This window comes from Lytechinus pictus, chromosome 7 (assembly GCF_037042905.1).
Source record: "Lytechinus pictus isolate F3 Inbred chromosome 7, Lp3.0, whole genome shotgun sequence".
Lineage (NCBI taxonomy): Eukaryota > Metazoa > Echinodermata > Echinoidea > Temnopleuroida > Toxopneustidae > Lytechinus > Lytechinus pictus.
Genome location: NC_087251.1, coordinates 571,995 through 644,083, shown reverse-complemented (window position 1 = coordinate 644,083; position 72,089 = coordinate 571,995). Strand labels below are relative to the sequence as shown.

At 36.0% G+C, this 72,089-nt stretch overlaps 2 protein-coding genes across 5 annotated transcripts; both read left to right on the top strand.

The window, feature by feature from the left end:
• Positions 1–3,088: 3,088 nt before the first annotated feature.
• On the top strand, positions 3,089–20,732 carry LOC129265190 (neudesin-like). Of its 4 annotated transcripts, none has more exons than XR_010294022.1 (5): positions 3,098–3,262; positions 12,114–12,174; positions 14,208–14,311; positions 15,728–15,850; positions 16,483–16,572. XR_010294022.1 is itself a non-coding variant. In XM_064101542.1 (5 exons), the coding sequence occupies exons 1-4, from the start codon at positions 3,110–3,112 to the stop codon at positions 15,490–15,492; spliced, it is 324 nt and encodes a 107-aa protein (XP_063957612.1). In that variant the 5' UTR covers positions 3,098–3,109; the 3' UTR covers positions 15,493–15,525; positions 16,483–16,565. The 4 variants fall into 4 exon arrangements, 3 of the variants coding, with proteins under 3 accessions (XP_063957611.1, XP_054759179.2, XP_063957612.1); XM_064101542.1 differs by lacking the exon at positions 15,728–15,850 and adding an exon at positions 15,487–15,525 and having other exon boundaries at positions 16,483–16,565; XM_064101541.1 differs by lacking the exon at positions 15,728–15,850 and having other exon boundaries at positions 3,089–3,262; positions 12,114–12,168; positions 16,483–20,732.
• A 23,061-nt stretch (positions 20,733–43,793) lies between these two features.
• Positions 43,794–58,274, top strand: LOC135154675 (signal recognition particle 9 kDa protein-like). The gene is made up of 3 exons (XM_064101540.1): positions 43,794–43,958; positions 51,359–51,427; positions 54,250–58,274. Exons 1-3 carry the CDS (start codon positions 43,887–43,889, stop codon positions 54,337–54,339), a joined length of 231 nt encoding a protein of 76 aa, XP_063957610.1. The 5' UTR covers positions 43,794–43,886; the 3' UTR covers positions 54,340–58,274.
• The last annotated feature ends 13,815 nt before the right edge of the window (positions 58,275–72,089 follow it).

Below are 72,089 nucleotides of genomic sequence, written 5' to 3'. Positions count from 1 at the left end.
AGAAAGCTAACGGAAGCGACCACACCACTGTCCTCTACAAAGCTGTATAAAAATGCTTCTCACCACAGGTACCTGTTTCCGGTGATGCTTCTATTTCGGAAATCCAAGATCCAGCGATAGTAGTCTCTTTCTCCCCTGACACACAATATTTTATTTTTATTATTTTATACATCAGAATAATTTTAGCGCCATCAGCTTAGTTTATTCTATAATGAACTGTATCTTGTCGTATGCTGAAAGGAAATATGATGCCTTTTTTTTTTGGGGGGGGGGGGGTTATTGCTTCTTTTCTCGATCCCCGATGCCTCTCTTTTATTGAGTACTATCATTGTAAGGGTTAATTATTAATATTATTTTGGTTTTCTATTATTTTTCATATTATTATGGAATATTCATCATCATATCACTTTTGTAAGCCAACATTTTGTACCATCCTGAAATTAATATGGGTAAAGGCTGAAATGTGAAAAGAATGGAAGGGGCAAGAAACTCAAGACAAAGTGATAAAACAGAACATAATTACGTTCCAATTCTTTTTAATGAGTTTCTTTTATTTATCCAGGATGGGGAGCACATCAGGCTCGTGCCCACCCCCTCGAAAGCCATAGAACACATTTATTTTGCATCCATTTTGTTTGATAATTTGTACTGTTAATTTCATTTGATTATAATCCTTTATGTTTGGATTTGAAATCAATTAAATTAACTTGAAACTTTCCCGCCCTCCCCTTGAAAATTGTGATCTACCCCTAAATAGGCCTTTGTGGTAAGTGATTTTTTATTTTATTTATTTCTTAATGAAAATCCTTTAGGTTAGGATTTTAAATCAATGAAAACAAACTTGAAACTTCATACTGTATAGCGAGGAGCTGTTATCATAATAAATAAATAACTAAATCAAATAAATCAAAATCAAATCATAATTGTGAAATTATTCGTTACATAAATCTCCTTCACGGGGGGGGGGGGAGCTTGTTATTTTTTTCTGTAAAAGAAACCACCCCTCCCCCTTTGGAAAATCCTGGATTCTCCCCTGATTAGACCCACAGTAAAGTTTGTTATTCTGAATTTCTGTTACATAATAATTTGGAAATTAATGCCTAACTTTGTGAAAAGTATTTCTATCGTCAGGTTCATTAATTAGAAAAGAATAAGGGGCTTTTTCATCAAGAGTCCCATAACAGAAAATTAACAAAATCGAAACAACTGAATTTCTCCTTAATTTTTTTTTATTTCATACAAAAATGTCTTATTTCATTCCACTTTCACAACTACTAGTATCACTTTTGACTTTGTATAAACATGAAACAAAATTGCAAATTTGTCTTGATTGAGGCTATCAAGACTTCCTTACCAGAATTCGTTACAAGCAAAGTTTCGTCGAAACATCAATGGTCAGTGGTCCAAACGGGTTGATGAGCCTCTATGGTTTCGTGAGTTCTTTTTTCTTTTTCGATTTGTCACTGTCGAACACAATAGACGTAATGGAGGCAGTTGGATGAGGTTCACGTAGAGAAATCGGTGAGTTTTTATTCAATTTGTTACATTATAGTGCTTTATTTGATGGCCTTCCCGTCAAAATAACAATTTTAATCATATACTTATTATTAAAGAATGCATTGATTCGCGATGCTTTGGGCAAGGGATGGGGGGGAAATGAGAAATGTATATTTTAACAACATAGAGGTATACAGCCGAGAACGAGGTTATATTATAACCTCGTTCGTAGGATGAGTGCATAAAACAGGCTAATTTAGGGGAAAATATGGCACATTTTTTCAAGGAAGTTCAGGCTACTATAAAAATGTGATCTGAATTAATTATTAACTTGTGTTTGGCATGTATGGAAATAGAAAATTCAGGGGCTTCTTTTGACAGTAAGGACAAGTTTATAGGATTATTTGAAATGAAGATTTAGAGATAATTTGCAAACCCTTATTTGTGTGTATGTTGAGATTGCCATTTCCCCATGCGTTTTCTATGGGAAAATGAAATTTCTGTTTTGCACAAATTTTTTCACTTTGTCGCAATTTTTCACTGTGATCTGGTTTCCAAATCTTTATAAAAATCATACCATTAGAAAGAGCATAAAAATTCCTATTTGACACTTAATGGACAAGTTTTTGGCATTAATAATAAAATTATAACAGCTCTCGGAAGCTAAAAATTTGGATTTGTGTGTGTCCATTTCTTAACTACACAGTCTATGCCTATGGCAGGAAAATGCTGAAAAATGACCTAATTTCATTCTTCTTTTTTGCAGCCAATAATTGGATTAAAAAAATAAATGTCATATTTCTGTCATTTTGAAGGTTTTTTCTCTTCAAATTCACAAAGAAAATGTGATATTTTCTTGAAATAAGAAAAATAATTTTTTTCTCCAGACACCCTACTCTGAATAAAATAGAGCACTTTCGGACGGGCTGCGGACTGACTGTTTTACAATCTTGATTTATGTATTTACTATTGCTATGTGAAATTGAATTGCGGAAGTCTTACGGTACGAAATTGTTTTCGAACGCAGTAATATGCGCGTCCGGAATCATAATAGTGTCCGGTAATACAATACGTGACTATATCGCTCATCTCGTCATGCAACAGGCCCCAGCCAGGCTACGCACGCCGGCGCGGCCGGTGCTGGCGAAAGACGATCTGTACGTCCCGTGCTATTGTAAACAACGAAGCCTAGCTACTTCCTGTTAATACACTTCAAAAATGGTTTTATAAATCTTATAATAAATAAAATAATTACTTCAAAAACATAAATATTACATAACAACTTACACCTGTGCCATTATCACATACTACTACTTTCCTCCCTTGACTATCCATGTTCGATTTTGATGGATTCTATAGGCCTATAGTATTTTGAGAGTGGCCGGTCGAATCAGGAAGAAAAACCACCGCCTATCATCATTTCCTGGTTACTCTATTAAGTAAAGTTTTTTTTTCCCCCAAATTGCATCCTTTTTTTATTTTGAAAACCCTTGAAAATTCGAAAAAATAAAAATATAAAATAATATAAATTTATTTTTTCGACAATGTGGTTGACATACAAAAATACGTTTTCTTATTAGAAGATAGAATAAATATCAGTTTATATTTTAAGATGGCTGCGCCCTGGGCAGTGATATTTTTATTTTTTTCCCTTACTGTTATCAAGCCTTCCTGTATAAAGAGCGACGAAGTTAAGATTTCAATGAAGAATGGGCCTATGAAAGTTTTCTCTGACGTGGAAATAGCAAAATATGATGGGTCAAATGTAAGTTTTGCTTTTGCATTTGTGCTCGTAACAGTCTACCTCAGGCTCAGGCGTAACCCAGGGAGCTCCCGCCCGCGCAGCGGGCGGGACCCCAGGGGCTTACTGTGTACCATACTCACGGGACTAGGGTGATTTATGGTCTAAATATTTCTCCAAATGAATTGTGAAAACAGAAATTATGCACTTACCACGATTATATGGATGAAGGTCTAACGAGTGGCAGTTTCCTGACATCTAGGATCTGGGCACAAACTGGAACCTCAAAAAGTAAAAAAAACGAAAAATTATCTCCTTCGGAGTCCTTCTTTCTACACCAGTCTCGATCGGCCGTTTTGTTACAATTCATAACAAAAATGGCCGATCGAGACGGGGGTAGAAGGAGAGAACTTTTCAATTTTTGAGGTTCCAGTCTGTGCCCAGATGTCAGGAAAGTAAGTTGGACCTTCATCCATACAGTAGGCCTAGAGGCGCACGGCCAATATGGGAGACTCTCTCCAATAGGGGAGACAATCTCCCACATTGGAGACTTGCTTTGCAAAAGGACAAAAGAAACAACACCAACAGGCAACAAAAGCATGATTTTTTCCACCCAAAATTATGTCTCACTGAGGTCAGAAGCCCATTTGTTTTGTGTGTGATTGACAACAAAAATCCTTATCAAAACAAAAGTAGACGGTGAATTTTTAAAGTAGATGGTGAAAAGGGGCAATTTTTCATGAGGAATCTGCTTATCACATTTTTATTTGCCGCCAAGGTAATCCTTTTGCAGCAAATGTAAACAGAGGAAATTGGTCTCCAAAACTGGAGACTGTCTCTGAAATTGGATACCCAAATTCTTTACAAAAGTCTCTGATATTGGAGATAAATCTCCCACATTGGAGACAGTCTCCAATATTGGCCGTGCGCCTCTACTGCCATATAATCGTGGTAAGTGCATAATTTCTGTTTTCACAAAACAATGCATTTGGAGAAATATTTAGACCATAACTCGGGCATAAGCATAAATCACCCTAGACAGGAATAACCGTCGTTTCTGGGGATTTATTCAACAATTTCTGACATTTTACTGTAATCCCCATTTACCGATGGTAGGGTGTACGTGTGGGCTCGCATGTGTTCTCATTCCCTCCCTTTTGTCAATTCACAGTCCAAAGTTTGATGTAATTTTACACATCGAATTTACAATCTAAGGATGTATAAACAACAAACTTTTAAAATTTAATATTTTAATATTTAAATACTTTAAACGATATAGATGAAAAAGGCATGAAAAATATACTTTACCGATGTTTAATTGGGTTGAACACGATAAAAATGGTCAAAATGGCAGCCAAACTATAAAATATTTACAAACGAACGTCAACAATCACGAATGTGATATCGATATTGCTTTCGATATTATACGATCTGCTCCATATGCGATCGAAACCGAAGATAAACGATACTAGTTATACTAGTACTAGTACTAGTTATAATCGCGATATATCGATTCGAGACATTAAGTTAATAACGATAATGACGTCATTCAAGATGGCAACTTGCAAGAAAAACCGTCAGGTCAGGTGAAAATGTCTTAGATGACAGATTTCTCAATCATCCAGAGGATTTTTTTCAATAACTCCGGCCCAAGGTATGCAATTACTTAATTTATTTATATTTCCCTGATAATGGAAACCATGAAACTTTCAATTTTGCTTAAAAAACTGTTTTAAATCGCGATCTATAAAACGCTAGTTCACTATACGTTGGCTGTAGGTACGGGGCCCCATCCCCTTCAGTCTATGTATGGTGAGTGGAGCCAACGTAGTTCAGCGGAACAACCAAAATACAGAGACTGAAGCTTTTGGTCTAAAATCACCCTAGTCCCGTGAGTATGGTCAAATACACGGTAAGCCCCTGGGCTCCCGCCCGCAGCTCCCTGGGTTACCTCAGGCGATGTTCGTGCAGGCTCCACTCCACTTCACTACCGCTACACTACGCTCTACCTACCCGAACATCGGGACCGTGAACCATTTCGGATATACCGAGTCACAAAGGTGGGATGGCAATCATGATAATCGTAAAAATTAAAGAAAAAAAATATAACGAGCGATATGAGTTATTATCTACGGCCGATTTCAAAACATCGCATGCGATCGCGATCGATCAGCGACAGATCGCACGTGATGTTTTGAAATCGGCCGTAAATAATACGTGTGAGGAAAAAGATACTGGCCCAAAATCACAAATTTTGAGGATAACCGGAGGATGGACACGGAGCGAAATACGGGTGTAGAGTAAGATATTATTAAGTCATTCATATCCCTCGTTATATTTTTTTTCTTTAATTTTTACGATTATCATGATTGCCATCCCACCTTTGTGACTCGGTATATCCGAAATGGTTCACGGTCCTGATGTTCGGGTAGGTGCAGGTGGAGCGTAGTGTAGCGGTAGTGAAGTGGAGTGGAGCCTGCACGAACATCGCCTGGCCTGAGGTATGCCTAGTCTAGACTCAATGTTGTCAATGGCAATTGCTAAGAGCCTAAGTTAGACAAGACAGCTTGCAGCCGTCATGGCCGTCTGTTTCGAGGAGTTTTTTTAACGTTTTTTTATTTTTTATTTCTCGTACACAGACGGCTTGCAATAATCGTGCAGCCACCATTTATAGGGGGTGAACAATGCAAAATCCCCCCGACGGGGCTCATTGATTTTTGTCTTTATTTCATAAAAATATTGAAAAAGAATTGTACCAAAAACGCAAAATAGAGTCTAGAGATTATTATTACGTTTTGGCCTGAAATGCACCAAAACGGGGAAAAATAAACTTAAAAGGGGGAAAAAATGACTTACTTTGGCTGTCGCGCAACTTCACTTCCCTGGCTGTTTTATCCGAACTTAATAGCTGTTTTGTAACTGCTCCATCTGCCTAGCACTGCTTTCTGTTATACAGCAAGTGTCTATACATTGCTGCAGGCTCAAATTCTCTTCCCTGGCTGTTTTATCCGAACTTAATTGATTTACCAGAAAACAACAACTGTAATTATTATGTACCTAGTGAATTTCGTCCTAAGATAACCCATAAATCAAATCAAACCCAATATTTAAGTTTTTTGCATTGCAAAGCTCGCAGTATTTTAAAGAATCATGAAAATTTTGATATACTTTTATCCTCACTGAATTTTTAATGCTCAATAATTGGCATATCGGAAACCTGGTTACGGTAAATGCTAAATCACCTCCACTTTTTGCATTGGATGGTTACAATCTAGTTCGTAAAGACCGCTCAAATGGTAGGGGTGGTGGAGTGATGTTTTACGTACAGGACTCTCTATCCTTCAAAACTATCATTCATCTTCATTAAAAATAGATAATATCCTTGTAAAGGCGTCTCAATGTCATTTTGAGTCTGGATTGTTTTATTCTGAAATATCTGATCATCTTCCTGTGTTCTGTATAATGTATGGTGTTAAAATTGGCAATTTACCGAAAATACGAGATGTACATACATGTAAAGGGAAGGATCACTAATGAAGGGATCAATGATCTTAACACAGATTTACTTTCAATAGATTGGGAGGACGTTCTCACCACTAGTGATGTTAATAGAGCTTAAAATGACAATTTCTGGACCAGATTCCACTACTTTTTCAATAAACACTTTCTGTATGAAAAATCAATAAGAAAAGAGGATATCACCCATGGATAACCAGGGGAATTATGCAGTCAATAAAGAGGAGAAATGTTCTTTATAAGCGTAGCATTAAGGATAAAACGGATGAAAATATAAATAAATACAAGAAATATAGGAACAAATTGACAACAATCATACGTTGCTCTCGTAAGTCACATTATTCCTCACAATTTGAACGAGCAAGGGGAAACTTTTCCTCTACTTGGAAAACTGTGAAAGATATATTAGGTAAGCGAAATAATAATCCAAATACCCCAAACAAGTTTATTCATGTTGGAAAGGAATTTACCTCAGCAGACGCAATTGCAAATACATTTAACAACTATTTTGCAAATGTTGGTCCAAATCAAGCTAAGACAATAGATACACATGGTACCAATTTTAGGAAATACCTGCATAACTCGTCACAATCTTCCATCTTCTTTAAGCCAACTGATTATCTTGAAATTCTGAATATAGTGCGTACTCTTAAAAATAGTTACTCTTGTGGTTATGATGAATTAAGCACGTCCTTGTTGAAGCAGATTATCGGTTCAATTATAACCCCGGTGGTACACATCTGTAACCTATCTTTGTCAACAGGAGTATATCCCTCTATTTTCAAACTTGCCAAAGTGGTTCCAATTCACAAAAAAGACAATACAGCGACTGAATCTAATTATAGACCAATCTCAATACTACCCAGTTTATCCAAAGTTTTTAGAGAGAATTATCTATAACAGGCTTTATAAATTTCTGGATGATCATAAGTATTTGAATTCTGAACAATATGGATTTAGACGATCCAATTCCACTGACCTTGCACTATTGAAGTTTTATGATCGTGTTTCAACTGCCTTAGCAGCTCGCGAGCATGTTGTTGGTGTATTCATGGATCTCAGCAAAGCTTTTGATACACTTGATCACTCGATTCTACTTTGTAAATTGGACCACTATGGAATACGAGGTGTCGCACAACAATGGTTTTCAAGTTATTTATCTCTTAGAAGACAATATACTCATTACAAGGGTACTGACTCAGATGTTTCTTCTTTAACATGTGGTGTCCCACAGGGGTCTATTCTAGGTCCACTACTATTTCTCATTTGCATTAATGATATTTGTGATGTTTGAGCTGCTTTGCATTACACTTTATTTACAGATGATACTAATGTTTTCATTTCACATCGTGATGTAAATGTTCTAGAGCACATGCTGAATTCAGAACTTCCGAAGCTGACATTATGGTTCAGGAGTAACCTATTATCCCTGAATTTAGGAAAAACAAATTTTGTTCATTTTTAGGGGAGGAAATCTACTGGTAACAAACAAATAAGCATAAAAGTAGATGGAGTTGAAATAGAACAAAGGCAGTGTACACCGTTTCTAGGTGTGTATGTTAATCAGAATCTAGACTGGAGTGATCATGTCACTCATATTGTTACCAAAATTTCTAGAAATATTGGTGTATTATACAGGGTAAAAACATTTGTTAATGATAGGATATTATTGATGATATACAATACTCTTGTACTGCCACATATTTCATATTGCAATGTTCTTTGGGCTACATCTAAAGTGTCAACTACCAATATATTTCTCCTGCAAAAGAAAGCAGTTCGCATATGTACTGGGTCTGGTTACAGAGACCATACAAATCCCTTATTTGTAAAGCTGAAGTGCTTGAAGGTAGAAGATATAATTTTTTTTGCAAACTGCCTTATTTATGTTTCGTTTTAATGCCAATAAGCTACCTGACTCATTTTCTTCAATGTTTCAGCCTAACAGCACTGTCCATTCATATAGCACAAGACAGTCATCGAACATACATTTGGTTAATCCCCGCACCGCATTAGCTCATAAATCAATCAGACACCGTGGTTTAGATGTTTGGAATTCTCTTCCACATAATATTCGAAATTTGAAAACCTCACATTCTTTTAAATTGGCTGTAAAGCACAATCTCCTTTCAAAATTACAGAATCTGTAAAGTGCTAGTAACGTACATGTATACATGTAAGTAATTTTGTTTTCTTTCTTTCTTTTATTCGTAACTGAAGATTAAGAATTTAACTTTGTTGAATTACTGTCTATACCATATATTCATAACAATTTGAAACTTAATTGTTATATCTCCGCAGTCTATCACTTTTACATTCTTCTCTTTCTTTCCTCTCTTCCTTATTCTTACATTTTTATTTTGTTTTCTTGGATGCAAAACCAGTTTAAAGGTGCTTCAACCAATCAAGCTTTTAGCTTATGTTGTAACACCTTTGTATGTTCATTATTTACTTGTGTTTCATATATATATTTATATATTATCTGTGTATTCTTTTACATTGTACATTGTGAACATGCATGAATAAATAAATAAGTAAATAAATAAAATAAATAAATAAAGTATGGCAGTGTATCCTATTACTTACTGGACACCTTTATTTCAGTGCTTTAAAAATGACAACTAGAGGAAATACAATCAAGAAATATTTGCTCTTGCTATTCCAAATATGAAAATTATGAATATGATAAAATTATTTTATATTTACCAACCGTTTTCTTTGCATCGCACTTGTACTTGACGCATACCCCTCCACGAAAAACAGTTATTTTCGCGCGTGACAAATTACATCATGATTCCGGACGCGCGCCTGACGGGTAAAGATATTCTTCATTATAATGATGTAAGAAAGAATTTGTGTTTTTTTCTTCATATATCATATCATGCATAAATTGTAAGCTTTTGTTGTTTTTTCACATCGAAATTCGTGTTTGATAACTAATTTTATTTTGACTTCTTAGCTGCATGTTCCATGGCACTTTCCAATACTATGCTCGTTCGTATATTAATGCTCATCAGGTTTGATGCTCTGTCGATCGACGGTCGATGGCTCTAGTCACTGTTAACCTCGCGCACGGTATACCTCGAGTCAAGCATTTTCCATCAGAAAATATATCAATTGTTAATGCAAAACTACGTTATATGATATTTCAATCATTTTCTGTCATTTTACTTTTAGAGATAAATAAGGTAAAAGTTGGATTTTTCGCCTTGTTGATGTAAGAATGAATTTGTGTTTTTTTCTTCATATATCATATCATGCATAAATTGTAAGCTTTTGTTGTTTTTTCACATCGAATCTGAGCAGATGTTGGTAATAAATTCGTGTTTGATAACTAATTTTATTTTGACTTCTTAGCTACATGTTCCATGGCACTTTCCAATACTATGCTCGTTCGTATATTAATGCTCATCAGGTTTGATGCTCTGTCGATCGACGGTCGATGGCTCTAGTCACGGTTAACCTCGCGCACGGTATACCTTGAGTCAAGCATTTTCCATCAGAAAATATATCAATTGTTAATGCAAAACTACGTTATATGATATTTTAATCATTTTCTGTCATTTTACTTTTAGAGATAAATAAGGTAAAAGTTGGATTTTTCGCCTTGTTTTTGCAATCTTGTGCAATGTATTGCTCTGTGAAATTGAATTGCGGAAGTCTTATGGTACGACATTGTTTTCGTACGCAGTAATATGCGCGTCCGGAATCATGAGTGTCCGGTAATACAATACGTGACTATACATAAACATATGGCCATTGAGAGAGAGAGATCGACAGAAAAGGAGGGAAGAAAGATAGGGAAAAAGAAGGAAAAAAACGTGTCTAGGGGAGCTGGAGGGGCACCCCCTCCCAAAAAAAGAAAGAGAAATAAAGAAAAGAGGAAAAGAAGGCAAATGAACAATATTAAAGGTTGAAGTTCGTTTCTGTATTATTAATTCTGTTCTTTCACCTTTTTCTTTATTTTTCTTCTTCTACCCTCTCTTTCTCCTCCTTTTCCCCTCCTATTTTTCTCTTTCTGTCTCTCTCGTTTTGGGGGAGGCAAGGCTCCTCAGCTCCCCCCTGGATCTGTTTGTCTATCTTTAATATTGTTGTTTCCTTGGTCCCCTTTTCCATAATTTTTCTTATTTCTTCTTTCTCTCTCTTTTTTTTTTTTGGGGGGGGGGGAAGGGCATTGCCCTTGCAGCCCCCTGGATCCGTGCCAGGTTAAACCAATCGGACAATAGACAAATTTATGCAAATTTGATTTGATATTAGACCATTTATTTATTTATTTTATTCAATTATTTCCACATAAAAAAAATTAAAATACATGTTAGAACAATCGATATGATATTACACGAAATGAGGGAGTCACTAAAAGCTAAATGGAAATAAACCAAATCAGTATTAGACCCAATGGCTATTGGACAAATTTACTATAGGCCAATTTAATTTAGTTGACTATGATAAATGAATTTTAAAAAAGAAAAAAAAATGCATCCTTTCATCAAAACTTGGCGGCAGGGGGGGGGGGGGGTAGCCGTTTCATGTATTAAAGCCAATGGGGAAAACCAAATGGACAAATTTCGCCTTTTTATAGCCATTTTGTAGCTGTTACTTGTCCTATGGAGAAAACTAAATGGACAAACTTCGCCTTTTTATAGCCGTTTTGTAGCCATGGAGAAAATGGAGACATATTTCGCCATTTTCTGACCATTTTTCTAAAGGGATAATATAAAATGGCCACAAACTTCTGCTTGTCTTTTTATGGACTGAACTTTTGTCGCATAAATTTTCATGTATGTTTTGTCTTTTAGTTACTGCACAACCTATCTTGTGCTAAAAAACGTAAAAAACAGACTTCCCACAAGTGACTAAACCTTTCACTTTGAAGTAACTTTGCTAGTTTAAAGTCATTGTAGAAAGTAAATTGAGTTTTGAAACTTTCTCATTTCGTATTAATGGAACTTTTAAAAACTGCTTCTCTCCAATTCTCTCTTTTGGGATTTTTAATTTGATGTATTGTATATAAAATTATGCCAGTGCTACTTGTCTTTTTCTGGACTGGACTTTTGTGACATACATTTTCATGTATGTCTTGTCTTGTCAGACAAGATGACATACATAACTAAAAGACAAGTTTTGTCTTTTAGTTACATGTATTGCACAATCTTTCTGCTTTGAGCTCTGCCACAAGATAAATGTCTCTGCCTAAAAAACCCACATTAGGAATGTAGACTGTGCTTCAATTATTTTACTACTACACAAACATGATTGAGTTTATTTTTTTTATTATACATGTTTATTCAGATAAATATTTTCATATCATCTTCATTTGCATTTTAGAAATAATCATTCTTTTGATTGTTTATCACAGCCTGATCTACCTATCTACATGGCTGTAAAAGGTGTTGTGTTTGATGTGTCACAAGGTAAAGGTAATTTCCTAAGGTTTCTCTTATTACTTTTGAGAATGGAATCTGAATTTAATGTGAATGCTATTCAATATGTATAGTGCATAATGGTCAAATAAATAAGGTCATGTGTCATGAGATGTTTGCTTTCATATCAAATTTTAAACTTCAAAAAGTGTACATCTCCATCTCACTTATTTTTTGACCACACGTCACCTATATTTTGTTCACTTAAAATCCTGTGGTTTAATGATTTGTATTAAGTAGGACCTTTTATTCTTTATTTCTTTCTTCCTTCCTCGCTTCCTTCCTGACTGACTGACTCACTTTTTACTTAAAGTGTATCTTTAGTTTTGGTAAAATACCCCCCAAAAGTGAATGTCACTATTCCATTTAATTACCGGTACTAGGTTATATTAATGCATGTGCACTAAAACGGCTGTGGTAAGAACTGTAAGTGTCTTATTGGATATTTCAAAGATTTTGGTGTGTGGCATGGCATCCGTCGTCTGTTGTCAGTCCACAATTTCAAAATGCTTCTTTTTGTCATTTAAAGTCCGATTGCAATTCTGTTTGCTTTATATGATAGCACTAGGTGGGGGATTCAAAACTTCTACACAGAATTAGATATGCTAATTTATGCGCATTTTTCAAAATTAACAAAAAATGCTTCTTTATTTGTTGACCGATTTTTTTTTCTTCCATCTGGTAGAGCTTCACCAATCTTCTACACAGAAATTTGAAATTTTGAGTAGAAAGTCATTTATGCTAATTTATGCGAAATTTATTCATAAATCACAGAAAATGCCTCCTCTTCTTTATTTGTTGACCGAATAAAAATGTTATGCTAATTTATGCATATTTTTAAAAAATCACAGAAAATGCCTCTTCCTCTTTATTTGTTGACCAATTTTGATTTTTTTTTCGTCCATCTGGTAAAGCTACATCAGGGTCACCAAACTTCCACACAGAATTTTGACTAGAAAATTATTTATGCTAATTTATGCAAAATTTATTCATAAATCACAAAAAAATGCTTTTTTTCTTTCATTTGTTGATTTCAATTTCAATTTTGTTTGCTCTATATGATAGCTCTAGGTGGGGATTCAAAATTTCTACACAGAATTTTGAAACTCATTGAATATGCTAATTTATGCATATTTTTAAAAATTCACATAAAATGCTTCTTCTTTATTTGTTGACCGATTTTGATTTTTTTTTCTTCAATTTGGTAGAACTTCATGAGGTTCACCAAACTTTTACATAGAATTTTGAAATTTTGACTAGAAAAATTTTAAATTTTATGCTAATTTATGCAAAAATTCATTCATATATCAAAAAAAATGCTTCTGGCATTTCTTAATTAATTTCAATTTTGTTTCCTCAATTTATGTCACCAATATAATTCAATACAGTGTCAACTGGGCTGAAATTAAAAATTGTGTTAAATTTTGTTGCAAGATGCCGGATGAGCTCCACATCATTGATGTGCTAGTTTCATCTCTTTTCCTTTCAGTGATAATTCTTGAATGTGTGGATTTATATCAATGAACTTTGAATTTGAAAAAAAAAGCTTAATTAAAACTAAACTTGTACAGATTAATAGCCTTATTTGAATTGAATGAAATATAAGGTACCGTAGTAAAGATTTTAAAAGATTTTTCTGAATCAAAAACTCATTTTGAATGACTAGAGAGGTGAACATGAAACTAAACTTTTCAATGTTGCTCAATAATATTTGTGATCATTCCAACTCACCTATTTTTATTCTCCTCCCCTTCTCTCTAACCCCCCCCCCCTCTGTACTCTATCGATCTCATTCTCTCTCTCTATTTTGTTCTTTATCTCACCTGCATATTATTTGCCCGTCTTTCACCCTCTTCACATTTTCTTTTTAACTCATTATTATCTCTTTATCTCTCTTGTCATTCTATGTCCGTCCCCATCTTACTTATCTCACAAATTTTCTCTATTCTATTTTCTATCATTTTTTCTTGTTTCACACAATGCCTTTTTCCCTTCCTTTCTCTGAATGTCACTCAATGATGTTGATAAAGAATTCTATGGCAAGGCTGCTCCCTACAACGCACTTGTTGGTAAGGATTCTACCAGGGCAGTCGCTAAGATGTCTTTAGAGCCTGATGATCTTACATCTGATGTGGTAAATATCATATGGATATGAACAGAATTTGAACAGATTTGAACAGAATTGAAATGTGACTGAATTGGAAATATTTGTTAAACATGTGACATGACAAAATCCGGGGACAACGTTCACATGTATAACAAAAAAATAACCCACTTTAAAAAGGTGTGATTAATGAATTGTTTTATCAGAGAGAGAAAGAGGCGGGGGAGAATACTAAACAAAATAGAGAAGTCAGTGACAAGGGGGGGGGGCAGAGAGAAGAAAATAGGAGAGTAAGAACGATCACAAAGTTATTGTGACAGAAAGAATAAAGAGCAATCTAGATAATAATCCAATTCATGCATAATTACTTTCTGATTACTAAATACTAGAGAATCAGTTTAATGAATCTTTGACCAAATTCTAATTCAACATCTTTAATGGTTAATATACAAACACTCCAAATCAGATAGGGCTATAGATATGGTATCATTTTCTTCCTTTCATTCAGATCAGTAATGAATGTTGAGGTAAAAAAAATAATACTGTACCAAAGCTTCAGGCCATACTTTCATTTTTTCCCCCAAGATGAAATGTCTTTGAAATATTTAAGGCTTACTCCTTTGTTCTCAAACAATTTTGTATATCAATAACATATAAAATATTTATGTTATATGAGAATATATATTGTTTAATATAGTTTGTAACCACTTGGTCTAATTTTTACATTTTGATCGCCACTTTGGCTATTTGGTCTGGTATCAATTTTTCATGGTTTTTCCTCTTCACTTTCTTGGCTTATTATCTTTTGGTCATTCTATAATGGCTCTATTTACTAAGTTGATTTTTACAATTGGCAAGTTCTTCAATAGGTTGTGTAGGATTTAAAGGGGAACCCATCTTATATAAAGAGTTGTTTTTAGAGGAAAAAGAAAAATCAGACAAGTTAATAAGTGAAAGTTTGAACAGTATCGGACAAACAATAAGGAAGTTAGGAATTTTGTATTCATTTGGTAATCACTATACCTATGGAGACTTGACATTGGCTGCATTAGTGATGTAAGGCAATGAATACTCTTCCATGTACTCCAGTACAAATAATGGCTAAAATGTATTTTTTTGTTTCTTAATTTACTTCAAATTATATTTTTCTTACATGAGACATAAAACAATATACTACCTGGATTATATTTTGATTACGTCCCCAGGAATAGGTAATTGGGAGGAAACCACAAATCCCTGATATTGTAAGTACTGCCTATGGGAAAGTTGTCCTTGCCCATTGTTATAACTTACTTGCCCAGTTGCCAATTTGAAATTTGCATAGTCTTAGGATCTCAATTTTAGATCAGTCATAACTTTCTTATTGCTTGTCCAATTTCTTTCAAACTTTCACCATTCTGTTTTACTTATTTTTCTCCTTTCCCCACACAACATTTTATGACCAAGGTTGGATTGGATTCCCCTTTAAGATGACGTTACAAACTCAAAATTCAATGCACGTACAGTCTATGACTCAAAATCAATTATACATGTAGGACTTGCAATTGATTCCTCTGGCATATCTTAGATGTAAGTTAAAGGTTTATTCATATCAACATTTTACATTTTCAAATATCAACAACTCAATACAAATAATAATAGATGATACAGATTTTCATACATGTGATAGAAGTCAAACTGCCTTCAAATTGGATAATTGAAAGATAAGAATTGAGTAATTGAATAATATCAATCTTTCGCATCTATTATAGAATCATTTCCCAGGTGTGCTTCTTGCAACAGAAAAAGTCAAAATTGATCTATTAATCACAAATTTAAAGTTTATTACAAGTACATGTAAGTTTCTTTCATCTGTATTTAGCAATGATAGACCAATAGACCTTATATGCATATGACATCATAATCTCACAGCGCCCTCCCTCAGAGGATAGGAATACGCGTAAATACAGATCATGTCAGTGATGTGCCAGCTGCAGATCACCAATGCATGCAAGGAAATGGCTTCAGCACAATCAATGATGTCAATGCATATAAAAGTCTATTGGGTATTTATGAAGACACAATGGGCATATAGTAGACAGGAAAAGAGATGAAGAAGTAAATAAATAAGCCAAGTAATACCATAGTAGATTAGACCAAATGGTTGCTATTACTGAATGAATCCTTTGGTAATACATTTCATCTTATTCCTCCTTTTACAGACTGGTCTATCAGATGAGCAATTCAAATCATTGGAAGATACATTTAGGAATGTATACAAGGCTAAGTATCCTGTAGTTGGTCACATGGCTTTCAAAGATCATCATATACATGGTGACCTTTGACACATTATGAACTCGTACTGAATGCAATATTAAGGGAAATACTGCTATACACTTGAAGGTAATACATTTTAAAACCTGCAGAAAGACTAAATGGGAAGTAGGCCATTTCTAAATATATGAATCAATCAGGCAAGTGTTAAAAGCCAGTAAACACATTTGGTAATTTCAATTTCAGGGCTTACATTTTGGTGATGGTGTTTGCTAAAACTTTTACATCATCACTGCATCAAACTTTAAATGAAGCTAGTCAAGGAATGAATCTCACTAGATGTTGAGATAAGATAATTTGTTATTGTAAACTCATATTAGAGAAAGCAATATAATTGTGCTTCCGACACCAACACTCAATCTCCCTTTGTCTCATTCAAATGTTTCAGAATGATGCATTCTCTTTCAATATTTTTGATGAATCATGCCATAATGAAAAGAGATCCTATTTTGATATTGTTATAATAATAATTATATTCATAAAACACTTAATACATTATGTTTCTAAGCACTTTACATAACAATTATTATTACCCTGGTCATCGGATCCTGGTATACCTGCACACAATGTATACACCTCCACTCCCTGGGGAGCATTCCAACAAGTGTTCTAAGACTCAATTCCTAGGCATACTATTTAGACTTTTACCTCGTACAGGGTACCCATTATCACCTGGGGGGAGAGTGGCAATGTGTGGATTGAGCCTTGCCAAAGGGTGTGTTTATGCTTCCATTGCGAGGACAGAATCAGCATTTTCAAAACGCTGATTGTAAACGTGGTTCTGGGAGTGCTGTTTATGCTTAACTTTTCAGAGGCAAAATTACGAACTCCAGCTGGCTTTGCATCATAATTTTTGTTGAACAGGAAAGCGAGGTCAAATTGGGCGCGCCCTTTTTCGAAAGTTTTTTTTCTGAGTGTTGTTATGGCGAATGTACGTCAACTGTTATTTAAACATCAAACAATTTCCGATATTTTAGCCATTGCATGGAGCTACTTGACATAGCCATATAATTTCCACCATGGTGAGGATAATAGTGAGAAAAAATAAGAAATATTAAAGTATACATAATAAAACATCTATTTGAAGAGTTTGGTTGCAAAAGGGGTTAGGTCCACTCCAAGAAAATCATATTTTAAATTCTCCCATATTGCAATATTCTTATGTGAAACTAAATTTTCATGATACCCTAGGCCTTTAATTATGATGTTTCCACGTTTTGTATTACATGTACTTAATATGTCGTGCCTTATATTAATATGAATTGTGTATTTTATTATTGTTATTAGATTACCCTTTTACTATGTACCAGGACCAAGGTGAAAAACAGTTATGGCTGTAATATTGTAAATCTGTTTGAGTTATGTTTGAATACTTTTTTTTCTAAAGAAATTTTGGTATTTATTGATATTTTGCAGGGGCCGCGGAACCGGGGGGGGGGGGGGGGGGGGGGGGGGGGGGGCTTCAGCCCCCACTTTTTCCAAAACCGTAAAAATGACCATATGATTGTGATTTTTAGCATGGTCAGCCCCCCCACTTTTGGCTCAGCCCCCCCACTTTCAAAACCGTTCCGCGGCCCCTGTTTTGCTTGTATGAATTTTTGTTGCATGCTGTTTAAGGTTTGATTGCTGATTTTTAAGTGTTTCTGGATTGTTTCTGATATCTTTAGTACTCCTTCAAACAGCCATCAATTTCATTTGTAACCCAAATGTAATCCCTGAACTCAAGAAAGACCTGGAGTAAAAGATGAAGTTAGATCCTTTCATAAGTCCTTGATTATAATGATTGATTAAATTGGTAATGAACAGATTTTTTTTATAAATCCATTTGCATTTTAGCTACATCTCTATCTTCAGTAAAAAATCAATATTGAGCCGTTTAAATGGACTTAACTGCAAATAAAATGAATTACAGATATATTTTTCAAAATGTATGTATAATTTCTTGCCAAATAGTGAATATTTGAAAAATGTGAAGGACACTCAGCAATGAAAGAATTTTCAAATTTTTCAAAAACAAATTTATATAGACTTTAACTATTTTTATTTGCTGACTATATGATAAATATAAATTCCTTTGTGGTGACATTTACAGATATGAAAAAGATTTAAAAGTGGCAATTTTGTTGTATTGAATCAACATGTGAACATGATGAAATTGGGAATTAATGTTATTCACAGACTACACCGTATCCATCATAATTTCATACTTGAGAACAATTATGAATCCATTAAAACATGTCATTTTACAAGAAAATGTAGGAAATCACCAATAATGTCTTGTCATGTTTTGCAACTGAAGAGTACAAAATCTCTGAAATAATTCACACAAAAACTGAATTTCAAGTGTTGAATCCTGTTATTTAAGGATATAGAGATAATTCCAACAAAAAAAACCCACTAGTATTAGTCAGTGAAAAGTATGAATGTTCAATAAATTTGTTGAATTTGTAATCTTCAAGAGGAATTTTCTTTTTATTCCTCAAACCTTTGAATGATCAAATGTGAAAATGGGTCGTTTTCAATTTTGATACAGTGCATGTACAACTCTTGTTGAAATCAGTACTTCCCAGAAAAAAAGAAAAGTGTAATTCAGTGTAATTTTTTTTTTTCTTATCATGATCATACATTTGTTTCATATGATGTACATGAATGGAAATATATGCTTCTTGCATGAATATAACAATGGAAAGTGGTGCTACCAAATTTTCATTTGCACAAGCAAATAAAGATATTGGGTGACTAATTTTTCTGGCTTTTACTGCTTTCTATTTGGAAAACAAATTTATGCGTAACATTTTAATGACGCATGGTAAAAAAAATTTACATGATAATATTCTTGATTTCTACCAATTCGATGGATTATTGAAAAGCAAACATTTCGTTTTCCCAACAAAGCAGCAGACAATAGGCAAACGGTGAATGCTGTTTGGGCGAGGGAAAGAAAAACCTTTGTTGCAGGCTTGAGTCTTTGGCTATGGGAATTCAATGTTACAATGGTAATAATTTTGATATTTTTTAACTCAAACTTCTCTCAGTGTTTTCATGCATTGCTACAATTTACAAGGGCGGCGAAACATGTTTGAAGGGGGTGTCTGTGAGGCGAAGCAGAATAAGGATACATCACTCTTTACAAGTGTAGACGAGAAAGCCATTCTTGTCGTGGGTGTTTTTTTTTTTAAAGTGGGTCACACCCCCCCCCCCTCCAACATTCCACTGCCCCGGTCTTGTCTGATCATTTCAAGCAATTTTTTACACGTTAGAAAGAAGTCAAACATAACATTTAAGCCACAAGCCAACCACAAAATCACACTCGCCACGCATTCACCTGTAGCCCATTGTCTGCCGCTTGGTTGGAAATGCTTGTTTTTCAATGATCAGTGCAATAGGTAGAAATCAAGCATTTTCAGGCAACTTTTTCTTGACTATGCGTCAATCATATTCTACGCACAAGGTCTCATTTGAAAGATGAAAAATGGATATTGAAATTACGAACTTTGTTATGCGAATAGATAGAAGTAAAAACCAGAAAACTCACTTTAAAATAGTAATTTGCTTGTGCAAATGAAAATTTGGTAGCACCACTTTTCATTGTTCTAACTCAGTCATGCATGAATTACATATACGAACGTTGAGATGGGCTTCAAAGAGGGGAACCTTTTCTTTCATTGATATACATCTCATGAAGCAAATTCATGATTATGAGGGCAAAAAATTACACCAAATTACGGTTTCCTTTTATCTGGGATGCACTGTACATATATGATTCGGAAAACAACGCCATAAATTAAAACAGATTTTAAATAAAAATGAAGTATAGCTCTCAAAAATGAAAGGCAAAGTCACTCTTTGTCAGTGCCCATGGTGTTACAAAAAACAAAAATCATTTTCTGAAATGATGAAAAATGTTTTAACTTTTATGCATGTATGATTCGATTTTAATTTGTTAATTGTCTTCTTCTACCAATTAACATGTTTTTTTTTCTTGTTAGTATGCCTTGAATTAATGTGTGAAGAATATATGAGAAATATAATTAACATTTTGAACAAAATAAAGTTACATGTACTATCAATGATTGAATTTATCTGTATAATTTTGTACCAGATCATGTATTCAGATGAATAAATTTATAAAAAGTGACATATGAATCTTATTCAACATGAAGTGTAATCTATTCACTGGTTATTTTACATGAAAAGAAGACTGGTCAATATACGATCAAAAAAACCCTTACTGGTTTGAAAGGTTGAAAATAATTTACTCCAGGGTAACAGGAAAATCCAAGATGGTGCCCTCACTGGCTGCCGTAGGCTAAAAATCCACAATTCCTCCATTACTTGATAAAATTGCTTTAATTTGGTTTCTTTTCATTGGTTATAAGGATCAAGTAGTACATTGGGCCAAGTTACAGGGACAGCCAGTGGTCTAGAATGTCCAAAAATCCAAGATGGCTTCAAAACATTGAATCTAAAATGGTTGCCGAATGGATACCTAAAGCGGACGGAGCTCATTTCATATTGGCCTGGGGGATGTGATTTTGGTGTCTAAATCATTGGTTTCAAGAGTCTAACAATATTAGGACAAGTTACAACGACAGTCGGGTATGTTCGAAAATCCAATATGGCTTCCAAAAATGATTCTAAAATGGCTGCGATACTTTAAAGTGGAATAGCTCCTTTTATATTCACCTGTGAGATATGATTTTGGTGTCTAAACTACGATTTCAAAGGTCGATAATACATTAGGACAAGCTACACGGACAGTCAGTGGTCTAGTATGTCCAAAATTCCAAGATGGCTTCCAAAAAAGGTGTAAAACAATGTCTAATGTTACTTGTAAATAAACATAGTTTGTTCAATATCCGTCTGTGGAATATGATTTTGGTGTCTAAACCATAGTTTAAAGGGTCAAGTAATGCATTAGGACAAGTTACAAGGACAGTCAGTGGACTGGTATGTTAAAAAACGCAAGATGGCTTACAAAAATGGGGTCTAAAATTATTGACTGTTGTTACTTAAAAATTGACATAGCTCATTCTATATCCGCCTGTGAGATGTGATTCTGGTGTCTAAACCATAGTTTCAAGAGTCAAATAATAAATTAGGACATAGTTTGTTCAATATCTGTCTGGCGAATATGATTTTGATGTCTAAACCATAATCATGAAACCATGGTTTAATGCATTAGAACAAGTTACAAGGACAGTCAGTGGACTGGTATGTTAAAAAATCCAAGATGGCCTCCAAAATGGGGTCTAAATTGACTGTTGTTACTTCAAAATGGACATATAGTTCATTAATAATACACATTGGGGATATGATTTTGGTGTCTACACTAGTGTTTAAAGGGTCAACTAATACTGTACATTGTGTCAAGTTGAAAGGACAGTCAGGTGTCAATTGTGTCCAAAAATTCAAAGATGGCTTGAAAAATGGGGGTTTTAATGTTACTTAAAAGTGGACAAAGTACATTAAAAATACACCTGGGGATGTTATTTTGGTGTCTACACTAGGGTTTCAAGGATCAAATGATACTTTGGGACTGGTTACAATGATATATAGTTGTCCATTTTGCCTGAAAATCCAAGATGGCATCCATAAATGGGTTCTAAAATGACAACTGTTACTTTGAAGTGGATATAATATCCACTTGTGAGAAATAATTTTGGTGCCTTCATTAAAAATGCAAGCAGATAAGAGTTGGTAACAGCACCCATTTTGATGAAATTTTAGATGTAATTTTAGAATCTACCTTGGATTTTGGACAAAATTGAAAACTAACCATCCTTGTTACTTGTCTTAATGTAATAGTGGTCCCTTCATACCACAGTGTAGACACCAAAATTGTTTCTCACAGGTGGATGTTGTATGAACTCTGATAATTTTTGAGTGATAGAAGTCATTCTCGATGCCATTTTGAAAACCCTCTTGGATTTTTAGGCAAAATGGACCACTGGATATCATTGTAACCAGTCTAAACGTATTTTTTAAACCTTGAAACCAAAGTGTGAACACCAAAATAATTTTTCCTTGGTGGATTTTAAATGAACTATGTCAATTTTTAAGTAACAGACTCCAATTGTTATAGCTGTCCTTGTAACTTGTTCCAATTAATGTACATGACGTATTTACTGACTTTTAAACCATGGTTTAGATATCAAAATAATATGCCCTTGGCAGATATTACACGAAATCCATTTGTGAGTAACAGGGGCTATTTTATATTCCATTTTTGGAAGCCACCTTGGATTTTGGACATACTTGACCACTGACTGTCCTTGTAACTTGTCCTAATGTATTATTTGACCCATTTAGCCATGGCATAAACATATTCCAGGATAATAAACAAACTACATTTTTTTAATGCAGCAACAGCAATTTTAGACTCCATTTTGGAAGCCATCTTGGATTTTTTCTTTATATACTGGACAACTGACTGTCCGTGTAACTTGTCATAGTGTATTACTTGACCATTGAAACCATGGTGTAAACACCAAAATCATATATCGCAGACGGATATGAAATGAGCTATGTCCATTTATATCAACAGCCATTTCAAACTCCATTTTTGGAAGCCGTCTTAGGGTTTTGGACACATCAGACCACTGGATGTCCTTGTAACTAGTCCCAATGTACTACTTCAACCTTAAAACCATTGCATAGAAACCAAATTAAGCCAATGAAATTAGATGTTATTTGGTTGTCATGGCAATGGCTTAAGTTATTTGTATATCAACAGCAAACAATGCTTTGCATCCTAAAATTAGGGGAAATTTATGACAAAATGCAGATTATAAACTGTTTTTCGATCAAATTTTGTACTTTTCTTGGGGTAAAAAGGAGTCGTTGCCATGGCAACGGGCCATATGCAACATTGATATTTATCATTAAATTCAAGCATTACCAAGGCAACCTCAAATTTTATCATTCTAATGAACTAATGCGAAACTGTAATCTTTGTTCAAAATTAATTGACTGGGTCAAACCTTGAGTTAATTGTTATAGATTGCATTTTCCACCTAGATCCATTATCATGTCAACCATGTTATTTTTTCAAATTAGATGTTATTTGGTTGCCATGACAATGGCTTTAGATGTTATTTGTATGTTAACAGCAAACATATCCATTCTTACCCTGAAATTAAGGGAAATGAAAGAAAAATCAGATTCTAGTCCTTTTTCTAATCAAAACTGGTACTTTTCTTGAGCCATTGCTAAGGCAACAGGTCATTTGCAACATTGATATTTATCGTTGAATTCAAGTATTACCAAGGCAACATCAATCTGTATCATTCTAATTATTTCATGCAGAACACTCACTGTATATTATTTCCCCTAAATTAATTGAGTAGGTCAAACCTTATGCATGTACATTAAGTTAGTTTTCATTGTATTTTTCACCTGTCCATAACCTTGTCATCCATGTTTTTTTTAATTAGATGTTATCTGGTTGCCATGGCAATGGCTTAAGATGTTGTATTTATAAATTTAGTCACAAACATATCTCGATTAGTACCTTAAAATTATTGAAAATGGAATGATGATTATATGTATTCTACATTTTTATCAATATTTTTACCTTTCTAGAGGGAAATAAGCTGTTGCCATGGCAACGGGCCCTTTGCCACATTGTTTTTTTAAATTTAATTCAAGCATTACCAAGGCAACATAATTCTAATCTTTATAAAGAACTCCTGCAGAACACTTTCTGTATTTTTTGTTCAAATGAGGGGGTCAAAACTTAAGCATACAGATTAAGTCAATTCCAATTGTATTTTCCACCTGTCCATTGTCTTGTCAACCATGTTAATTTTGTAAATTAGATGTTATTTGGTTGCCATGGTAATGGCTTGAGATGTAATTTATACATTTAGCATTTTCTGGGGAAAAACAAGCCGTTGCCATGGTAAAGGACCAATTGGAACTATCTTGGTGATCTTGAATATTTCTAAATTTCATATGTATTCAATTGGGAGCCTGAAAAATTATCATTTCGGTCATCTACAGTGCGTATCAAAAAAAAGTTTACACTTTGAAAAAGCCCTGGAAATTAAAAAGTATACAACATGTGGGTAATTCTTTCACATATAATCTTAGGTTTGGGTCTCATCTATCCAATGAAAGTAAAAGTTTTGACAAAATGTTACACTTGAGTGAGCACTGTCCATTTTTGTAAAGCTCGCAGAAATCTGTTTGCGCAGAAATGCTCGTTTTCACGCTGTGTCAAGGGGAAAGGGCGAAATAAAATTAACCCTGCGAAACATTTCTCAAACATTTCCCTTGCACTTTTAGTCAATTGAAATAAAACAGATACATTCAAGCATTTTGTAATAATTTTGCCACCCAATTTGAAATTACAACACTTAGTAAGCACAACCTTTACCCTTTTTGTGCCAGCTGGATCTGAGGACATAACTAAATCTGAACAAAAGTTTATATCAGACACATCTAGCATTTTTTGACTAAGTTTTTATCATTTAAAGTGGGTTTACATTTCATTTTTTATTTAATACTTGTTTCTCCACACCCTTTCCAAGCTTGACAATGAATAACAAAATGAAAATCAAGCCTAAGCCATTTCATGTAAATCACAGCTCAGTGTAAAGCAAATATCGTCACGATAACCTCGGTGTGTGGGGGAGTGGGGTGGGGCGCAATGCACTCTTCAAAGTGTTTTGGGCAAGGAAACAAGTTAAAAAGGTAAAAGATATCTTCAAATCAATTTTACTAGCTAAATTCAACGTGTTCTTCATGATTAAGGTTTACTATTATTCGCATAACTATTTCAAAATTCTGCGCAAATCATTTTCACTAACTTTTCAAAAGTGGTGCTCACTCAAGCGGAAATATTTTTCGACAGTTATTTCGTCATTTGCTTAAATGGATCTGTACCAATGTTAAAATATGGAAAAATCTTCAGGATATTACAAATGTATAATTTTACAGGATTTTTTCTAAGTGTAAACTTTTTTTTTATACACACTGTATATCATGTTTATTTACCATTTACATGGGAATGTATGTTATTTTGGAGAAATTAGTACGTTGCCATGGCAACGGCCGAAGATGGCATTTATAAATTTACCTCCCATCTTTAAAATAAATCTTACGGCATATACTAATACTTGTGAAAGTTTCATGCTTTAGTCAAAATTTGCACAATTGTTGTGATTTTTGGAGCTTATCCGCTCTACTAAAAAGGGCAAGAAGAGTAAAACTTAGGAAAAAGGGAAGTGGTGTCACACTTGTAGGACTCTACAGTGCGTATAAAAAAAACGGGACAGATTTGAAAAGTCTATAAAATTTTTGTTTCAAATTATGATGTCTATATTTTGGTGTTAATAGGTGCTCTGAACTCTTATCTTTCAAATGCCATTAAAAATATTTAGTTTCGTTCATGCTTGAGCGAACACGGAATGTTTTTGTCTGGGTTAAAAAGGAGGCTTGCGCCAAAATGGCATAAAATGATAAATGTGATGGTCGGACTTCTTCCTAATCAGAAGACTTCCTCTTAACCTTTTCGTTATCTTGGCCATAATTTTCAAATTATGCGGTCAAAATTCATTTTCAAATCTATTTATTTGCTTGAATTGTTCTGTTGTTTATTTTTAATATGTTCTCTTTTAGCTTTGAATATTCCTTCTTCAAGCAAATTTTTTTTTTTTTAAACAGAGTATGGGAGAGTGGTGTAATTTTTTAAAATCCTTTCATTGTGTGCTACAAAGTTTATGGTGCCTTTTGAACAGTGCCATACAGATGGGGGGCTCGGGGATGCTCCCCCCTCAATTAAAAACAAATCATGACCAAGAAATAAAGTGGAAAGGAAATAAAAGGAAAGATAGAAAGTAAAATATGATATTATTTTCTGAATATTATGTCAAAATCTATCACAAAATTTGATATCGTAATAAAAAAGTGGGAACGTATGCGTGCTCACTTCGCTCGCTCACTTTTTAATACATTTTACCCGATCTGCCATATCTACATGCATGTAGCTCCTTCAAAATTGACTCAATACACCATTGCCACTGAACATGTTGAAAGACATGAATCCCTTCCTGTTTGTCCTGTCAAGCATATAATTAAACTTGGTCAAGAAATCAATAACCCCTTGAAAAATTGATTCATGTCTTTTAAAGGTACCATAACATAATTTGTTTCACATAATAAAAGGATTTGAATAACTATGAGTTTTCCCAAAAAAAGTGAAAAGGAAAATCACAGAAAACATAGAAACTGAAATATGATATAATTTTCTGAATATTATGTCACAATCACAAAATTGTATATTTTAATTTAAAAAAGTGGAAATGTTTTGCTTGCTCGCTTCACAACTTTTTAATACATTTTACCCGATCTGCCTTATCTTGCTCCTTCAAAATCGACTCAATAGGTTACACCATTGCCGTTGAAAGATATGATTCCTTTCCTGTTTGTCCTGCCAAGCACATAATTAAACTTGAAGGATTCCAATAACCCCTTGAAAATAGGATTCATGTCTTTTATAGGTACCGTAACATAATTTGTTTCACATAATAAAAGGATTTGAATAATTACAAATTTTCCCAATTAATAATGCAAATCTTTTTGCTTTTATGACAAAAAGTCTTCTTTTCTTACTTATGAAGGAAAATTCAAAGGTAAAAGACGTTTAAATGAAATAACAAAATGATTCAAGCAAATAAATGAATTTGTAAATAAAATTTGACAGCATAATTCGAAAATTATGGCACAGATAATGAAAAGGTTAAGAGGAAGTCTGCTGATTAGCAAGAAGTCTGATCATCATATTACTCATATTCTGCCATTCTGGCGCAAGCCTCTTTTTGAACCCCCGACAAAAACGTCCCGTGTTCGCTCAATCATGATCAAAATTTATTTTTTTAACTTACATTTCAAAGATAAGATTTCAGAGCATCTATTAACATAAAAAAATAGATATCATAATTTGAAACAAATTTTTTTATAGACTTTTCAAAACTGTCCCGTTTTTTGTCTCGCCTGCATAGCAAAGCGAGACTATAGGCGCCGCTTTTCCGGCGGCGACGGCGGCGGCGTCAACATCAAATCTTAACCTAAGGTTAAGTTTTTGAAATGACATCATAACTTAGAAAGTATATAGACCTAGTTCATGAAACTTGGACATAAGGTTGATCAAGTATTACTAAACATCCTGCCTGAGTTTCAGGTCACATGATCAAGGTCAAAGGTCATTTAGGGTCAATGAACTTAGACCATGTTGGGAGAATTATTTTCAAAATCTTAACCGAAGGTTAAGTTTTTGAAATGACATCATAACTTAGAAAGTATATGGATCTAGTTCATGAAACTTAGACATAAGGTTAATCAAGTATTAGTGAACATCCTGCCTGAGTTTCAGGTCACATGACCAAGGTCAAAGGTCATTTAGGGTCAATGTACTTTGGCCAAGTTGGGGGTATTTGTTGAATTACCATCATAACTTTGAAAATTTATGGATCTAGTTCATGAAACTTGGACATAAGGTTAATCAAGTACCAATGAATATCCTGTGCGAGTTTCAGGTCACATGACCATGGTCAATGGTCATTTAAGGTCAATGAACTTTGGCCGTGTTGGGGGTATTTGTTAAATTACCATCCTAACTCTGAAAGTTTATGGTTTATCTAGTTCATAAAACTTGGGATATAAGAGTAATCAAGTATCACTGAACATCCCCTGTGAGTTTCAGGTCACAAAACCAAGGTCAAAGGTCAGTTAAGGTCAATAAACTGAGGCCATGTTGGAGTAATTGTTGAATTGCCATCATAACTTTGAAAGTTTATGGATAGAGTGAATGAAATGTGGACATGGGTGTAGTTGACAAGTCTTAAGTCACTGTTCAAATGTCATTTATGGTCAATGCATGTGGTATTATGTCATTATATGAATGGTGTTTTTGTGAATGATTATTTTATAGTAGTTTTCAAAGTTAGCACTGCTGATATATTAAATCGCGTAATGCAGGCGAGACTGCCAGAGGCGTTCCACTTGTTTTAAAATATTGTTTGAAGGAAAAGACATTGCATGGTTGTTTATCCCCCGGGGATGTATATTGCTGTACACATTGTGTGATCAAATTATTTCCAAACACCCCCTAAACGAGTTTTTTTTTCTCTCATTAATTTGTGCAAAATAACCCCCTAAACAAGTTTTTCGCCGGCTAGCTTTATTTACACAATTTGATGAGATATTAAAGGGGAATCCAGCCTTGGTCATAAAGTTTTGTATTGGAAAGGAGAACAAGTGGAATGCCTCTGGCCGTCTCACCTGCATCACGCGATTCAATATAGCAGCAGTGCTGATTTTGAAAACTACTATAACTCGCACAAGATGTTCAGTGATACTTGGTTACTCTTATTTCCACGTTTTATGAACTAGACCAATACACTTATAGAGATATGATGGCAATTCAACAAATACCCCCAACGTGGCCAAAGTTCTTTGACCTTACATGACCTTTGACCTTGATCATGTGACCTGAAACTCGCACAGGATGTTCAGTGATACTTGATTACTCTTATGTCCAAGTTTTATGAACTAGACCAACACACTTTCAAATTTATGGCTGTAATTCAACAAATACCCCAATTTGGCCAAAGTTCATTGACCCTAAATGACCTTTGACCTTGATCATGTGACCTGAAACTTGCACAGGATGTTCAGTAATACTTGATTACTATTATATCCAGGTTTCATGAATCAGATCCATAAACTTTCAAAGTTATGATGGTAATTCAACAGATACCCCCAATTCGGCCAAAGTTCATTGACCCTAAATGACCTTTGACCTTGGTCATGTGACGTGAAACTCATGCAGGATGTTCAGTGATACTTGATTAACTTTATGTATAAGTTTCATGAACTAGGTCTATATATTTTCTAAGTTATGATGACATTTCAAAAACTTAACCTTAGGTTAAGATTTTGATGTTGATTCCCCCAACATGGTCTAAGTTCATTGACCCTAAATGACCTTTGACCTTGGTCATGTGACATGAAACTCAGGCAGGATGTTCAGTAATACTTGATTAACCTTATGGCCAAGTTTCATGAACTAGGTTCATATACTTTCTAAGTTATGCGGTCATTTCAAAAACTTAACCTCAGGTTAAGATTTGGTGTTGACGCCGCCGCCGCCGCCGTCGCCGTCGGAAAAGCGGCGCCTATAGTCTCACTCTGCTATGCAGGTGAGACAAAAATTAATAAAACAGAATGGTGACAGTTTAAGATCCCTAAGACGTACTATGTAGATTTCAAATTGGCAACTGGGTAAGTAAATTATGACAAGGGGCAAGGACAACTATAACTCAGGCAGTATGTCCTCATGAAAGAAAAATATGATTTGAAGTAAAACTTTTTTGAAAAATGTCATTTTAGTCATTTTATGTATTGGAGTACATGGAAAAGTAGTCCTTGCCTTACATCACTATGACATCACATATGCGGCCAATTTGAAGTCTCCATGGGTATATAGTGATTACCAATATTTACAACTTTTAAAAAATCATAATTTTCTCATTGTTTGTCCGATATTGTTCAAACTTTCACTTATCAACTTGTCTGATTTTTCTTTTTCCTCCAAAAACAAGTTTTTATTTGGGTTGGATTCCCCTTTAAAACATTTTCATAAAATAATTTAGGCTTCTATAAAAAAATTATAACTATTTGAGCAATAAAAAATAAGCGCCTTATCTTTTTCTTCTAGCGTGTGGTGTTGGCAAATAGTCAAAAAGTAACTTATTTTGCCAAGAGTTTTTTTTTTAATTTGAGAGGATAGCTTCTACGATCCCTTCATCCATTTTTATATTTTACTTCCTTTTCCTCTTCTTTATTAGTTTGTCCATCTTTTCTTTTATCTTCTTTGTCTTTTTCCCCTTGTTTCCATAGGCGGATCCAGGGGGAGGGGGCCCGGGGGCCCCACCCCTTTTGGCGGAGCAAAAAAAAAGGAAAAGGGGAAAGAAAGAAAAAAAAAGAAAAAGAAGGGGAAAGAAAGGAGGAAAAAGAAAAGTAAAATAAGAGGAGGGAGACGAGTGAATAAACTATAAGGTCAGGGGAAGACTAGGAAAATGATTAAAAAATATATATTTCATGTCACTTTATTAAATGCTATCCACATACACTTCACACTTTTCCTACACAGTGCTTTAGATAGTGCTTAAATTCAGCCTTTTCATACCGGAATATCGAATATTTTCCGCTCGCGCTCACATTATCTAAAAGTTGAAATATGTATCATTTAATCGTCCTTAACAGATCCCTATTCGATCCGATGAGCCAGAACCCATATTAAAAATTTCTACTCGCGCTTCGCGCTCGCAGAAATTAACATACGCATCTTGTTCAGGTTCACAAACATTGCCCAGAATATTCAATTTTCAGACAAAATACATGAAATTACAAAAATGACTGCATACAACATTGTGCTATAAGCTTGCTAAATTTTATGCAAATAAGCTACCGGGGCTTTGCCCCAGACCCCACGCAGTAGGGGCTCTTCATTCATAACCTTCAAATGGCTCTATAACGCCCCCCGTTCAATCACAATCAATCACTGGCATACAGGCGCGGGGGGGGGGGGGTCTGGTTCCACACCCAAGAGAAAATAAAAGAAATTGTAGGAAATTGTAAATGAATGGAAACAATAAAATGCGTTATTTGCTGAATATAATGGAAAAAGCTATCACATAGGCCCTAATTAGAATTTAATTTCAATTGGCAATTTTTTTCCAGCTCGCTTTGCATGCTGGCGACTTTTTTTACAAATTTTCCCACATTGCTATGTTTTGCCCCTTAAAAATATTTGGTTCATTATGCAACCGGGTTGAATAAATGTGTTGTGTAAAAGCTATATTCTGTATATGACCGCGATTTGATTAAAATAGCGGCAATCTGCGAGGTTTAAATGGCTTTGATATCAAGAAGTTTCGGGGGTTCCGCCCGGACCCCAACCGCACAGCACTGCGTATGGAAGGGTTGGGCCATGGCCCCAAAAAGTTCTACAAACAAGAATTTAAAAAAAGGAGGACATAAAAGCAAAGGAAAAGTGTAGGATATGATTTTATTTACTGAATATAATGTCAAAAAATAGCTCAAGGTTAGATTCTCATGAAAAGGTGATTTTTTTTCTCGCTCGCTTCGCTCGCTCGGGGCTTATATAAAGCAGCTTTTTAGCACATGTGCTATACTGCTCCCCTGTTTTTTTTTCTTCTTTTTTTACTCTTCACGCTAATGCCACAAAGAATCCTGTTCACAGTGGCGTATCGTACAGACCACAAAAAAAGGAATCTGAAGAGAGAAAAGTGAAATATATTGTTTTCTGGATATCGTGTCAAAATCTATCACAAAATTGGATTTTTGTATTAAAAAGGTCCAAATTTTTGCTCGCTCGCTTCGCTCGCTCGCAACTGTTTTTAAAGATAAGATACGCAATATCTGGCCTTCTCAAAATTGTCGCCTCATTACACCATTACGCCTGTGAGTTCATACCATGATAAGACCGGGAAATTTTTGGCTCTTGCCCCCCCTGGCCACCGACCCCTGTTACGCCGCTGCCCCCCCCCCCCCCCCCCATTCTCCACGAAAATGGGGAGAAAATGAATTGATTGATTGATTTTATTTGGCAAGTCACCATAACATAATTTATAATACAGTAGCATTAAAACAACAGGCTTGCACATGATGACCCACGAAAGCTCGAAAGCTTGTTTCCAGTGGGGTCCTCGACATACAGAATTAAGATAATAAAATGGTAAAATTATACTATTTACATATTTAAAAAATGAAGAAAAAAAATCAGAATTTACTATTACCAATAAATAAGATATATAGATAATATATACAAGAATATAACGAAGAAGAAGAAGAAAAGAAGGAGGAGGAATAGAAGAAAGGGGAGAAGAAGGAGAAGGAGACGGAAGAAAAGGAGGAGGAAGAAAAATAAGAAGAAGAACAACGGCAAAAACGGCGACAACAATAACAACACGAAGAGGAGAATAGAAGGAAGAGATAAAAGAAATAGAAAGAATAGAAGAAAGGAAATATCGAAGCTTCAATCAAACTATGTAAACTAAATAATAATTCCTGGTAGAGAAGAGAAAAGAACGTGGTCTGTATTCATGCTAAATCAACCGTATAACATACATTTGCATCTTCTCTTTGACTCTCAAGTGAAAGATATTCTTTCAATTTCCTCTTAAAATGCGAAAAGTTTCCTATTTCCTTTATATCATTGGGAAGGGAATTCCAATGTTTTATAGCATTGTAATAAAAGGAGTTACCAATACTATACCTACCCTTTCTGGTAAGCAAAAGTTGAAATGGCTGTTTCTTGTATAGTTATGTAATTCGGTAACTAGATTAAAGTTTGATCCAATGTAATGATTCGATCTATTGTGATAGATTTTATGCACGTGGTGCAAAATAAGCTGTTTTGATCTTTTGTTGACTTCAAGAAAACCTGCTCCAGAGAGTTCGGTGTAGCCAACATGGGTTCTGGGACCAGAACAGTTAATGGGTCTAACCATTTTATTCTGTTTCATTTTCAACTTCTTTTTATCGAGTTCGCTTATTCCACTAAACCAAGCAGGGTTAGCATAGTCAAATAAACTCTATATAAGAGCAAAACAGAGAATACGCCTTGCTTTTTGATCCATACAACTTTGATACCTGTACAGAAATTTCAAACAGGCATTCGCCTTGTTCACGATTGATTCTACTAAAGATGAAAATGAAAGGGAGCTAGTCAACTCAATGCCTAAATACTTTACAGATTCTTTCCTCTGAATTGTCTTATTATTGTATGATACTTCAAATTCAAATGAAGTTTTATAATTACTTTTAGAACAAAACACAATGCTCTCGGTTTTGCCTAAGTGTAATCTATTATCAGTCATCCAATCGACACATGTAGACAGCTGTTCGCTAAGTGTTTCCTCAACAAATTTTGGGTTGGAATTTGAACAAAGTAGTACGCTATCATCTGCATACAATAATAATTTACAGTCAGCTTTTATACAAATAGACATGTCATTGATATGAGTTGAAAATAGAATTGGGCCTAAAATACTTCCCTGTGGAACTCCACACGTTATAGGCATAATTTTGGAACGAATATCGCGAATAGCCACTACTTGATGTCGATTCGACAAGTAGGATTCGAACCATGCTACAGTAGCCTGGTTAAAACCCATTATTTGCAATTTTTTCAATAAGATGCCATGATTAACTGTATCAAATGCTTTTTGAAGATCTAGGAGTACCATCCCAACGAATTGTCCCTTAGAAGTATTAGTTCTCAGATAATCAGTCAAGTGAATAAGGCATGTCTCAGTCGAATAGTCATGTCGAAAACCAGACTGATATTCGTAAATCATATCATTTTCTTTAAAATATTTTTCGATCTAAACACATACCGCCTTTTCTAGAATTTTGGATACTATGCTTAAAACACTGGTAGGTCTATAGTTTTCAACAGCAGTTTTATCTTTCTTCTTATGAATAGGAGTTACTTTGGCAATTTTCATATCCTCTGGGAAAGTGCTAGTAAAGATAGATAGATTTATCAAGAAATTTAATGGTTTGTACAAATTCTTTGCTCCTTCTTTTAGAAATTTAGCAGGGATCAAATCTAACCCAGTGCTTTTTGATACATTTAATTTACGCAACTCATTAAAAATGAATTGATCACTAACGGGTAATAATTCAAATTTATCTTGGCTTATACCTTTTTTTTCATAAAATTCACGAATGTTCTCACTGTCTGCACTGAAAATGTCTTTGCAAGATGGAAGTTTATCTACCAACGTAGCTGCGACATTTGAAATAGGAATTGAATTCATAGGAAATATCTTATCATGACATAATTTTCCGTCAATTGAAACGACTAATTCTTGGTCCTTTCCATTTTTCTTTTTTAATCCCAAACTTTTTAGATTCTGCCAAAGTCTTTTAGAATAATTTTTATTTTCTTCTATTTTATTTTGTAGGTATTCTAATTTGGCCTTTTTCACCTCTCTTTGAACCATATTTCTTAATTTCTTGTATCTTTTGGAAAGCGTGTCATAATCCTCATCGCTTAGATTTTTCTTCATTTTTTATACGCCACATTTCTTTCTCGAATATAGACGGGTCAATATACGACCAAAAATACCCTTACCCGGAACAAATTGCAACAAATGATTTTTCAAGGGTGTTTTGTACTATTTTACCTCTGGAACAACATATTAAAAATCTACCAAAATCCGCATCCGGGAAAGTGGTTATTTTCAAGATGGCGTCCAAGATGGCTGCCATCACTAAATATGGATACAACTGAAACTTTATCCACCCTAGATCCTATTTCGGTTCATATTTCATGGTCTAGGGGGTACAAACATTGTTGATACAGGCTAGAGTGAATTATATGCCCTCCAGTGTACCTGCAAAATCCAAAATGGCGCCCAAAATGGATGCCGTAGACTGAAAATCCACAATTCATCTAAGTGGCTTTAATTTTGGTTTTTATTCAATGGTTTTATGGGTGAAGTAGTACAATGGAACAAGTTACAAGGACAGCCAGTGGTCTGGTGTGTCCAAAAATCCAAGATGGCTTCCAAAAAGGGAGTTTAGAATGGCTGTTGATAATTAAAATGGACATAGTTCGTTTTATATCCGCCTGGGACATAATGATTTTGGTGTCTAGACAATGATGTCAATGGTCAAATAAGACATTGGGACAAATTGCAAGGACAGTCAGTGGTCCAGTGTGTTCAAAAATCCAAGATAGCTTAAAAAATGGAGTCTAAAATTGCTGTTGCTACTTAAAAACATGTGGAACGCCTCTGGCAGTCTCGCCTGCATTACGCAATTTAATATAGCAGCAGTGCTAACTTTGAAAACTACTATAAAATAATCATTCACAAAAACATCATTCATATAATGACATAATACCACGTTCATTGACCATATATGACATTTGAACGGAGACTTAAGACTGTCAACTACACCCATGTCCACATTTCATTCACTCTATCCATAAACTTTATTTATTTATTTACATTTTCATTTATCTTCTGTACATCTGTTATTCTAATGTGGTTTATTGTATCTAAATTATACGTTAATGTTATATGTTATGGACCCCACGGAAGACCAGCGCTACTGTGCCAGTCACGCTGAATGTGGGCTATCCACCGTATTTTATTGTATATAATTGTGCTTTTTAATACGGAAATAAATACTACTACTACTACTACTAAACTTTCAAAGTTATGATGGCACTTCAACAATTACCCCAACATGGCCTAAGTTTATTGACCTCAACTGACCTTTGACTTGGTTTTGTGACCTGAAACTCACAGGGGATGTTCAGTGATACTTGATTACTCTTATGTCCAAGTTTTATGAACTAGATACATAAACTTTCAGAGCTAGGATGGTAATTTAACATATACCCCCAACTTGGCCAAAGTTCATTGACCCTAAATGACCTTTGACCTTGGTCATGTGACCTGAAACTCAGGCAGGATGTTCACTAATACTTGATTAACCTTATGTCCAAATTTCATGGACTAGATCCAAAAATTTTCAAAGTTATAATAGTAATTCAACAAATACCCCCAACTTGACCAAAGTTCATTGACCCTAAATGACCTTTGACCTTGGTCACGTGACCTGAAACTCGAGCAGGATGTTCACTAATACTTGATCAACCTTATGCCTAAGTTTCATGAACTAGCTAGGTCCATATACTTTCTAAGTTATGATGTCATTTCAAAAACTTAACCTTCGGTTAAGATTTTGAAAATAATTTTCCCAACATGGTCTAAGTTCATTGACCCTAAATGACCTTTGACCTTGGTCATGTGACCTGAAACTCAAGAAGGATGTTCAGTAATACTTGATTAACCTTATGTCCAAGTTTCATGAACTAGGTCCATATACTTTCTAAGTTATGATGTCATTTCAAAAACTTAACCTTAGGTTATGATTTGATGTTGACGCCGCCGCCGCCGTCGGAAAAGCGGCGCCTATAGTCTCACTCTGCTATGCAGGCGAGACTAAAACCGACATAAATTACTCAATATCCAGAAATCTGATTTTTGTATCTATACCATGGTTAAAGTGGTCAAATATTACATTGAGACAAGTTACAAGGAAAGTCAGTGGTCTGGTATATGCAAAAATCTCCGATGGATTCCAAAGATTGATTCTGAAATGGCTGCTAATACTTAAAGCGGACATAGCTCATTTCATATCGGCCTGGGAGATGTGATTTCCGTGTCTAAACCACTGGTTTCAAGGATCAATTAATATATTTGGGCAAGTTACAAGGACAGTCGGTGGCCTGGTATGACCAAAAATCAAATATGGCTTCCAAAAATTGATTCTAAAATGGCTGCTGATACTTAAAAATGGCATAGCTCATTTTATATCCGCCTGTGATATATGATTTCCGGTGTCTAAACTATGGTTATAAGGGTCAAATTATAATTTAGGTCAAGTTACAATGACAGTCAGTGGTCTAGTATGTTCACAATTACAAGATGGCGTCCAAAAATGGAGTAAAAAATGTATGATGTTACTTATAAAAGGACATAGTTTGTTCAATATCTGTCTGGGGAATACGAATTTGATATCTAAACCTTGGTATAAAGGGTCAGGTAATACACTAGGGTAAGTTACAAGACCAGTCAAATGTGTGTTTGTTAAAAAATCTAAGATGACTTTTAAAAAAATGGGGTGTAAATTGACTGTTGTTACTTAAAAGTATACATAGTTTATTAGAAATACATCTTGGAGGTATGATTTTGCTGTCTACACTAGAGTTTAAAGGGTTAAGTAATACATTTTGGTTAAGTTGAAAGGACAGTCATGTGTCAGGTATGTCCAAAAATCGAAGATGGCTTTAAAAATTGGGGTCTTAAATGACTGTTGTTACTTAAAAGTGGATATAGAACATTACAAATACACCTTGGGGATATTATTTTTGTTCTACACTAGGGTTTCAAGGGTCAAAGAATACTTTGGGACTGGTTACCATGATATGCAGTTATCCATTTTGCCTTGAAATCCAAGTTAGCTTAAAAAAATGGGTTCTAAAGTGACTGCTGTTACTTAAAAATGGACATATTAGTTCCTACAATATCCACTTGTGAGAAATAATATTGGTGCCTACACCTAAATACATAGGGATAAGTTATCATATTGACAAAATGGAATAGTAACCATCATTGTTTCTTGTTCGAATGTATTATTTGACCTTTCCTACCACAATTTAGACACCAACATTATTTCATACAGATACATGTAGATATTGTAGAACTCTTACCACTATTGAGTGATATGAGTCGTTTCAGATGCCTTTTTTGAAAACCCTCTTGGATATTTAGGCAAAATGGACAACTGCATATCAATGCAACCAGTCCAAACGTATTATTTTAACCATGAAACCATAGTGTGGACACCGAAATTATATTTCCTTGGTGGATTTTAAATGAAGTATGTCTATTTAAAGTAGAAGCGGTGATTTTAAAATTCCGATTTTTGGAAGCCATCTAGGATTTTTGACATACTAGTCAACTGACTGTCATTGTAACTAATTTTCTGACTTTAAAACCATGGATTAGTCATAAATATCATATGCCCTTGACGGATATTACATGAACTCTGTCCATTTTGTAAATACCAGCGCGGCTAATTTATACTATTTTTTAAAGCCACCGTGGACTTTTGGACATACTTGACCACCCATCGTCCTTGCAACTTATCCCAATGTATTATTTGACCAATTTAACCTTGGTATAGCCTATAGGCACAAAATCATATTCCCGGATAATGAAAAAACTATGTTTGTTTTTTAAAGTAGCAACATCATTTTTTTACTCCATTTTTGGAAGCCATCTTGCATTTTTTAACATATCGGACCACTGACTGTCCTTGTAACTTATCCCAGTGTATTATTTGACCATTGAAACCATGGTCTAGACACCAAAATCATATCTCTCAGGTGGATGTGATATGAGCTATGTCCATTTTAAGCATTAACAGCCATTTTAAACTCAATTTTTGGAAGCCATCTTGGATTTTTTGACACACCAGACCACTGACTATCCTTGTAACTTGTCCCGATGTACTACTTCGCCAGTAAAACCATTAAAAAGATACCAAATTAAAGCCACTTAAGTAAGTAGGTAAGGATTTTTTAGCCTACAGCAGCCATTTGCGGGGCGCCATCTTGGATTTTTCTGGTACCCTACACTCTAAATTACAGGGATTTAAAACAAGTCCACATGGACTGTAGTTAGGGACCAATCGAATTCCGGATTTAGTTTGAATCCTTAAGATTCATTTTTAAATCTCGAAAGATTTAAATTTAAATCATTTGAGATTTAAATTTAAGTCGTTAGGATTAAAACTAAATTCAGAAATCGATTGGTCCCTAGCTACAGTCCATCTGGACTTATTTTAAATCCCTGTAATTTAGAGTGTAGATTGCTAATATTCACTTTAACTTGTTTCAACAAATTCGTTTACCCACTGTACCATGGAATATGAAATCAAATAGGATTCTAGCGTATAAAATATCAGTATTGTGTTCTTGTATATAAAATAATGAATGATTTAGTTCCAAATTATTTAAAACCTTTAGTATGTAAACGGCCCGTGAAATACAGGACACGGTATTCTTTACGATGCCCCCTTCAGCTTCCCAAAGCTAGAATTGAACATAAAAGAAAATCTTTCGCATATGTCGGACCCAAATTATTTAATGCACTTCCTTCAAATTTACAAGTTTGTACCTCCTTGTTAGTTTTTAAAAAATTATGCAAAGCCTTTCATACGAATTGATAAAGAGCGAAATGATATTCCATTGATTTACAATGCTATGTATGTTTAAATTGTCACTTCCCACTCTATATTTTGGTGTTAATTGTTTCTGATGTTAGATATTTTGTATTTTGTATTTTTGATGTTGTTTGTTGTTGTTGTTCATAGTTATCTTGACATGTATTTTAAACTGCAGGGCGCCTTTGTAAAACAGTTTTAAGAACTGAACAGGCCTACCCTGCAGTATAAAATAAATAAAACAAAATAAATAAATAAATAAAAATCTATAGGGTGGATAATGAGTGACTTATATCCATTTTCAGTGAATGGCGGTTATCTTGGACGCCATCTTGAAAATAACCACTTTCCCATGTGCGGATTTTGGTAGATTTTTAGTATGTTTTTCCTGAGGTCAAATACTGCCAGAAACAGTTGAAAATCATTTGTTGCAATTTGTTCCGGGTCAAACTATATATTGATCCGTCTATATATTGATTTCTTCATCATTCACCGAGTCATTTAGCCATGTTTCTGTGAAAGCAATGACTGCAAGATTCTTTCTCTTAAACAGAATTCGAAGTTCTGAATTTTTTGGTAGAATAGATCTAACATTTAGATGTACAAAGTGAAGACCTTTTACAGCAAATATGTTTTCAAAATCTTGATAAAGTAAACTTGAATCCTTCGATTTTTGTTGTTGTAAATTTGGCTCTGGAATGTTTTCGGGTACCCGAATTTCTTTCTCACAGTTTACAATAGTATTATTGTAGTCGTCAAATAAAGATTGACAGAAAGATGGTAAAAACAGTTTGAACAAAACCATTCGACATCGGGGCTCAAATATAAATTTGAATATATTTCCAGGCGTATTTCTTGACAGTGAATATCTTACCATCTTTTACAAGTGGAACAAAGAAGGCCGCACTGATTTGATTACTGGTTTTTCGCAGTTTCCACATGGAAACTTAAATTGTGGGCCTGGGTTTGATTCAATATCCCCGGACAATAATAGGAGAAAGAAAACAATGATTTTGGTCACTTCCCTATTCATTAATTCTATGGAAGGGATCCATTTGTTTTGAAAATAATAAATGTACAATTTGGGATATATCATTCTTAAGTTTATTTTTTCATAACAAATCGTTTTGCAGGTAAAGTCGTGCATATAGAACACAGAACTCACCACCCAGGACCAAAATCCAGTTAAAACCAATTAGGGCAAAACCAATTGAAACCAGTTGGCCAACTGGTTTCAATAGGGAAATTGGAACAACTGGTTCCAATTGAAAACCAGTTGCCAATTGGTTCCAGTTAAAAACCAATTGAAAACCAGTTGCCAATTGGTTCCAGTTAAAACCAATTGGGCAACTGGAACCAGTTGGCAATTGTTGTCAATTGGTACGTTCCAGTTGTTCCAATTTCCCTATTAAAACCAATTGAATCCAATTGGAGGCAACTGGTTTCAATTGGTTCCAGTTGAAACCAATTGGAGGCAACTGGTTTCAACTGGAACCAGTTGAAACCAATTGGTTTCCAACTGGATCCAATTGGAACTTCCAGTTGGAACGAACTTAATTAGTTACAAATTAATTAGCATTTGCAGTAACTATTTATCATGCCAACACAGAAGCAGTGTTATATGTCTATTAATACCAATGTAAAGGGCATTGATAAAATACAGACTTCCATGTATATATATTTATATGGAAGATCTTCAAATATATGTACTTTTATTTGATGTAATTTGGTAACAGTTAGTGGTGTACTAATTATCCTTTAATCTGTTTTAATTATAATCTATAACATTTATGAACATGGTTTTCACTGCTAAGTATTCTAAATACTAATCTTTAAAAAGTGTGGTACTTGAAATTGTAAAGAATTAAATAGATACATTGTTAATGATGATTAATCTCATAAAACATTAATCTGTGCACACTGGCAAATAATATGCAAATTAACTGGTTTCAATTGGATCCAGTTGGGTAACTGGAAAATTTCCAATTGGAAACCAATTGGAAATAATTTCCAGTTACCCAACTGGTTCCAATTAGAATTCATTTCCAGTTACCCATCTTTCCAGTTAGAAGTCATCTCAGTTACCCAATTGGTACCAGTTAGGATTTCCAGTTACACAACTGAATGCATGGTTCAAGTTAGGATTTCCAGTTACCCAACTGGTTCCAGTTAGAAATCATTTCCAGTTGGAAGTCATTTCCAGTTACCCAACTGGTTTCAGTTAGGATTTCCAGTTGCCCAACTGGTTCCAGTTAGAAATCATTTCCAATTGGAAGTCATTTCCAGTTACCCAACTGGTTCCAGTTAGGATTTCTAGTTGCCCAACTGGTTCCAGTTGGGATTTCCAGTTACTCAACTGGTTCCAGTAAGAAATCATTTCCAATTGGAAGTCATTTCCAGTTACCCAACTGGTTCCAGTTAGGATTTCCAGTTGCCCAACTGGTTCCAGTTGGGATTTCCAGTTACTCAACTGGTTCCAGTTAGAAATCATTTCCAGTTGGAAGTCATTTCCAGTTACCCAACTGGTTCCAGTTATGATTTCCAGTTGCCCAACTGGTTCCAGTTAGAAATCATTTCCAATTGGAAGTCATTTCCAGTTACCCAACTGGTTCCAGTTAGGATTTCCAGTTGCCCAACTGGTTCCAGTTGGGATTTCCAGTTACTCAACTGGTTCCAGCAGTAAGAAATCATTTCCAATTGGAAGTCATTTCCATGCAGTTACCCAACTGGTTCCAGTTAGGATTTCCAGTTGCCCAACTGGTTCCAGTTGGGATTTCCAGTTACTCAACTGGTTCCAGTTAGAAATCATTCCCAATTGGAAGTCATTTCCAGTTACCCAACTGGTTCCAGTTAGGATTTCCAGTTGCCCAACTGGTTTCAATTGGTTTCAACTGGAAATTGTTAAATTCCAGTTAAAACCAATTGAAACCAGTTGAAACCAATTGAAACCAATTGAAACCAGTTGGAAATCCAACTGGTTTCAATTGGATTTTGGTCCTGGGCAGGTCAAGTGATCTGTTATATACATCAAAATTTCCAATTTCCATCTTTGCCATCATAGTATCATATTCATTCATCAATCAAATATATATGGAGATACATGTGTTAAACCATTAAGTAATGATCTCACTAACAGTAAATAGTCCTGCCACTCTCTTGTCGAAGTCCTCGATCTGGTTGTCTCACCATGCATGCCTTCTGACATCTCCGTGTATGTTGGTCGTAGGAGCAGCTACGTCAGCATAGGACCTTCCATCAAAGAAGTTTGGACGTCGTTATATATGCTTCTGGTTTGGTAAGACACGGCGGATGTAAGGTGGACCCCATCGCATCACGACCTAGGTGCTGCTCGCCGATGTTGTCATTGATGACGAAACCCCATGAGTTTCGCCTCGCAGTATCCCTTAGGTTGGAGTTGACGAAGTCGATCCTCCTCTCATTGCATGGTGCCGCGACTCCCATCGTCTGTGGATGATGCCAGATAGGATGACCTTCAGCCCCTTGCTAGCAGCAATTATATTTCCTATATACGTCCACGATCTTGTTGTGCAGACAATTGAGGCCATCCTTGGTGTAGTTTGTACCGACATGCACAATAACGGTACCGTCGGCACAGGGGTCGGCACGCTCGTTGGATAGACATGGTATGTCTTCGGACCTGGCACCGGGAACGGAACGATCGACATCTCACTTTCATTTTGCTTGCCAGGCGACGACCATCAAATGTTCTTCAACATGGAATCTCCAAACAGTAGCACGTCGGAAAGGGATAAGTGACATATAGGCCTTAATTTTTCAAATGTTATCAGGTTATATCAAAATCTACCACAAACTTTGATTTTTGTAATTAAAATGTCAAATATTTTGCTCGCTCGCTTCGCTCGCTCGCAACTTCTTATTAATTTTATGCCATATGCCGATCAAGCCCCCTCAAATTTTTTGGCTCATTACGCCACTAACACAACCCATTCAAAGAAACAAACAAAAATCAACTTTGAGCGGCCGATCGGGGAAAATATGGCTGAAAAAAATGTCGGCCCCCCCCCCCTATTGGCGGGAGCTGGATCCGCCCCTGTTTTCTGTATCTGTCTTCTTTTCATTTCTTTTTTTTCTTCTTTTTTCTTTTCATTTTTTCCTTTTCTTTTTTTCTTTTTCTTTTCTTTTGTTGTTCTTTTTTTTTCTTGTTAACGATCGTCTCTCTTTTTATTCTGTTTGTTTTTTCTTTCTTTCTTTTCTCTTCATTTGCGTATTAGCCTTTTCCAAACGCTTGTGTGTTGCTGCCCTCTAGCTGGCGCGGCGCCGGCGGCCGGCGATCGATTGGATATGATTTACCGTGTACATATGTACGCGGTATATAGGTATAATATACCAATGTGATGAGGATCAGGGCCGGCGCATAGATAGGACAGGGGAAACTAACTTTGGAGTGTTAAACCATTAATCTAACAAGATGACCTACATAAATTCATGGGAGGAGTTCGTAAAAGCTGCGGAGAGATTATATCTTTCAGATCCAAGCAAGGTAATTTGAAAAGGCCCAGCATAACTTTCCCCAAACGCAAAAACTTAGGCTGGTTATCACCGATACCATTTTGACAGCTGGCATGTGATGTGGCATACGGTACCGGTAGTCGGTACTCAGAGAGAGCTTCGCCGACGTGTCGGCGCCGGAGCTCCTGTAAGTCGGTACCGGTATCTTGGCATGGGCTGGAGTAGACCAAAAGCTTCGGTCTCTGTTATGTTGGTTCAGCTGAACTCCGTTGGCGGCGCTAGTGTAGTTTCGCACCTCCCCGTTTAATGGTTTTCAAACATGTACAATCTCACCCTAAATAATTCACAACCTAAATACTTGCATCTGAGCCTCCAAAGCAAAGTCCAGTAGACTAGAAGTTGAATATTTGCCGTTTTGACACTTTTTTAAACAAAGTTTTACACCTATTTCGGAATCACTCGGTCGCTTGAAGCTCAGCGCTGCACAGAAGCAGTCGGTACGCGTACAGTACCGGTACGTACCACCTAGTGAAGTGTGTGTATTTGAGTTTTGTCAGACGTGTATCAATCAGATATGATTATTTACGTCTGGGACCGACCTTTAACGTCACCATCCGAAAGACGTGACCAGGGCTCGAACCCCGAACCTCTGCATCAATTTGTAACTTCCCCACACAGCTTGGATTATAGGCGCACGCCACAACGCCCAGTTTAAGAAGTGCAAGAAGAGCGAGTTTTTCTATGGTATCTTCAAAAAGATTTTTTTCCCCTCTTTCAGCTTGCACCAAGTATTACGGTAGTGGTTGTGCAGAGTGGTTGATGTTTGTTGTGTGAAGGTGTGTGTGGGGTGTGCATGTGTGTGCTTGTTTGAATGAAATAAGAAATGTGAAAAACCACTACCGTAATACTAGGTGCAAGCTGAAAGAGGGGAAAAAATCTTTTTGAAGATACCATAGAAAAACTCGCTCTTTTTGCACTTCACTAGGTGGTACGTACTGTACGCGTACCAACTGCTTATGTGCAGCGCTGAGCTTGATCAAGCGACCGAGTGATTCTGAAATAGGTGTAACGTTAAAACTTTGTAAAAAAGTGTCAAAACGGCAAATATTCAACTTCTACTGGACTTTGGAGGCCCAGATGCAAGTATTTTAGGTTGTGAATTATTTAGGATGAGATTGTACATGTTTGAAAACCATTAAACGGGGAGGTGCGAAACTACACTTTCACTCGCCAAATACAGAGACCGAAGTTCTAGCGCGATCTGTACAGGGGACTCAATGGCCATATGTTTATGTAGGCCCTATATTTATTATATATAGGCCTACCCGGTATTATAACTAAGTTCGGATAAAACAGGGAGGTGAAGTTGCGCGACAGCCGAGGTAAGTCACTGTTTTTGTTCCTTTTAACTTGATTTTCCCCGTTATTTGGCAATTAATGCCAAGAGGGAATATTAATTTGCATTTCGGACGCGTTAATTTTCAAAAGTTTGATTCATTAAAGACAAAAATTGAAGAGCCCCGACGGGGGGATTTTGCATTGTAAGTCCCCTAATGGTAGCTGCACGATAGCGAGCCGTCTGTGTACGAGGAGAAATAAAAAAAATTAAAAAATAAAAAAAAATCCTCGAAACAGACGGCTGCCAGCTGTCTAGGGCTGGAGTACCTCGAGCGATGATTCGTATAACTATACTAGTATAGTATAGGTTCCGCTTAGGCCCCCATCTCACTAGGAAGGCGATCTGTGTAAATCCCGCAAAGCGTAGCAGATTCTTCCTCGAATTCTATTTTAAGCCTGCGAGGCGATTGCAGTGCATGTGCAACTTCTCTGCGACCGACCTGCGCTGAAGGCGATGGTAATACGCTGATAGTACGACGATGCCACTCTCTTGCCACGATTCAAGGCAGATGTGATGCGCTGCTTCTGCGATCAAAGCGACCGTACAACGAGGCTCATACGCCTATTAGGACCTCAGTACGGTGGTGCTACGAATGGAGCGATTGTGTTTACGTTCATGATGGGCTCTTGAAACGATTTTAAGCAATCGGCATATTAATCGCGGCACATGAGACATTCTTCAGTCGATTGCCGACCAAGAAGGATGTCCAGAATTTGGTTGGACTTATACATCTTAGCATTCAACAACAACATCAGTTCGAAGTTGAATACGAGGACAGGAGAAGGAGGAGGCCAAAGAGATACTGGGTCCGATCCTGGCTGTCACTTATTAAAATTTCATTCAAAAGATGTCGATGAGCCTGAGGGATGCATCCAGAATTTCATAAAAGAGCATAAAAATCTTTGATATTCTGTTTATTTTTTACCACAAAAGTTTGTCACTCAAAATTGTTTGGTAAATTCCTTTCAAATTTGCTGACAAGTAGTCTACTGATGTGAGAGCACTCATAAAAAAAGGGAGGGGGGCACAATGCCAGAATCTCCCTAAAGAGTGCCTTTCCCAATCAATACATTAGTGATCGAATCATTAACAAAATTTGATATTGTCTACTGTCACTGTGGTTAGAATTCAATCTATTTTTAGAACAGTCAATTTATATATTTTTGCAGAGGTAACCCATTTCGTCATCAAGACATGTGAGCGTCTTTTTTCTCTTTCCAGCTGGCTCAGCAGTAAGATTTTCATCCTCCTGTACCCCCTCCTCCTCTTCCTCTACCACCACCATAACCTCTTGTTCTTCCTCTTGGACCGCCGGCATAACAGGGGTAGCTTGGGCAGCTTTCCCTTTTTTTTGTCCTTTTTCTGGGAGGTATGTTTAAAAACGTTGTGGTGTCGCCTCATAATCTGTTGCAAATGTGATAATCCGCCACCATTGGCACGGCGTTTTATAGCAGCGCGGACGGCCGTTGCGCAATCGCTGCCCAGTCATCAGCGGCGCAGCAAAAGCGCAACGCAAATGCCTGCAGCGGGCTGAGAACGTGTGCCACATGCCACCCAAAGAAGAAAGCGTCGCGGTTGAAACGGTGTGAAGCGTGTCGAGCGCAAGGCAGTCGCCTTGTAAACGGAAGCAGCGTAGCAGTATTGTCTTGGGAACGGGCCTGAAAACACGGGCGATAGGTGCCGCTTTTAATGCGTTTTTACTTAGCTTTATGTGTTGGAGCTCCGTTACAGCTACGAATATGTCGTTTGTAATACGCTCATGACTCGATTGTGGAGCGCTTTAGCACCTCCGCGCTCTTGCTACTTAAGTTTTGAACATGTTCAAAATTTTGTGGCGACCAGGAAGATGGTGGCGATCCTTGCCGCTTCAGAAAAGATCAAGGTACGACGGAGAAGATTGAAAAGATCAAGCCACGATCAAGCTACGTTATACCACGCTTTGTCGATTTTTGATGATCGCAGCGGATTCGCCATCTAGTGAGATGGGGGTATTAGACCAAAAGCTTTGGTCTCTGTTATGTTGGTTGTTCCGCTGAACTCCGTTGGCTCCACTCACCAAATACAGAGACCAAAGTTCTAGCTCGATCTGTACAGGGATATGTTTATGACTTGTATTAAGTTCAGATAAACATTTAAACAGGGAAGTGAAGTTGCGTGACAGCCTAAGCATAAGGTAAGCCACTGTTTTTCCCCTTTTAAGTTTTTTTTACCCCTCTTTGGCCTGAAATGCACCAAAACGGGGGAAAAAAAACTTAAAAGGGGAAAAACAAACTGGACCCTCAAAAAAAGGAAAAGTTCTGTCTCGTTCGTTCTCCTGTCAAAATTGAAAACAAAATGGCTGATCGATACCAAAACAAACGCGACATAGACGTCTAAATTTTCCTTTTTTTGAGGGTCCAGTTTGTGCCTCGATGTCAGGATTAGTTTCTCATGATAGACCATCCATATAATCGAGGTAAGTGCATTTATTATTTTTTCCCCTTTTATTTGGAATGCTATTGTGACCACATTCTACCCCATTTTGGAGAGTATATGTTCATGATGTTTGACTAGTATTACACGGACGAGTCCTGGGTTCAGGCCGTAGCCCAGGGTGATCTACTTTAACCCATCAACTGCAACAAGCCGTCTAGATCTACTTTAACCCAGGGAGCTCCGCCCCGCCCCCATTGGCGGAGCAAAAAAAAGAAACAGAAGGGAAAAGAGAGGAGAAAAAAGAAGGGGAAACATTAAGTAGAGGAAGCCGAGTGAATAAAATAATAAAGGGGAAGACTTGGAAAATAATTTTAACAATCTTTCATGTCAATATATAAAATTTTTGCTCGCGCTCGCATTGCATTTCAGGTGATTTACATATCTTGCTCAATATGGAGCTTTTTGAAATATCAAATTTTAAAGTCAATATACAAGACATATTTCAGCTCGGATATCGAACTTTCAGTTTCATTATTTTGTTTGATTTACAAATTGATTTTTAAAAAGTGCTCTGTAAAAATCTCTGATTTATGGTCTGAATATTAACATTTTCTGCCCGCGCCATGCGCTCACTAAATTTGATTTGTCAGGTATCTATTTTCCTGTAGATCTATTCCATAAAGTTCTCAAAATGTCCCTATTCAGATCATATTGTCAAAATGGATCAGCTAGCACTGCACGATTGCATTTTGATATGTATGTATCTCAATATTAATTCTCTAACAAAGGTGAAAAATAAACAGCAATTACTTTAGAAATGGGCAAAATTTTCATCACACTCGATAAATAAACGAAAGAAATGCCCAATGTTGGTTGGACACATAAATACCCTCATGGAGCATTTTTACCCAATTTTTTTTATAGAGTAGTTGGATACACATTTCGTTTAGGATCACAAACATTGCCCAGAATGTTTAGATTTTAGGACATAATACATGAAATAAAAAATACAGCTCGCGCTTCGTGCTCGCACTATTTAAATAAGGCTTATGAGATTTTTGTCTCACCTGCACAGCAGAGTGAGACTTCAGGCGCCGCTTATCTGACGGCGACAGACCAAGGTCAAAGGCTATTTAGGGTCAATTAACTTTGACCAAGTTGGGAGTATTCGTTGAATTACCATCATTACTTTGAGAGTTTATGGATCTGATTCATATAACTTGGACATAAGAGTAATCAAGTATCACTGAACATCCTGTGTGAGTTTCAGGTCACATGACCGATGTCAAAGGTCAATGAATTTGGCCATGTTGGGGGTATCTGTTGAATTACCATCATAACTTTGAAAGTTTATGGATCTGATTCATGAAACTTGGACATAAGAGTAATCAAGTATCACTGAACATTCTGTGCGAGTTTCAGGTCATATGACCAAAGTCAAAGGTCAATGGACTTTGGCCATGTTAGGGGTATTTGTTGAATAACCCATCATAACTCTGAAAGTGTATGGATCTAGTTTTAAAAAAAATTGGACATAAGAGTAATCAAGTATCACTGAACATCTCATGCAAGTTTCAGGTCACATGACCAAAGTCAAAGGTCATTTAAGGTAATTGAACTTTGGCCATTTTGGAGGTAATTATTAGATTGCTATCATAACTTTCAAAGTTCATAGATATCGTTTATAAAATGTGGATATACATGTAGGGGTGATCAAGTATCACTCACGAGTCTTGGGTCGCATGATCAAGGTCAAATGTCATTTATTGTCAATGAACGTAGTATTGTATCATTATATGAATAGTGTTTTTTGTGAATAATTATTTTATAGTAGTTTTCAAAGTCAGCACTACTGCTATGCCCCTTATACCATAATAGTTAAAGTGAAATTGAATGATCTATAATAAAATAATAATAGATGGGATTTGTAATGCGCCAAATCCACTCTGCAGAGTGCCCAAGGTGCAAAAAAATACATTAAAAGCTTTAGTTAGGTCAATAGAAATAGTTAAAGGGGAACGAAACCCTTGGAACAAGTGGGTTTGTGTGGAAAGAGAAAAATCAAAGAATAAGATCAAAGCAAGTTTGAGAAAGATCGGACAAATAATGAGAAAGTTATGAGCATTTGAATATTGCGATCACTAATGCTGTGGAGATCCTCACATTGGCAATGCAACAGATATGTGTGATGTCACATGTGAACAACTTTCCCTTTGATGGACTATAAAATACCCCCAAAATGTTTCTTTATGCTCTTTCTTAAGGAGATACAAACTCTTTATCCATAATATATTCTTTGCAAATCTGTATTAAAAGCCCTCCTATAGAACAAATTAATGAATTACTAATAGATGTGATAAAAGAGGCATTTTAAGTGAAATATATACAAAAGCAATGGGAAAGTTGTTCACATGTGATATCACACATCTTTGTCGCATTGCCAATGGAAGGATCTACATTACAATAATGATCTAAACTTCAAATGCTCATAACTTTCTTATATTCATTCAGTTTTTATAAAACTTTCGTTGATCTGTGTCTTTGATTTGTCTGTTTTCACACAAGCTATCTTGTTCCAAAGGTTTCATTTTCCTTTAATGCATATTCCTTGTTATTTACATGTGTGGCTTCATTATTCTCCCGGGGGGGGGGGGGGGGGGCACTTCCATTGAGGAGTGGATACCATGCGTGACCATGGGGTCCCGAAAAGCACCCTAAACAAGTATTTTCTATATCCTGAAAATGCACCCCTTAACAAGTATTGGCATGTGAAACCCTACCCTTAACAAGTATTGGAAACAATGAACGATACCCTTGGCAAGTATTCCCTGAATTGAACACCTAAACAAGTACAGCGATAGTCATGGACGTCGGTTTTACCTTTAGTAATCATTGGACTTAGTACGGCCCCCACCTCCCACACCTCTCGCAAATCGGACTCTAGTCTAAACACGTATTGACTGTTGGGGCAAAAAGTACATCCTTTATATAACATTTTGGTCTTTTTACCCTCGCAAATTTGACCCTAAATACATAGCTTTTCTAGCGAAATAGATACCGTTTTTTCATTATTTTAGTGTTTTTGACATCCTTATTACGTTACGTCCGAAAGACATCCTTTTTACGTGTTTTTGGGGTCGTGCATGGTATCCACTTGTCAATGTAAGTGCCCCATCCCCCCGATTATTCTATGCAATATTTCATATGTATAAGGTCTCATATAAAAGAAGAAAAGATAGATATTTGAGTTATGAACTTTGTCTTAAGAATATAGCAGTAAAAGCCAGAAAAACTCAATCAAAATCATAATTTGCCCATGCAAATGGAGATTTGGTATGCTCACCACTTTCCATTGTAGCTAACTCAGTCATGCGTACATTATGAATGTTGAGATGGGCTTCAAATGAAAGAAGAGAAGCATATCTTTCCATTGATGTACATCTCATGAAGCAAATTTATGATAATGATGGCAAAAGAGTACAAATGAATTATGGTTTCGTTTTTTTTTTCTGGGATGTACTGTATATTAAATACACTTTTGAAAAATCTTGTTCATGTTCTGGTTTATTGTTAAATGTTTTTTTTGTTTCTTTTTAATATTGTGTTTTGGTTCATAGGTCCGAATCGTTACAAAGTACAGACACTGTAATTCCAAATTGTCAGTGAAAGTTACAGACGATCAAGTGGTAAGTGCTTTCAGGTTCTTCATATTTAGGATTTGCAAGCAGGAAAGCAGGATTCACTCCCTTTCCAAATAAATTTGGGTGATGTATTTTGGGACCCTTATTTTTCAATGGCATTAGCTGACACATGGTAAGGTCAAAGGTCGTTTCATTTCAAACGTTAGTGTTTATCTTCAATAATCTCTTTATGGCTCATAACTCCTATACTTTTCTTTCTTATCGATCTTTCTTAATCCTATTCGTGACCAGAATGATACCCATTGTAATAGTTAGATGTAATGCAATGAATATACTACTGTCCAGCACTGAGATGCTGTTTTTATTTACTAAGTTCCTTATATTATATATTTTTTGCAGTGGTAATTTTTGTCTTGCCTGCATAGCAGAGCGAGACTATAGGCGACGCTTTTCCGACGGTGACGGCGGCGTCGTCAACATTGAAATCTTAACCAAGGTTAAGTTTTTGAAATGTCATAACTTAGACAGTATATGGACCTAGTTCATGAAATTTGGACATATGGGTAATAGTGTATCGCTGAAGATCCTGCCAGAGTTTCAGGTCACATGATTTAGGTCAAAGGTCACTTAGGGTCAACGAACTTTGGCCATGTTGGGGTAATTTGAGGAATTGTCATCATAACTTTAAAATTTATGGATCTAGTTCATGAAACTTGGACATAAGAGCAACCATGTATCCCTGAATATCATGTGCGAGTTTCAGGTCACATGACCAAGGTCAAAGGTCACTTAGGGTCAACGAACTTTGGCCATATTGGGGGGATTTGAAGAATTGTCATCATAACTTAGAAATTTTATGGATCTAGTTCATGAAACTTGTGCATAAGAGCAATCAAGTATCCTTGAACATCTTGTGCTAGTTTCAGGTCACATGACCAAGTTCAAAGGTCATTTAGGGTCAACAAACTTTGGTAATGTTGGGGGTATTTGTGGAGTTGTCATCATAACTTTAAAAGTCTATGGATCTAGTTCATGAAACTTGGATATAAGAGCAGCAATGTAGCCCTGAATACCCTGTGTGCTTTTCAGGAACATGGCCAAGATCAAAGGTCATTTAAAGGTCAATGAACTTTGGCCGTGTTGGGAGTATGTGTTGAATTGGCATCACAACTTAAGAAGTTTATGGATCTAGCTCATGAATCATCGACATCAAGTATGAATGGTTGTTTTGCACATGTCTTAGGTCACATGATCATAAGATCATTTTGGGGCCAATGGATATAATATTTTATGATCATATTAGTGTTTTCTTCTGTGAATAATTATTCATTGGCTGTTTTCAAAGGAAGCTCTGCTGCTATATCGAATTGCGTAATGCAGGGGAGACTGCCAGAGGCGTTCCACTTGTTATTTTTATATACCTCATACTAAGATTGTTATCACTGATTGATCAAAACTGCCAGGATTTTGACTTACTGTCAATTTCTTCTATCAAACCCTCTGATAGTATTTGCAACCCCTGAGGGTAGGGCCACATGTTGTGTTGCTAAAATTGGAACCCTGGCCCCTTGGGTCTAGAGCTATGTGATTATCAATGAGGTATATATATAAAACAAATCTGGACAGCTCTGTATTCGATTGACAGTGGAAATCATCACTTTCTCATTGCTTTTCATACCGGGACTTCTGTCACCCTTCGGCTAAGGCCTTGAGGGTGATAGAAGGGCCTGTATGAATTGAAAAGCACCTCGGGATAATAATTTACACAGTCATCCTTGTGCGCAGTCAATATTTGTATAATATTCCCAATTGATTTTTTGCCCCCTCCCCCTCCTTTTCATTCCCAATTTTCTGGGCAACAGTGCTGAATTTTACTTTTGTGCCCTGTGACCCACTTGCTGCTGCCATATTTCTTTGCATGTTTGTATACTGTTATTGTTTTTCTGATGTGATGGATTGGTACTTTTTTATATTGGTCCAGTAAATAATGATAATAACAATAACAATAACGATAACTGGACTACGGTACTATTGCTCCAATGGCAATCAAACTTGGATGATAACAGTTGGAGAGACATCATTGTACAGTCCTGTATGCGGTCAAAGGTCATTTTAGGTCATGTGTTAAAGTTTACTTACAAGAATAACTTTCTAACAAAAAACTTTGAACCATTACTCCATTTTCAATGAAACTTTTTTTTATCATGGATGCAACAGGGGTAACATGTAACATGTTGCAATAGTACTATCAAAGGTCATATGCTGAGTTAACCGAGACATTTAAATTTACCTGCTTTTTTGTGATATCAAACTGCCAGGGGGGGTCTTTATGCTGTGTAGTCATAGGAAGGCATGACACAATCTTTGGGTTTTTTTTTTTTCAAAACTACTCCTAATCACATATTTTTCATTTGTCAAAATAACTGTTTATATATTTCCATTTGTTTTCTCTTTACATTTATCTCTAAATGATTTTAGAAAATGTACATGATTAACATGCCTTCAATCAAGACTGCATAAAATGATACAGACCAATATTCAGAAAAGAAACTTTAAATGAATGAATAGACTCCAGAAGCAGTCCCTTTCCCCTCAATATGTCCTCTTTTCTGAAAAAATGGAGCATTTTAAGTAAATGTTTTGTTTTTTCCCACAACTGCACCATGGATGCATATGACATCTTTACCCACAGATAATACCCTTTTTACAAAAGTTTCTGATCCAATATTTGTAAATCATTAAATTTTAGTTTGCCATTCCCCCACCCCTTCCTGGTAAATCCCCATGAAACCTTAGGTATTCTTGGATAATGTAATCCTTTGATTTTTATCTTATGCCAAATATGTGTTGAATTGAATACCTTGCAGTGTCTTCAATATAGAACAGAACACAGTCAAGACTTGAAGAAGGTGGAAAAGTTTACCAACCAGCTAATGAGGCTAATGTTGGCTAAGTGATCCATCATCAAACAAGATCACCAAGGACAGTTTAAACTTACTCAGTGCAATCTTATTACATGGAACAGGATGCACACAGATGAGCTGCAGGAAACCTACTGCTGAGGGATCTTGAGGATATAGATTCAATATATTTTTTTCTATTTTTTAGTCGTATGCATGCATTGACCTGTGGATTTTCTAGAATGGCTCAATTCGTTAGATTTTCAAGTGGACAGTTTGCAGATTGCACAACTTTAAACATTTTATCAGTGACCCCACCCCCTTCAATTTTTTGTTTCTAATTTCTACTGTTTACTCTCTTCTGAACTTCTTGTGTTAAAGAAGAAGAAAAAAGAACTCCCATCAGGCTAATGATGAAATAAGTCACATTATCTCTCGAATATAGAAATTTTTCGTTTGAATGAAGCTTTATACTCCCGGGGGGGCCACTTCCATTGACGAGTGGATACCATGCGCGACCATGGGGTCTCGAAAAGCACCCTAAACACGTATTTTCCATATTCTGAAAATGCACCCCTTAACAAGTATTGGCGTCTGAAACCCTACCCTTAACAAGTATTGGAAATAAAACGATACTCTTGGCTAGTATTCCCTGAAATGAACCCCTAAACAAGTACAGCGATATTTCATTGTTATGTCATGGGTCCGTCGGTCGTCGGTTTTACCTTTACACCATTTGGTTTATACGGCCCCACCTTGCACACCTCAGTCGCGCAAATCGGACTCTAAACACGTAGTGTTGGGGCAAAAAGGACATCCTTTATAAAACATTTTAATTTTGTTTTATCATCCCCGCAAATTTGACCCTAAACACGTAGCTTTCCTAGCGAAATAGATACCCTTTTTTCATTATTTTTGTGTTTTTGACACCCTTATCACGTTACGTACGTAACGTGCCCTATCTTGAAAAAGACATCCTTTTTACGTGTTTTTTTGGTCGCGCATGGTATCCACTCGTCAATGTAAGTGGCCCCCCCCCCCGGGTTTATACTAGTAATAAATAAATGTAAATTATAATGATGCATGTATAATTTTTTTTTTGGTGGAAGGCAATTAAAGGTACAAATCAGGCACACAACTTTGAAAAAGGTATGTAGTTGAATTTCATTGTTCATATGGAGTTGCCCAGTGTTAAAATGGTAGTACATGCATTTCTGGTTGCATATGACTAGACTTGTATTCAACCAAACAAACAACCTCAAAATAATTTCAAGATTGTCATGTCTATTACACGCTTGTCAAACAATGTACCGGTATAGAATTTGTACTATAATTGGGTGTGGTGGTCCGCTTTACGACTCAAATCGATTTTCAGAAGCTACTTACATGTACATAGTCAAGACCTACCGGTACATACAGTGTCTACAAGCTTTATGTGTAATTATTGTAACCTGGCTTTCATAAACTCTAATGAATAATATATCAAATGAAAGAGAAAAGTATAGTCTTTGTTTTCCATCTAGTTGCAAATTGTTATCAGTCACACATGAATGATTATAATTCATTAAGTGTGATGATGCATATCTTCATATTTTTTGTGATCATTGAAGCGTAACTCGAAATGCTTCAATGATCATGAATTATTTCTTATTTTTTCTGAGAGATGAGATGACATGCTTTCATTTTATATAAAGTTCAGATCCCTTTCACCTGTTTTATTATTTTGACAGGAAATGAAATATTAAAAATGAATCTAACTACACCCCTGTACAAAGGTCAATGGGGCAACAGCTGTCAGGCATCAATTCATTCAAAATCGTTTATGAAGTCTTTAATAACAACAAATATATGAAGAACTGTATATCAAATGAAAGCATATCTCATCTCTCGGGGTAAAATTGAAATAAGTTGTGATCAATAAAGCGTTGCGCGCTACGTTTCAATAATCACAGCAAGGTCTGAAAATATGCATTGTTGCATTGTTTTCCATTTTAATGAAATGAAAAATTAATCCAATTACACCCATTTTACAAAATTCAATGAGGCAATAGGAGTCAGACATCACTTTGTTTAAAATCGTTAGCGAAATCCGTACAGCCGCCTAAAATATTAAGAATTCTAATATCAAATGAAAGTATATAATCTCATCTCTCAGAAAAATAGGAAATAAGTCATGATCAATGAAGCATTGCGCGCTATGCTTCAATAATCATAGCAAGGTCTGAAAATATTCATTATTGCATTTCATGATTCATAATCGTTCATGCGTTACCGATCACAATTTCCAACAAGGTGCAAAACAACTGCTATACTTCCTTCTTTCATATGATATATAATTCATTATATTTCATGAAGGCTAACTTAGGAATTTTTTGGTTCCAACATAGTTTATTTTCTCATTTTGCATTGCTATATGAAGTGTACAAATAATTATTGTAGGCACTGTATCTTAATCTTATAACATTGATAATTGAAGCACTCTCTAGTGCTGTACTGTACTTCAGGCAGCTTTTATCTTATTTTTAAAACTGACTTTTTCAATGATATGTATGACTAATTATTATTGTCTATTTGTGTCTCCCATATTTGGTTAAGGTAATTTTTGTCACTATAGGCGCCGCTTTTACAGCGGCGTCGTCAACATGAAATCTTAACCAAGATTAAGTTTTTGAAATGTCATATCATAACTTAGAAAGTATATGGACCTAGTTCGTGAAACTTGGACATAAGGGTAATCAAGTTTTACCGAACATCCTGTCTGAGTTTCAGATCACATGACCAAGGTCAAAGACTTGGACCATGTTTGGGGAATGAACATCGAAATTTTGTCATAACTTTAAAAGTTTTTTGGATCTAGTTCATGAAACTTGGACATAAGGGTAATGGTGTATCACTTAACACCTTGCTTGAGTTTTAGGTCACATGACCAAGGTCAAAGGTCGTTCAGGGTCAAGGAACTTTGGTCACGTTGGGGGTAATTGTTGAATTGCAATAATAACTTTGAAAGTTTATGGATTGAGTTCATGAAACTTGGCAATGAGGATAAGGGTGTATCACTGAACCCCCTGCCTGATTTTGGGGTCACATGACCAAGGTCAAAGGTCATATAGGGTCAACAAACTTTGGCCATGTTGGGATATTGTAGAATTGCTATCATAACCTTGAAAGTTTATGGCTCTAGTTCATAAAAGTTAGAAATAAGAGTAATCTAATATCATTTAACATCTTCTGTGAGTTTCAGGTCACATGACCATGGTCAAAAGTCATTTAATCTCAATTAACTTTAGCCATGTTGGGTGTATTGTTGATTTGCCATCATAACTAAAAGTTCATGGATTTTGTTCCTGAAAGGGTAATCATGGGTCACGTGATCATGGTCAAAGGTCATTTAGGGTAAATGCATAGAGTGTTTTATTAACATATGAATTGTGTTTTTGTGAATAAATTATTTAAAAGTTTTTTTCAAAGATTGAATCGCTTAATGCAGGCAAGACTGCCAGAGGCGTTCCACTTGTTTTAACATTCCATTTGGGTTTTTTTGGGAGTTATGAACAGAGTAATTCTTGATCTATCAATTTCAATCTTCCTTTCTTGTTATACATTCTTTACATTTCTTGGTTTTAATGTTTGCAATTTTGCCAGAATTACATGTAGTAAGTTACACACATACACATTTACCCATAACAAATGTGTGTATGTAATATTTTTGAAAATCTAAAAAAAAAAAAAGAATCACTCTGTCTCTGACTCAAATAAAATTGTGACTGAATATTCAAATTCTTCCTTATAAATGCTAAATCAGGAGATGTTACTTTTACAAATTGTTGAGTTTGACCTACATGTAGTCAGTTGTAAGTATCAATGCAACCTATATGTAGGCCATTGGTACTGTAGATTGCCAAAGTAGTGTCCAAGTTTAATCATGTTTTGAAGCTGTCCATGTATTATTAATTTGGTTCTAAACAATAAAGAACATTGAATATGCCTCTAAAGTGTTGAATATTGACTGATTTAAAGGACATCCTGGCTACTATGCAAATGACTGATCACATCATCCACTCACTATTTCTTTTATATTTTATTATATGAAATATTCGTATTTCTGATTGTCATGTGAAATAAAGTTTCATTCATCCCTGAACATTTGGAATAACCATTGTTTTAACATTTTATGGTTCAGTCAAGTTGGTCTTTATTGTCATATATCTGTAAAAAGAATGAAATATTACAATTAAAGACAAGAGAAATAGGGAGTGAGGGACATGATCCACTCTCTCATTTGTATATCACAGAGTTGTTTTGTGAAAAATAAGTGAAACTTTAAAATGTCATAACTCTTATTTTACATCCGATTTTGATGAAATTTCCAGTGTTATGCTGGTTTCATTTTTCCGTTTCGATTTAAATCAATATTTTTTCCTGGGGTGGAATAACAGAGCAAATAAGAAAGTTATGATCTTTTTCAATTTTACAAAAACAGTTATATGCACACACTGGCTTGTATGCAAATAAGGTGACTGATGTCATCACCCACTCACTGTTTCTTATTATATGAAATTCAAAATATTCTAATTTTTATGCTTGTTTGATTTCTTTGTCATGACTCAAATCAACATTTTTCTCAGGTGGACTTGACTTTTAAGAACCATGTAAATAATCTATTTACTTCAGTTGGACGAATTAAGCATACATGTGCGCATATCTTAGGCCCAGTTAAAGGGGAATCCAACCCATATAAAAACTTGTTTTTATAAGGAAAAGAAAAATCAGACAAGTTGATAGGTGAAAGTTTGAACAATATTGGACAAAAAACAAGAAAGTTATGAAATTTTTAATGTTGTAAATATTGGTAATCACTATACCCATGGAGACTTCAAATTGGCCGCATATGGGATGTCATAGTGATGTAAGGCAAGGACTACTCTTCCATGTACTCCAATACATATTATGGCTAAAATGTCATTTTTCCCAAAAGTTTTATTTCAAATTATATTTTTCTTTCATGAGGACATAAAACAATATACTACCTGGGTTATATTTAGATTACTGCCCCAGGGGAATGGGTTCTTAGAAGAAAACCACAAATCCCTGATAATAAAGTACATGGCCTATGGGAAAGTTGTCCTTGCCCCTTGTCATAATTTACTTACTCAGTTGCCAATTTGAAATCTACATAGTATTTGTGATCTCAATTTTAAAGCAGCTATAACTTTCTTATTGCATGTCCGATTTCTTTCAAACTTTCACCATTCTGTTTAATTTATTTTTCTCCTTCCCAACACAACATTTTATTGCCAAGGCTGGATTCCCCTTTAAACAAATTCTTAAGGTTCTTTCACATCGTTTCATGCAATCCTTTTGGGTGAGTTGCGGGTAGTTGCCTGCAACAACAAAGTTTTGAGCATTGTCAAAACTTTTTTGCATGAGCTTCTGTAGGCAACTGCGTATGAGGTACATGCGAGATACTTGGGACCTTTCGCAATCCTCACGGACGCTAATATTAGGGTCCCCTAACACAAAAGTTAACGCTTAATCATACACTTGATTTTTAAGATTGAATGTGCATTATAGTCAATAGAATCAAACGTAGAAAACTGCTCTACAATCAATGCTAAACTTTGTGTTACAGGGGGGTTACAGGCCCTACAGATCTGCTTTTCGTGTGCAAAATCCTTTTCTGCGACACTCGCACCATACATAGCATGTATATTACGACTGATGGTTTGAGATATTCGAAATGAAGACCTAAAATAGATTATGACATGGATAAGAAAGTGGTTTTTCAAACAAATCGAGTACATATTGAGTGAGGAAAAACTTACTGAATGAAGGCTTAGATATAGATCATTACAGTCCATCGAATCGATATTACATTTAATGTGGATTATTGGTGTATCACTGGCAATTGATTTCATGGGTCAGATCAACCTCTCCAGCCGAACATTTCGCGTGAGTTGATATGTGCACACCATTATGTAATACATTTGAACTCGTTTCTTTTTGTTTCTTTTGTTTCTTTTGTTTATTCCTTCTACACAAACGATATGCCTCTCGCACACGATGTAATGGGCATTATGTTTTACTTCCCCCAGAAATGGGGATTAGATTCAAATTCCGGGGGGACCACTTCCATTAATGAGTGGATACCAGGCACGACCATGGGGTTTCGAAAAATACCCTAAACAAGCTGGGAAGTAATTCTTTTCCAGATTATGAAAATGCATCTCTTAACAAGAATTTGGCTTGTGAAACCCTACAAGTATTGGATATCCCTTTTTTGTCAGCATTTTAAACATCGTTTTGACACCCTTATAACGTTACATAGGCCTATACGTAACGTACCTGCCCACTCTGTCCCATTTTACGCGTGGTCGCTCCTGGGATCCACTAATCAATGGAAGTGGGCCCCCCGGGCGGCCTCTCGAGCTCTAGGAGGAGTCAAATGTGGCTTTGGAAAGTCGTCCTCAATGAGATATATCGCTGTTACCATAGTAGCAATCAAAATTTTGCACACGAAACGCATATTGAATGTTTCCGTCGCAGATGCGAAACGAAAAAAAAATCTCATGTCACACAATTTGCATTGCAGGACGACCATGATGACGGGCCCAAAAAAGTCTCTTCCAAAATCAACTAACGTCGTAAATAAGCGTGCGCGTCCTCAAACGAAAGGTCCGGACTGTCAATGCAGGCGACCTGCGGGTAGCGGCGAAAATAGTTACCCACAACTCACACGCAAGGCTTGCATGTAAAGATGTGACAGGGCCTTTGATGTGATGTTTCTATCATGCTCCCCTAAGAGATTCATAGAAATATTCTTTAAAAAAATAAAAATGAAATAATATAAAGTGACATCACTTCTGTACTCTGTTATTAAGTTACATTGCAATTAATCACATACATGTATTTGAATACCTGCACTTAATTGGTATGGATCATGCAGTGATATATTCAAAGAACAAGGTCTGTATTACTATGAAAGAACCGCGGATATTTATTTTTTCCATCCAGGCTTGTGGATGTTTTTCTGTAGAGAAGGGAGTACTAGTAATCATCATTGTAATAACTTGGGCCTATACTGCAAATTACTTATTTGCAATGCCCTCATACAGGCCATATTGTCATGTGAAATCTCTCCTTATATTTTTAATGCGGAGTAAGCAATGATGAAAATCATAATCAAAGTTTATATAGTTTACTGGCTTCCACTATACCCAGTAGGATTATAAGAGGTACATATATTTGTGAAAAATATTAAAGGTTCACAGAAATAGAGAAATATATACAGGTATGGAGATTAAAAGAAGAATTCCCATTTGGCAGTATTCAATTAACTCACAAACTCAAAAGGTTGCACACATTTTGAAGGATACAACATGCCGAAGATAATTTTTATTAAAATTGATAATATAGAAAAAACGTTTCATCAAAATCAGACAAAAGAATAAGGAGATAATTGAACTTCAAAGCTTTGTATTAAAAGAGATCTATTCAGGGGCGGATCCAGCCTTCCCCAATAGGGGGGGGGGGGGGGCAGGAATTTTTTTTCAGCCATATTTTTGACATTTTTACCTAAGGAATAGAAATTCTAAGCACTTTTTGTAACTTAAACACAATAGGTATATAACCAAATAATTGAGAGCACGAGCGGAAATTTCGAGATTTAGACCTACATAACTGAACGAGACACTATTCAAGTTTTGTAAATCATGAAAAGGATGAGTAATAGGGGATCTTCCTACATTAAAGGTCAAGTCCACCCCAGAAAAATGTTGATTTGAATAAATAGAGAAAAATCAAACTAGCATAACGCTGAAAATTTCATCAAAATCGGATGTAAAATAAGAAAGTTATGACATTTTAAAGTTTCGTTTATTTTTCTCAAAACAGTTATATGCACAACTCAGTGATATGCAAATGAGAGAGTTGATGATGTCCATCACTCACTATTTCTTTTGTTTCTTATTGTTTAAATTGTACAATATTTCATTTTTTACAAAATTGACAATGTAAAATTGACTGAACAACAATGTTAAACAAATGTGAATTCCACATGTTCAGGGAGGAATAAAACTTGATTTCACATGACAAGGGGGAGAAAATAGGAAAATGTCATATTTCATATAATAGAATACAAAAGAAATAGTGAGTGGGTGATGTCATCAGTCACCTCATTTGCATACAGACCAGGATGTGCATATAACTGTTAGGTGAAATTAAGCGAAATTTCAAAATGTCATAACTTTCTTATTTTACATCCGATTTTGATGAAATTTTCAGTGTTATGCTTGTTGGATATTTATCTTTTTATTCCAATCAACTGTTTGTTGGGGTGGACTTGTCCTTTAATAATGCGAGCAGAATTTTTTTTATATTGTGATCTGAAACTGGATAATAGAGAACAAGTTGAGTATCTGAATAAACATGCGCGCGTGTTTTATTTAGACCTAGAATCTGGACATTTTAAATACATCTTTTATCATGAAAATCAAAGCGAGCGCGAGCCTAAACTATTTGATATTCCGATCTGAAAAAAAGAGTCAATTTCAGCTCTATATTTCAAGCACTTTGTAGGAAAATTGTGAGGTGGATATGGATCGCACATTATTATAACAATGAGTTTTAATATAGGACCGGACATCTTTAGGACATACATATGAAAATGATGACTATCTTCCTCTTGCTAAGCGCGAGATGAAACAAAAGGAACAATGTATTGATATCTTAATCATTAATGCCTAATGAGGGTGCGAAATCTGATGATATTATTGCCTGAAAACTGGACATTTCAAGCACTTCTGTAATTATAAATAGAATGCATCAGTTAATATATTTTTAACCATTAATTCGAGCGCAAATCGCGAGCCAAAATGTTTGATAAACTGTCATGAAAAGGGGATTTTAAGTAGTTTGTTGTATAATCAATATTGGGACTTAAATAACTCGCCAATCAAAATGCGAGCGTGCAGCGCTAGCTGATACGTTTTGACAATCAGACCTGAAAAGGGATATTTTGAAAATATGGAATACACGAAAATAATGGGTACCTGAAAAATCAAAATTTTACGAGCGCGCAGCGCGAGCAGAAAATGTTAATATTTAAACCATGAAACTGATATTTTTACAGAGCACTTTTTAAAAATTAATTTGTAAATCATACAAAATAATGAAAGTTCGATTTCCGAGGTGAAATATGTTTTGTATATTGACGAACATGATAATGCGAGCGCGAGCGAAAATTTTATATAGTGACATGAAAGATTCTTTTGATTTTCAAAGTCGTCCCCTCATCTTATTTTATTCACTCGTCTTCCTCCTCTTCTTTTTTTCTCCTCTCTTTCCCCCTCTATTGATTTTTTCCGGGTTTTTTTGCTTCGCCAATGGGGGGGGGGGGGGGGGGGCGGGGGCAAAATTATTTATTACATCAATATGAATATTCATGATTTCGTCTTTGGAATAAGACTACGCATGCGCGTTGCATGACGACATAAATGAATCAGCACCCTAAAAATGTATTTGCCTATGGAACGCGGAAAGGCTAAAATTTGATCACTGTCACTTTTGATTTGATGGACCTCCGTACCAGCCATCATCAAATCAAGTGCAGCCATCAGTAAATCAAAAGTGGCCATCATCATATCAATTTTCAGCATCATATCCCTCTGTACCAGCCATCATCAAATCAGTTTCTAACATCAAATCAATGTTGTCCTTTCGGCGTTCCTGATGTGCGCGCCAAAAGGACACCTGTAAGTTGATGGCAGCCACTTTTTATTTGATGACGGTTACTTTTGACTTGATGACGGCCACTTTTTATTTGATGACGGTTACTTTTGACTTGATGACGGCCACTTTTTACTTGCTTTTTATTTGATGACGGTTACTTTTGACTTCATGACGGCCACTTTTGACTTGATGGCGGCTGCTTTTGATTCGATGATGGCTGCTTTTGATTTGATGATGGCTGCTTTTGATTCGATAGTGGCCACTTTTGATTTGATGATGGCTGCTTCTGATTTGATGATGGTTGCTTTTGATTCGATAGTGGCCACTTTTGAACTGATGATGGCCACTTTAGATTTGATGATGGTCACTTTCAATTTTTTTATCGCTTTTCATTTGATGGTCACTTTTTATTTGATCACTTAATTTGATGGTCACTTTTTATTTGATGGTCACTTTTTATTTGATGGTCACTTTTCATTTGATGGTCACTTTTCATTTGATGGTCGCTTTTAATTTGATGGGCACCTTTTATTTGATGATCACTTATTTGATGGTCACTTTTAATTTGATGGTCACTTTTAATTTGATCATCAATTCTTATTTGATGGTCACTTTTAATTTGATGGTCGCTTTTTATTTAATGGTCACTTTTTATTTGATGGTCACTTTAAATTTGATGGTCACTTTTTATTTGATGGTCATTTTTAATTTGATGCTCAGTTTTTATTTGATGGTCACTTTTAATTTGATGGTCGCTTTTTATTTGATGGTCAATTTTTACTTGATGGTCGCTTTTAATTTGATGGGCACCTTTTATTTGATGATCACTTATTTGATGGTCACTTTTTATTTGATGGTCACTTTTTATTTGATCATCACTTTTTATCTGATCATCACTTCTTTGACAGTCACTTTTTATTTGATGGTCACTTTTTATTTGATGCTCACTTTTCATTTGATGCTCACTTTTTATTTGATGGTCGCTTTTTATTTGATGGTCACTTTTTATTTGATGGTCACTTTTAATTTGATGGTCACTTTTTTGTTGGTCACTTTTTATTTGATGGTCACTTCTTCTTTGATGGTCACTTTTCTTTTGATCGTCGCTTTTCATTTGATCATCACAATTTAAGTTGATGGTTTCGGCATTCCATACATGGTCGCTTTATATTTGATGGTCGCTTTTCATTTGATCGTCGCTTTTATTTGATCGGCACTTTTCATTTGGTCGTCGCTTTTCATTTGATCATCACTTTTTACAGTACGTGCGCATAAACGTGTCGCAGTGAGCATGCACTGAGCAAATCCTCATGTACGTATAGCTAGCGCGCTCTTTTTGCTTCCGAGAATTGAAGTGCAGGTGCATATATATGAATCTATTGATCGTGAAAAAATAAATCTGGAAAATGGAGGGTATACTTAATAGTTTAGGGATGCCTCAATCAGTTATTAACAACTTTCAACGGGAAGGGGTAAGTTGAAGTTAGAATTTACTTAGATCTAGACCTACGCTTTAGATCTAACTTTGTTTGTCTATTTTGTTGGTGTGAAACGGTACTATAGGCCTTGGCCTAGGCCCTACTCCCTCACAACATTGTCACTGGGGCGTTGCACTGGGGCCTATGCTCTAGTATAGACCGGCTAGGCTAGGGCCCTATCCCGGGGGGGGCACTCAGTATATAATGCATAGTGGGTATGTGCCGCGGAGGGGACCCCCATTTTCACACTCAAATTTTCGTTCCGAGGCATAGCATTTTTGTCTTATCGAGACAAAAAAACAAAGAAAGCCGCTCCAAGGCATAGCACTTTGTTCTTATCGAGAGAAAAAAAAAAGAAATCCGCTCCAAAGCTTCGCATATTTTTCGTTACGCCGTTCCGGTCGCATTGATCTGCTGCAATTTTGGTGAAAAGCGGCCGCCGAGCGCTGTCCGACCATCGTCTCTGCGCTAGCGCACCCAGCGGAGGCCGCGTATAGCTGCATCATGCACGCATGCCCGTTCCATAGGGGTACATACGCACGTACTCGCACGCTGTTGATCCGTTCCAAGGACCCCCGTTTTCACAAAATTGTAGTTCCGAAGCCCGTTCCGAGGACCCTCCTTTTTACAATAAGCCCGCTCCAAGGCCCCCGTTTTTTGTCTCGCCCGCGGCACACCCCTACCACTTTTTTGGTCGAGTGCCCCCCCCGGGGGCCCTATCTATAAGTGTCACTAGGCCTAGTCACTAATAAGCCTAGACCAACCTGACTCCATTGTTGAGAACTGTGCTAGTAACTTAGTGTTAGAGCCAGAGGCTACACACGAAACCCATGCAAATGCATATGAATTTGTTACCCCCTATTTTGTTCACCTAATATGAAGGTTTTATTCAGCTTGGGTCGGCTGTATTTGGCAGTTAATGATACGCGTACCGCCTTGACCGAACTGTGCGAAGTCTGTGTGGTCTGTGTGGTAGAGATAGGCCGGGCCGTAAACACTACTTCTTGGGGGTGCATAAATTGCCCTAATCAAGTTTATATATTGTGACAAAATAGAATCACTGTAATTTGTTTATGATATTGACTGTGGTACGACATAAGGATAACGGAGCAGCTTCTGTTTATGTTAAGATATAGACATATAAGGAAATGTTTTCTTCTGACCAAAAAGTGAGAATAATTTTCTCTGATTCTGTACTCCTTCCCTCGATGTACTCCCGAGTTCAGGTTCAGTTGTCTTAGCGACGCGTTGTTTACTACTGCGCGCATTGTGTGTGTACGTGATTATTGCATCGATATAGAAAGGTATTCGGCGTATTGTGTGGTGTATACACCGTTCATGCGCTGCACGTATACGTATATGCACCGGTACGCGCGGTACGTGTATGCACACATTATTCATCCCTGGATTTGGCTTCTTAAAATGAGACAAGCATGATTTAACGTGAAAATTGACGGAGCTAAATATTAATCAATCAATATGAATTTTATATGTATGAAAAGCTTACATGTTACATATCCCTGTCTGGGAACGAGGATTTCCAAATCTAACGCAAAACGCGCTGCTGCCAGGTTGAACATCGTATACCAAAATCCAATCGAGCACAGTGCGACCAATTAATGGATATTGTGCATGATAAGAACAAAAAAGTTAATTGCATTGTAAAGTTTAACCTAGAAGTGACGAATTTTTTTTTTCAAGAATGGGCATGATTTTACATGTAATGAAAAGGAAATGTTCTCTTCTTCTTATATCTAGGACGAGGATATTGTACCCCCTTTCAATTTTTGATAGGAGAGGAAAGAGTATAAAGAGTTGATAGGCATACTAAAATAGACAATCGTGCGCAGTGCGACTAATCAATTAACGTAGATTATGCGTGATAAATACAAAAAAAGTTCATTGGATTGTAAAGTTTGACCTAAAAAACACGGCGGTTTTTTTCAACCAATTAGGTTGAACCTTATATCACAAGAAAGAGTTACAACCTGTCTATCTGATAGTCGTTGAACTGAGACATTTTGATACGAAAGTCAGACGCTGTAAGAGAAGATCGAGCCCAAAACAGTGCAAAAAGTGCTTCTCTCACACAAAAACACGAGAAACTGTGTATTTTCAGTCAAAAAAACACGGTTGTTTTTTTAATCAGAATATAAAATGGCAGATATCATGAGATGAAGAACAAGTCTAAGATTAAAAAACCGTTTGAACCCGTGAAAAATCTCGAGCGGTTTTTGAGATATGAGTTAAAAGAGCCGAAAATGGGTCTATTTTGTCAAGTTTTTGACGCCGGAATAGGGGATTTGCCACGGTGCGCGTTAAGTGAACACAACAAATTCATATGCAGAAAAAATACAGTTAGTGTTCAGTTCTTAAATATTTTCAGATCTCTAGACCCTAATAATATTAATTTTAGCTGATGATTGGCATTGCCCATTTTGCAAATGCAGCGCGGCGGGGGCAGAGGGAGGGGGTAACACTAACGAGTAACGTTGAGTCTTATCCATTGTAGTTATACACTCAAGCCTAGCGCCTATAACATACAGTTCAATTGTTACTGTTAACCCCCTACCCTCTACTCCTGCCCCCGTTGTGTTGAAGAAAACCTTTTTTTTTTTTTTTTTTTTTTTTGCTATAGGCTATTCATATTTATATATATATATATAAACAAGGCCATAGATATGAATAACAACAAACCGAGTCGCCCTTTTCCAAAACTCCCAACCCCCCTCCCCCCAGAAAATTTGTTGCGTCTATTATTGGGCTTATTTTCTTTTTACCCAAAATTAAGGGGGGGGGGGGCTGCGTGCGCAACCTCCCAACCCCCTTGGCGACGGTCATGCAGTTGACCCACAGAAATTTAGAAAATTTATATTTTTCTTGCAAAAATGCATAAAATTTACAAAAAATTGTGCAACAAATCCTTCAAGTTCTGCTCGATTGCTTCGCTCCCTCACTTTCGAATAGGGTCTATTTTTGAAAATTGCAAGAGTTTTTAACAATGATGGGATGAGGATGTTTTAAACACTCTATCAAAAGTAGGTTCAATTTTGCACCTTTACCAATGTCACACCTGGAACACATTTAATGATGCAAATTTGCACCTTTCAGAAAAGAAATCACCTTAAAAGGTACAGCTTAATTGCACCTATTTTTCTGAAAGGTGCAAATTTGCATCATTAAATGTGTTCCAGGTGTGACATTGGTAAAGGTGCAAAATTGAACCTACTTTTGATAGAGTGTTTAAAACATCCTCATCCCATCATTGTTAAAAACTCTTGCAATTTTCAAAAATAGACCCTATTCGAAAGTGAGGGAGCGAAGCAATCGAGCAGAACTTGAAGGATTTGTTGCACAATTTTTTGTAAATTTTATGCATTTTTGCAAGAAAAATATAAATTTTCTAAATTTCTGTGGGTCAACTGCATGACCGTCGCCAAGGGGGTTGGGAGGTTGCGCACGCAGCCCCCCCCCCTTAATTTTGGGTAAAAAGAAAATAAGCCCAATAATAGACGCAACAAATTTTCTGGGGGGAGGGGGGTTGGGAGTTTTGGAAAAGGGCGACTCGGTTTGTTGTTATTCATATCTATGGCCTTGTTTATATATATATATATAAATATGAATAGCCTATAGCAAAAAAAAAAAAAAAAAAAAAAAGGTTTTCTTCAACACAACGGGGGCAGGAGTAGAGGGTAGGGGGTTAACAGTAACAATTGAACTGTATGTTATAGGCGCTAGGCTTGAGTGTATAACTACAATGGATAAGACTCAACGTTACTCGTTAGTGTTACCCCCTCCCTCTGCCCCCGCCGCGCTGCATTTGCAAAATGGGCAATGCCAATCATCAGCTAAAATTAATATTATTAGGGTCTAGAGATCTGAAAATATTTAAGAACTGAACACTAACTGTATTTTTCTGCATTTGCATGGGTTTCGTGTGTAGCGCTCTAACACTACGTTACTAGCACAGTTCTCAACAATGGAGTCAGGTTGGTCTAGGCTTATTAGTGACTAGGCCTAGTGACACTTATAGATAGGGCCCTAGCCTAGCCGGTCTATACTAGAGCATAGGCCCCAGTGCAACGCCCCAGTGACAATGTTGTGAGGGAGTAGGGCCTAGGCCAAGGCCTATACCGTTTCACACCAACAAAATAGACAAACAAAGTTAGATCTAAAGCGTAGGTCTAGATCTAAGTAAATTCTAACTTCAACTTACCCCTTCCCGTTGAAAGTTGTTAATAACTGATTGAGGCATCCCTAAACTATTAAGTATACCCTCCATTTTCCAGATTTATTTTTTCACGATCAATAGATTCATATATATGCACCTGCACTTCAATTCTCGGAAGCAAAAAGAGCGCGCTAGCTTTACGTACATGAGGATTTGCTCAGTGCATGCTCACTGCGACACGTTTATGCGCGCGCACGTACTGTAAAAAGTGATGATCAAATAAAGCGACGACCAAATGAAAAGTGCCGATCAAATAAAAGCGACGATCAAATGAAAAGCGACCATCAAATATTATAAAGCGACCATGTATGGAATGCCGAAACCATCAACTTAAATTGTGATGATCAAATGAAAAGCGACGATCAAAAGAAAAGTGACCATCAAAGAAGAAGTGACCATCAAATAAAAAGTGACCAACAAAAAAGTGACCATCAAATTAAAAGTGACCATCAAATAAAAAGTGACCATCAAATAAAAAGCGACCATCAAATAAAAAGTGAGCATCAAATGAAAAGTGAGCATCAAATAAAAAGTGACCATCAAATAAAAAGTGACTGTCAAAGAAGTGATGATCAGATAAAAAGTGATGATCAAATAAAAAGTGACCATCAAATAAAAAGTGACCATCAAATAAGTGATCATCAAATAAAAGGTGCCCATCAAATTAAAAGCGACCATCAAGTAAAAATTGACCATCAAATAAAAAGCGACCATCAGATAAAAAGTGATGATCAAATAAAAAGTGACCATCAAATTAAAAGTGACCATCAAATAAAAAGTGAGCAACAAAAAAGCGACCATCAAATTAAAAGTGACCATCAAATAAAAACTGAGCATCAAATTAAAAATGACCATCAAATAAAAAGTGACCATCAAATTTAAAGTGACCATCAAATAAAAAGTGACCATTAAATAAAAAGCGACCATCAAATTAAAAGTGACCATCAAATAAGAATTGATGATCAAATTAAAAGTGACCATCAAATTAAAAGTGACCATCAAATTAAAAGTGACCATCAAATAAGTGATCATCAAATAAAAGGTGCCCATCAAATTAAAAGCGACCATCAAATGAAAAGTGACCATCAAATGAAAAGTGACCATCAAATAAAAAGTGACCATCAAATAAAAAGTGACCATCAAATTAAGTGATCAAATAAAAAGTGACCATCAAATGAAAAGCGATAAAAAAATTGAAAGTGACCATCATCAAATCTAAAGTGGGCATCATCAGTTCAAAAGTGGCCACTATCGAATCAAAAGCAACCATCATCAAATCAGAAGCAGCCATCATCAAATCAAAAGTGGCCACTATCGAATCAAAAGCAGCCATCATCAAATCAAAAGCAGCCATCATCGAATCAAAAGCAGCCGCCATCAAGTCAAAAGTGGCCGTCATGAAGTCAAAAGTAACCGTCATCAAATAAAAAGCAAGTAAAAAGTGGCCGTCATCAAGTCAAAAGTAACCGTCATCAAATAAAAAGTGGCCGTCATCAAGTCAAAAGTAACCGTCATCAAATAAAAAGTGGCTGCCATCAACTTACAGGTGTCCTTTTGGCGCGCACATCAGGAACGCCGAAAGGACAACATTGATTTGATGTTAGAAACTGATTTGATGATGGCTGGTACAGAGGGATATGATGCTGAAAATTGATATGATGATGGCCACTTTTGATTTACTGATGGCTGCACTTGATTTGATGATGGCTGGTACGGAGGTCCATCAAATCAAAAGTGACAGTGATCAAATTTTAGCCTTTCCGCGTTCCATATTTGCCAGCGTTACATCGTATAGCTGGCAAATGTTGTTTATACGGCAATAAGTGGTGAACACTAATTGTTCTCCGGCATGCGTGACGGAATTATTCAATTCCGTTGCGTCGAAGGTGTTTCATTTGAATATGAAAAGAGGGGATGCGAGATAAGGGTGTGGTGTTGTAGGGGAAGTCATTAGTGTGTTTTCGCCCAGCGTCGTACGACGCTATCAACGACGTAGAACGATCTCTTGGTTCGTGCGTCCGTCGCGCTCAACTCTCGCTTGTAAGCAGTTTCGCAAATCGCTGATCGCGGCCGGATCGACCGGAAGTATGTAGACTGCATGACGTCACCACTACTAGGGAAAATCCCGCGCCCGCGCTCTATAAACTGGCTGTCGGCGCGGCTCAGCTCAGCTTGCTCGCTCTACAAGCGATCTGATTGGCTGTTGACGGCTGTTGACAAATCCTACGTTCTAATGCGGACGCCCGCTAATTTGCGGAAGAACCGTCCGTGATTTGAGCTCAAGATCGCTTGGGCCTCTGTTTCCATGGAAGTTGGCAATTTTTGCACACGACCCTTACGTTCTACGTCGTACGACGCTGGGCGAAAACCAG

Excerpts from the sequence above, each read along its gene's own strand:
- LOC129265190 (XM_054903204.2), top strand. The coding sequence starts at position 3,110 with ATGGCTGCGCCCTGGGCAGTGATATTTTTATTTTTTTCCCTTACTGTT. Across the intron at positions 3,263-12,113 it reads CAAAATATGATGGGTCAAAT|CCTGATCTACCTATCTACAT; the intron begins GTAAGTTTTGCT and ends TGTTTATCACAG. Across the intron at positions 14,312-16,482 it reads ATGATCTTACATCTGATGTG|ACTGGTCTATCAGATGAGCA; the intron begins GTAAATATCATA and ends CTCCTTTTACAG.
- LOC135154675 (XM_064101540.1), top strand. The coding sequence starts at position 43,887 with ATGACCTACATAAATTCATGGGAGGAGTTCGTAAAAGCTGCGGAGAGA. Across the intron at positions 43,959-51,358 it reads ATCTTTCAGATCCAAGCAAG|GTCCGAATCGTTACAAAGTA; the intron begins GTAATTTGAAAA and ends TTTGGTTCATAG. Across the intron at positions 51,428-54,249 it reads AAGTTACAGACGATCAAGTG|TGTCTTCAATATAGAACAGA; the intron begins GTAAGTGCTTTC and ends AATACCTTGCAG.